At 29.9% G+C, this 68,516-nt stretch overlaps 3 protein-coding genes across 5 annotated transcripts; 1 reads left to right on the top strand and 2 right to left on the bottom strand.

Annotated features, from left to right (window-relative positions):
* Positions 1-998: 998 nt before the first annotated feature.
* Positions 999-9,989, bottom strand: LOC129987774 (uncharacterized). Its single transcript, XM_056095710.1, has 3 exons — positions 8,796-9,989; positions 1,328-1,399; positions 999-1,061 (listed from the first exon to the last, which is right to left on the bottom strand). The coding sequence occupies exons 1-3, from the start codon at positions 9,987-9,989 to the stop codon at positions 999-1,001; spliced, it is 1,329 nt and encodes a 442-aa protein (XP_055951685.1).
* Positions 9,990-45,457: 35,468 nt separating this feature from the next.
* On the top strand, positions 45,458-60,688 carry LOC129988061 (gastrula zinc finger protein XlCGF57.1-like). 3 transcript variants are annotated; one of them, XM_056096164.1, is made up of 3 exons: positions 45,458-45,682; positions 48,668-48,779; positions 56,188-60,688. In XM_056096164.1, exon 3 carries the CDS (start codon positions 56,368-56,370, stop codon positions 58,345-58,347), a length of 1,980 nt encoding a protein of 659 aa, XP_055952139.1. In that variant the 5' UTR covers positions 45,458-45,682; positions 48,668-48,779; positions 56,188-56,367; the 3' UTR covers positions 58,348-60,688. The 3 variants fall into 3 exon arrangements, with proteins under 3 accessions (XP_055952139.1, XP_055952140.1, XP_055952141.1); XM_056096165.1 differs by having other exon boundaries at positions 48,724-48,779; XM_056096166.1 differs by lacking the exon at positions 48,668-48,779.
* A 2,571-nt stretch (positions 60,689-63,259) lies between these two features.
* Positions 63,260-64,707, bottom strand: LOC129988062 (gastrula zinc finger protein XlCGF49.1-like). Its single transcript, XM_056096167.1, has one exon. It carries the CDS (start codon positions 64,165-64,167, stop codon positions 63,481-63,483), a length of 687 nt encoding a protein of 228 aa, XP_055952142.1. The 5' UTR covers positions 64,168-64,707; the 3' UTR covers positions 63,260-63,480.
* Between the last annotated feature and the right edge of the window lie 3,809 nt (positions 64,708-68,516).

The following is a 68,516-nucleotide window of genomic DNA, read 5'->3' on the forward strand; positions in this document are numbered from 1 at the left end:
TAATCTTAAATAATATTAAAATCTTCCATGTTAATTTCTTTTAGAAAGAATATTTTTTTATAAAAATTGTCTCGTCATTTTATTACAATCCAATGAACAAATTTCAAGTTAATAGAGTTTTCATAGAGTTTCAGATTCCAGCTCTTCAACTTATTTAAATCACTAAAAATATTATGAACAATAGTTAGTATAATTATGAAAGGAAAAATTTTTTCGCACATTTAAATATTGTTGAAATATAAATCTCCAGTCTTATATTTTTGAGACTTGTCAGCAATACTGTTCAAGAGCAATATTGTTGAAATGTAAGAATAAAATATCACATTATTATTTTATTAACAATTATCTATTTAAAAAATTGCAACAATGCTAAATCAATAATAATCAAATAATGGAATGTTTTATAATTGTTTTTGAGCGAGTGATCTTTCGTGCTGGTGAAATTTGCTGCATAATTTATTTTAGTGAATTTTGATTTTTTAACAAAAAAAACTATGGATGCCTTTGTTTTTATAGCAGTTTATCTGCATATTTTGTTGTGCTGTGTGATGATCACAACATACGGAGAATTTATTTTTGTACTCCCAATATTGGCATATGCTTTGCTAATGGAACTTTTTAAATATGCAAAGTCTATGATAATGTGCGAAACAGACGTCTTTGAGGAAAACGCAGAGAACAACACTGCGGTTCCCGTAGTACAAAATCGATCTGTATTTCTGTTCTGTCATGCTCTGGGCATAAAAGCAGAGCTGGCAGATACTACTGATACCGAGACAGGAAAGCTCTCTGAAACATCAATTCCAACAGTGCGCTCTTCAACAGTTTGGAGTTTCTGCAAAAAGCTAAACATGAAAGCCAAACTGGAATTTCCAAATGATTATGAGCTCACCAAAAATAGCGAAATTCCAATCGTATTTTCTAAGGATGTCTACATGATCTGCACATCCTTAGAAATCAAAGCCAAACTCCGTTCCTAAATGGAGAACTTATCATCTTCAGATTCCAGAAACATGTTCAGTAGTTGGCTGAAAACTACTGAACACTGGACCAACCGAAGTCTGAAAGAACAAATCAAAATGCGAAGGGAAACTATTTCATATATTTTTTGGCATTTCCATCTATTACTGTTTATTTGTGATATTGACACAAAATGATGACATTATAAGGAAGCTCACTATTATTATTCTGATGCCGATTTCTCTTTTTGAAAGATTGGTGAGAGTTCCTTACAAAGAGCAATTCAATGAACTACTTATTGATGGCCATACTTTTACGCCTATCTCTTCTACTACTTATTGGAGGAAAAAGAAAAGAAAGCACTCGCTTTGTTTCTTCGAATGCCAGGAAACTGCTCAGAAGTTGGCTGAGAACTACTGAACCCTGGACCAACCGAAGACTGAAAGAACAACAATAAGCGAGGGATAATCATTCACATATTTTTTCGACACATTATTTTACTGTTGCTTGTTTGTTATATTTGTTGTACAATGATGACACTATGGTGGAGTTCACTACGTTTCTTTAGATGTTAATTCTGGAAATTAAGTCAAGATCAGTAGTCCACTGAAATAGTCGAAAATACAAAGAACTATTCAATGAACGATGAGTGCTTGCAAATGCTTTTATTCTTCTACTGATTATTTGAGGAGGAACAAATTAAAAACCATTTAATTTGCTACTTCGACTCCCTGAGACCTATTAAATAGTTAACTGAGTGCTGAGGAATACAGGAATGACCAAAGATAGAATAAGCATATTAATGAGTGATGAAAATTCTATATTATTCAGAGCGCAATCAGAAATATCACCTTCCCGAACATGTGCTTTCATACGAACAGTATTGTATTTGAAAAAACTATGTAAATCAGTACAATCTCCTAATGTCTAATTAATAATTTCATACCTTATATAACTTTATAGATTTAATTCAAAATAATTTTAGTTGCCTTTATTTACAATAGTGTTTGTAATAAATAATTTTGATTTTTGTTCATTTTGTTTTGATATGAATTTTTGCGTTTGATATTATGTTTAAAAATTCAATAATTTATCAGATTTGCATTTTAATATTAAAATGGACAATTTGCCTGAAAGGAAGAAGAATATGGAAATTCTATGCTGCCACCAAGAACACACAGCTAATCGGAATTTCTGAATTTCTCCATATAAAGAATTGAGCGAAAAATCTATTATAAAATTACCTCTTTAGAAATTTGAAATATGCAAAACTAATCAAAATTAAATATCTATTTCATTTTTTCAATAAATTTTTCCAAGGCTGATTTAAATAAACTGTGATTACTTCCATATTAAAGTATTTGTGTTTATTTTTCATATATACACGTAGAACAAATAGACGGGAGCTTTGCCGAGAGCAGAACTACTAGTAGTTTAATATTTTCGCTATATTGATACATTTTTATGCATCATATAAACTTTAAAAAGATGATAATCATAATCTTTTGTCTTCAGTTTCCAAGCAGTAGAATGAAAATCAAGCGATTAAGCATTTAATGACATATAGAAGATGGTTCAAATTTTATTAAAATTATGAAAACCATTATTGCAAAAATTCTATTGAAAAAAATTGTCAAATTCACGATATTTGTATATAACAATTAAATTAGTATCATAAAAACGGTAAATTTTTGCTATAATTTAAATTGTGTAATCTTAATTTTAGTATGATGACATTTCCGGAAAGCATAGTGAATAAGGAATATCTACTTGCAAAATATTTAATTTATAATGATTCTAATTAAAATTTAAAACAAACAAACAAACCCTGTAGTTTTAGATCAAACGATCTAGCTTCTTAAGTAATAACATACACACTCACAAATACACACGCACATACTGAATTACGATGTCTACATTGTCCTTGAGGTCCATTATTTATTCTATGAAAAAAATCTGTTCCTGGTATAAAGCGTTGAAAATCAGTTTAGAATTATCTAATTATCGCTAATCATTTCTGTGGTTAATTTCATGAATTTTAACCACCTGCAGTGACAGGGAATTCACACGTGAGTGTGCATTCCACTGTGACTCGCAGCGTAGCCACTCCAAGTATTAGATACCTTACAGAAATTGGAAAAAGATTTCAATGCTCTAAAGGAATTAATTTTCGACTTGTAACTCTGCTTCTGTAAACTATGTTCTGGCAAACAATTTCTGTTGACGGTTCGCATCATTTTTACTTCTGCATGGCGATTCTGAGATAAGAGCTTTTCTACTTGTGTGTAACATCTTTCCACTACAAGTAGTTAAATATCACATTGGAGCAGATAAAATTCAAAACATTTCCTGTGTATATATTCTTGATTATATGTTCTTCATCTTTGCACATTATCTACTTCACTTGATAAGGAATTGTTATGTATTATAATATAAATTATCAATTTTTTTTCTAAATTTGTAGTTTTTATTTCTAGTACCTAGGGGCACGGCAATGCCCCCGCCAAGTCGAGGAAAAACAAGCGACTAGACTAGATTCAATCCCAACTTAAGGGTCCTTCTGTCTTAAGTTATTACGTAATTAGCTAACCTAACAACATTTTATAGCGACCATATCAATATTAAAAATCTTTTATGGTTTAAATAAATAGATTGATTTGGCCATCGCATGAAAACACAATGTATCCTTACATTAAATTAGATTACATTAACTTATTATATTAAATTGGATTGTTTAGTGCGATTGCCAAGTCAATCTATTTATTTAAACCATAAAAGATTTTTAATATTGATATGGTCACCATAAGATGTTGTTAGGTTAGCTAATTACGTAATAACTTAAGACAGAAGGACCCTTAAGTAGGGATTGAATAAATTGACCGACTTGGTATTACATGGATCTCACAACTTTTTACAATAGAAGAACTGAGTTGAGAGACTTGGTTTTTTTTTACAAATTATGTTTTTGATGGCATTAAAAATTACAATACAAATGTTACAATTGTTTTTATTGAAAATAGGCTTACATCCCTATTGTCGCTAATTAAAAGACAAAGACAAAAATAAAAGCGTGGGTTTTTCTAAATAGTGTAAACCATGTCAATGATGTGAGTAATTTTCTCTTTTCTGGTCAACCTTTTTATCTTAATATAAATAAAATCATTGCGACTATATATGTAAAAGATCTGTTTTGCACATTTATTACATAAAGCATAAGAAATAACAGTGTTAACTTTTTAAAGTGCAAGAATAAATTAAATATCCCATTAGTTAGAAATTAACAAAATTTTTGCCTTTTATCCGCTATGAACTACTCTACCATCGTTATGGGCCGCGGTGGCCGGGTGGTAAGGTTTCGGCTTCGGAACCGGAGGCCCTCATGTTCGAAACCCGATTCCAGCGTAGAGCCATCGTGTAAGTGGGACTGGTGCACGCTAAATATGTCGGGGCCAAACGTCCTCCCGCTGGCGCGGTGTGGAAGCTTGGAGAGAAGGATGCCAACTCAGGTGTCGCCCTCGTCCTCTGTTCGCGGTTCAAAATGACGAGGTATGTCCCAAAATAAAATAGCCGTAGTGTTTCATTAAAACGGGATGATAACATGACTTGGGGTGCGATTTTTCTAATTTCAATATTTAATATTTTTTTATTATTCAAAAAAGTGAGAAGAATATTTGATTAGTAAAAGGATAATTAACTTTAGAAATGAAGTTTCAGTTACATCGAAAAATGAATGAGGATAAGAGTCAGACACTAAATCAGTATTTCGACACTTATACGTATAAAAATAAAAATTTATGTTTAATAGTCGAGCATCTCTATGTAAGAGGCCATTTTCCTGACGCATCGGAATTCTGTCAGATCCTGAGCTCACGCCAGCTATTAAACACGATTTTCAACGTCTGAAAGGAAGGCTATTTTCCATTTAATCCAACAAAGGAGATTCGAGAATCGTCAAGATAAGACTTGTTTGGCGAAAATTGCTCCATCCTGTCAGGTAAGAGAATGGAAAAATTCCGTCGAATACACCAGGATAAAGTGAGCAAATCTCTCTGGAGAAGAAGAAATCGAAAAGTAGGAGGATTTTCGGGAGAATAAAACGGATGTGATAAAAGAAAAAGAAGAAAATCGGGATGAAGGCGAGTTTGTGATGTGCAAATCGGGAAAAGTCAAATGATGGTGGTAAGTAGCTAAGATGGTAGTAAGTATTTTTTCCCCCTCTTCTTCTTCTTCAGAACGCAGATAGAGACTTAAACTCTTTTAGTTTTCCCTTCAATAGCGCGGATTTGTTCTCAAATTGTTAAAGTAGTGATAAGAAGATTATAACAGAATTAGATTCTTAGTAAATCGTGAACCATTCGGTCTGCTTGAACAGAAGAGATAGGATTGTTTAGAAACTTTTCGTCAGTTTCCGACAACTTGCACTGATTATTACACGATGCTGAATGGCTTTTAAATTGTAGTATGTCTGTGTGTGTGTATATATATTCACGTCACATATCATATAATATGTTTATGAAGATAATGATGTAATTGAAAGAACGGTCCGCAAAAGTTTTGTCAAATTCGAACGGCATAGTTCAATAAATGACCTGCGTTTGATGATAACCATATTGAGGCGTTAATAAAAGATCCTTCCTTGGTGAAACAGATGATAGACTTGATTATTTATGAGAATTTGATGTGACTCGGCACTGGTAAAGACCTCGATGTTTGGATGCCACACGAATTAAAGAAACACTTAAATGGAACTCCGATTCCATTGCAATCTATTACTCAAAAACGCGAAAAACTTTGTATTTTTGACACGGAGAGTAACGGCCGATGACAAATGGGTACTCTAAAATAATTGTGAGTGAAAGTAGTCATCGAATTGTTTTGCTGAGCCTATATCAACCATCTCAAAGACGAACTTCCTTTCTCTGTAAATTATGTTCTATTGCATAGTTTTCAAAATTGAATACATATTTTGTTATGAGCCGTCAAATAATTTGTTTGGCTCAATATGTTAACCAGCTAGACATAGACCAGAAGTACTGATGATTGGTCAATTTTAAAGGAATGATATTCCATTAATATAATGCTATGGTTATACGATACCCTTGGAAGTTGGTGGAACTTGAATGCAATGTCTCATTTTACTATCCATACATTCCTGACTTGGTACTTTTTGACTACCATTTATTTCATGCTTTGAAAAAAAAAATTCATAACAGTAAAGAAAATTTCAGTGCTCTGAAGGACTGTAAATAAAATCTGCCTTGAGCAGTGTTTTTATTATTATTATTATTTTAGTTTATTCGTGAGATGAGCTAAAGATCTTTTAAAGGAATGAGATAATGGAACTTCCAAAAGAGTTTACAATAGAGGTGTGTGAGAGGGAGAGAGAGCATGAACGTGCATGTGTGTTAGTGCTCAAGAGGCCAGACCGTTTGACCTACAGCTATCAAATTTTGCACATACATTCTTGGGAGGGTGGAAATGTACAGCTCGGAGAGATTTCTTTTTATTTTAATTGAAAACTAAATGAAATATTTGCTTTCTTCGGCGATAACTTTCCAAAATATTACGATACAAAAACATGTTTTGAAAAAAAGAGGTACTAGATTTAACACAAATATATTCTGAAATGTGTTAATTTGATCTTTGAAATGATTTTTAAAATTTTAATCAGAATTTTGGTTAATTAAAAATTTTAATTGGAATTTTGACTTATTAAATTAATTGACATTTGGGCATTTTTTCATGATAACTTTTGAAAACATTCTAGCACAAAAATAATTTTTCAATAATTTAGAAATTTTCAAAAAAAATATATATTTTTTTAATAATAAAAATTTAACATTCACAGATTCTTTTGATAAGATTTTAAAAACTTTTAAGATATTTCTAATTGTTTTATAATAAAATTTTTATTGTTGCGTATAAAACTCAAACAATTTTTATTGTTACTCTTAATATTTCATCCTAAATTTTTTTTTCTTCCATTGTTGATGATAAAGATAGGCAGATATCCTTTTTTTTCCTATAGAATAAATTGGTATTTGAGGTATGCTTGTAATACACTTTTCGAAATGTTGCTATATTTACAAATAAGTTTAACTTTATAAGTAAGCAATTATGAAATTTTCTTTGTGTCCCTTTTTAAATAGCAAGAAAATTTTTGCATTAGTTGAAGCTGTTTTCATTAAAAGTTCAAATTTTAGGCAAGATGGTACAAATTTAGACAAATTCATTGCACAATGCACAAAACTGTGAGGCTTCTAAATAAATACACGTTTCATATTATCAAAATTTGAAGTTCAAAACCGCTTTGCTAAGGTAGCTAGCAATTAAGAACAAGCTACGTAAACTAATAGTACACCAATCCTAAGTAAACCAAAGAACCAGCTGATCTGCAAAGCCAGCTAATTATCAAATAAAATAGAGCATTTGTTTTTAAATAAACAAGATTAACGCAAAAGAATTCTTTCCAATTTATCCTAAAAATCAGCAGAGATATTTCGAAGAACTCAGTAATTTATATATGAATGTTGTGCAAAATAGGTAAATGTATAATAAAAAATTAATTATAAAATATTTTTTAAAGTAATACAAATGTAATATCATTTCCGTTACTTAATGGTTTTTGCCCTTTTTTTATGCCTAAAAATGGTCGTCTATATAATAATATATATTTAATGTATAAAACGAATTTTGAATTCTTAGTACCTTTTCTCTTTTCCAAACTGTTACCTTCATTGATGTTAGTTTTTTTCGAAAGGTTTCAATTCATACAAAACTCTGAGAAATAGCAAAAATGCATATTTTTTAAAGTGTCATTTGATATTTCAAAAACTTTAACAAATATTTTAATTTTACGAAATCAAAAACAAGAATTTCGGTTTTGATTTGAAGATTCGGTTTCGGTTTGAAACCTACCTACTGATAAAACATCCACGTATTTGAATAAGTTGTATAAATTTGGATGATATGACCTTACTTTAAATATATTATAACATTCCGAAGCCAATTTATAAAATAGGTAATATAATAATTAATTTGTTTTAAAATAAATTAATGAAAGTCAATAATTAATCTCTTGGAAAAACCTCATGCATGTCATGCTTATCAAAGAATTTGATTCTTCATAAGTTTGGGAATTATATCAACTTAAGGTATCCGAATACGTTCGGAGCACTTTTTTTGAAAATTATCATATAGAAACAAATTAACATGTTTTTTGACTTCAGTTTATGTGTACATAAGCTATTATAAGTTAAAATTTGCAATAATTTTTTTTAGTTTTAGAAAATTGGTAGATATATGGTGAATTTTGAAGAAATTTTAGGAAAACTTCAAAAATGGTACACGAAATTCTATTTAACCAAATTCAATAAATTTAGTATTTAAATAATCCTTATGCAATTACCTAGGGAATGACCTAAAATTTTAAGGCTACCCCAATAAATAAAACTTCTAGAGCTAGTCGAAGAACCATCACAGGGTATTTTGCATATTTTATAACACCATTATTCAAATAACATACCATAATTTAAAAAATATTCCTATTATGAACATTCTTTTAGGTCACGCTCTAGAAAACATTATAAGGAAAGATTATACCAAGTTTCAAAGCAATTGCTTTAGAATAATTCAAGTTATCATTTTTATCGCTGGCAAAATATGCAAAAAAAGTGATTTTGAGAAAAATGCATTTTTATTACAACTTACCACATATATGCTATATACATGTGACTACTAACCTAAAATGTCCCAGATTTATAAGTTAAACCTTCTGCTTGCTCATTTTTAACTAATTTTTTCTTTTTAGCTGCCCGATTTTTTTTTCTGGCAACTTTAACTCCGGGCAAAGAATGTCGCTTGGATTCGTTAACTCGCACTTCGTCGAGTTCAGCAAAACCTTTGAGGGTAAACACCCCCAAACTTACACCAAAATGCCTTAAAATATCTAGCAGTCCTTCAAATCCTTTATTAAATTGAATCACTGCCATGTATGCACCCAACCGCAATGTTGACAACTCAACGAAAATTTCTTTTGGAATAAATTTCCAAAGAATTCCATTGAACGATTCATTTGCATTTTGGGTTTTCCCATGCAAGCATTTTTGTAGCAAATTTTTGTCACATAATTGCATGTATACAGGCTTGATGCTATTGAGGACATTTTTTGGAAGCCCTTTTGATTTTTCCTTGTATTTTTTTCCGTTCGATATGGCTTGCTGATATCTACACCAGCTCTCGGGCCCAACTGGACATTGACCATGCATTGGTTGTTTTGCACTGGAACAGCAGTGAAAAAATGCTGCAATTACTGCCTTTTGCATGCCTTCCAAATCATTCACATTACTACGGATAGCAATTCCGTAGTAATTTTGCAATTTATCGATGAAGGTGTCTGTAAGTTTTCCTCGACCTCCAAGACCTTTTTGCTTCGATTTTAATTTTCTTAGCCTTGTGCCAACACGCTTCTGTATATGTCCAATACACTCATATTTTGTAACGCTATCCTTCCCATAAACATCTTTCACAGCATCATATCCTTTTGAATCCCCGTCGCCATAGAATTTTATATATTGTAGTTTCCTCATGTCAGCAGACCTTTCAAAAATACGATAAGCACCAAGAGGTTCCATAGCACCAGACGAACCTGTATGTTTTGTACAGGTATGACTAGAGTTTATTGCTTCGCTGTTTTTTTTGTCACAAATTCTACACACTTTCGACATCACTTCAATGTCTAACACCTTTCCAGTGTCTATTGAAATGACCGTGACACATCCATTCAGAGATGAATACCCTCTTCGTTGCCATGTGCCATCAACTGACACACCGCACTGAGCTATTTCTTCAGTTACTGAGTCACCTCTAATTTCTAATGCAGCTTCCTTCATTGTTTTGGATGCCACGTTACTAGCAGCAGCTTCCAGTTTTTTTTCGAGATAGCCAAATGACTTTTTCGAAGGCACATTCACATTCATCGCAGAACACAGTTTTTTCGCTGCAGAATGTCCCCTGCCAATAACTCTCATACCAAAAACAAATGCAAGATTTATGGTATGCATTTTATTTACCTTTTGAGAGGTGCAGAAAGATATTGAATAGTCACAATTTTTACACTTTAATGTCATATTCATCGCTAAGCCAAATACAGACTCCTGGATAATGCTAACTCCACTTTTAAAACACACAGGACAACATAATGATGAAATAATGTCATTGAGGATTTGGAAATTAATAAGCACATTCTTTTCGTTGTTTATAGGAATATCTGAAGGTTTCGAAGATTGTTTTAATTTTGTTTCACTGACTGTTAACAGTGAAGCATCTAACTTACTACTTTTTGTAGCTTTACTGGAGTATCTGTTCCCTCCGAATTTCCGTTTGCGAGAGTAACACTTGTTTTTATTATTACCCATTACTAGCACTGTTAAAAACACTAACACTTTCTAAAATTTCACTAATAATCTATCAAATTAATGCAGATTACTATTATTTTTGTAAAAACTAAACAAGAAGATCACAACAAAATCGCAACGCACGCTACAAATGTAAACAAACTAATGTTGCCAGATTTCCTTAAATTTTACGTTGCCAGATATCCTTAAGGTGCAGAATTATTTTAAATATTAAATTAATAATATACTAAAATTATTTTTTAAAAAAATCGCGGAATTTCAATCAAATTTGACAGTTTTATGGGCATTTAAATGCTTACTTCCGGTTACTTGAACACCCACTTCCGGTTTACCGAGCTTTACTAATTTGCTAATATCTCGGCTTGTAATTGACGTAGAAACAAAGTACAAGCTGTTTTGTAAAGCTAAATAACTGCTTTATTCAATAAAACCAAAAACTAAAAATACGATTTTTTGAAAAAAATAGCCATTTCAACGTATTCGGATACCTTAAAGCGATTAAATCGATATTATTAAGAGATTTTTGATATTTTCCACATTTCATAATCTGTTTTCTTGGATGCTACTTTCCCTCTAGGAGAAATTTTAAATTCTTGTCTAATTATTGTATTAATAATTTATTTATAGAATTTTCTTTTTTTTCCATTCAGTCGAAAATAAATTTCCGTTCAACATTGCCATATGCAAATATGAATTTTAGTTTAATGTGAAAACATTGCATTTTAATTTATAGGTTACTGATGACAATGCATAAGACACTTTTAACATACGTCTTGTGTTTATAAAAATTCATCCAAAATTGAAACTCGAATAAAGAAATGTTATTTCAACAAACTGTAAGATCTCAATTCAACAATATAATTCATCTATTCAACAGCTCATATTGCTGCATGCTCATGTCAACAAAAAAGTATGAAATCTTCCTCGAAAATTTTGTCAAACTACATTTTGCCAATTCTCAAAAATATTTTTGAATTTTTAGTCGCAATTTGAAAATGATAGTAAGAAAACAATACCAATGCTCTTCGTTTTCTCATGTTTGACATTTAAGGCAAATCTTAATTGCTTTATTCAATTTAATTTAAATGCTCAGTAGCAACTTTTATTTACATGATCGTAAATATATATTCAAAAATAATTATAATAAACAGAAATTCTATTTCAAAAATCAAATATCGCCTTATATCTCATGTTTGACATTTAAGGCACATCTTAATTGCTTTATTCAATTTAATTTAAATGCTCAGTAGCAACTTTTATTTACATGATCGTAAATATATATTCAAAAATAATTATAATAAACAGAAATTCTATTTCAAAAATCAAATATCGCATTATATCTCATGTTTGACATTTAAGGCAAATCTTAATTGCTTTATTCAATTTAATTTAAATGCTCAGTAGCAACTTTTATTTACATGATCGTAAATATATATTCAAAAATAATTATAATAAACAGAAATTCTATTTTAAAAATCAAATATCGCCTTATATCTCATGTTTGACATTTAAGGCAAATCTTAATTGCTTTATTCAATTTAATTTAAATGCTCAGTAGCAACTTTTATTTACATGATTGTAAATATATATTCAAAAATAATTATAATAAACAGAAATTCTATTTCAAAAATCAAATATCGCATTGAAATTTTTATGAAATCTATTACTTACCATTATCTTGAAGCTCAAAACAACGGCTGAGATGAAGACATCTAGCACTGGATTAAATATTCACTATTGTTAAGCTTTAATAATTGTTGTCTCATTTCATTTCTGCATTAACAAAGATCCAAAGAAACTATGAAGAAAAAGTTTTCTCAAAATTCTTCTTTTCAGTTAACTTGACACGAAACCGAGACCGATGCGACTACTGACCTAGAGCTCCCACGCGTTCTAGTTTTGTTTCGGAAGTGGGTTTTCCTTAGGGGGAGTGGTGTAGATGATAGGGCACATGCGTACCTGCGACTACCAAGGCGGGGAAGAGAAAGCCGAAAATTTGCGCCGATTCAAGGTTCTTCAAATGGAATAGGGATCGCGGAGAGTAAAGATACTCGACTTTGGAAACCGATAATCACAAGAAATGCGAGATTTTTTTTTTTTTTTTCGTCGTCATTACTTACTCTCTTACTCACAACTCACGGGATTTTACTTTCCGAATGCTATGACGGTTCTAATTTAGACAATGGAATACGTTGTATTTAGAAAGAAGTTATGTGTCTAGGGACTGTTATGAAATTATAGCACATTTTATTGGAACACAGAAAACTTGTATATTAATGTGGAATGCATATTTCGTTTCATTTAAAAGAAGTATTTAATTTAGCATCTTATTTATTCGCTTTGGTCATAATTCCTTCATAATTGAACATATAATCGTCTGTATTTATTATAAAGTAATTATTTAAAATAAATTTGTCGTAAATTATATTTACGATAAATGCAGTAAACGAATTCTTATTCAAGACATATTAACGAATTAGTGTTCGCAACTCTTCCTATCAAAAATTTGAAAATTATACGAATAAATTTAATTTTTAAGAATAGATTACAAATAGATAAGATGAGATAAACAAAAGTGTATAGAAAAATTATACTTTTTTACCAATACTTATTATTATTTCTAAAGTGAATCGGAATTTAACTTAGACTTTTGAAAAAATCTTAGAGATTAGATTAGATAACTTTTGATTGAATAAATGCTTATTTATTTTCTAAAAATTATTAGCTGATATTTTCGGAATAGACCGTGGTTATTTTCTATAAATCTGTAATAATTTGGATTTAGCATAAAATTATAAAATAAAATTCATAATCGTTTGATTACTGATAGAACTAATAACTTAAATTTTTAAAAAAATATTTATATATTCGAATAAAAAAAATTTTCTTATTTTACTTCAATTATATTTATTAGTTTTTATTCATTATGTTGAATTTTAATATAGATTCTTGAAATTAACTCTTGATTCTATTTCAAGAATGCAATAAAAAATTGTAGCAGTTGCATTACTCTTATCTTCTCTTTTGGACAATTGATGGCGATGCCTGATTAGGTACGCATCCCAAAGTGCATTGCGAGTGTAATAAGAATGAGACGATATACTGTTCTATTAAGCTGCGCGCGTGAATGTCTTGTCTTTGTGTTTGTGTTTGTTTAGTGTGAATGTGACTATTAAAGAAATGTTCCCGAAAACATACGTCCTGTTGCTTCCTGCACGGATCATAATGATCTTCATTCCACCACATTGGCGCCCAACGGAAAAAAAATTTCTAATGAAACGAAAGTGACGTCGTCCCGACGATCGCATGAAAATTTTCCATAATTTTTCCCATCCCGGGAATGGCTCATCATTGTGTTCCAGACATCAGTCCTCAAAAATAAATCAGCTTTTGCCATCTTCGCTCATTGATATCCTAAGAAATATTCCAGTATTCAGTTTTGAAACCTAACACGTACAGGACGTCGGCCCCTGTACCGAGTATAATTTATTATTTGTGCATCTCCAGGAAAAATTTACATTTAAACCCAGTGAAGAAAGTGTGTGTGTGTGTTTTCTAAATTTACAGCATGGAAAAATTCATAGGTTCTATTTTGGTCGTTCTTGTCCGTACCTATTCCCAGACAAGTGTCATAACACTTGTGCATATTTTTTATTGTTGTTGTTTAACTCCAATAGCATACAGCATTTGTTTTGTTGAAATACAACATTCCTTCATGTTTGAATACAGCAAGATTCTTCGTCTTCTGTGAAATGTTTTTATACTATTTAATATTTAATAATTTCTAAGTTACTTCTGTTTTCATAGCCTATTCATCGTTGCTAGTTAAAATATTGAAATATCTGTATTGTTTTGTTATTTGATCTCAATCATTGAAAGTGCGGAAGACCATATCTTTTAAATATTAAGGTATTCTATATGGTGATTTTCAAGTTATAGTTGTATGTATGTCTTTATTTTATTTAAGCACGAATTAATTTATCGTACTTGATATATTTCTCGGTCCGTAAGTTTGTGAACCGAAACCAAAACTGTGTTCCCGTTTTCTGATACCATTTTATGTGCCCCTGAGTGACGCGCCAAGTCTCATTAAGTATTCATAATCTCAGACTCTCCCAAAGTGATTATTCTACACGAGTACTGAATATGTTTTCTTTTTTCAGCTGTATGGTATTTTGGTATTATTAAAAACTATTCTAATAGATTTTTTTTTTCAGAGTAATGATTCAGCATATGCCATCTTTTAATCGTATAAAGCGTGCAATTTTATTTCTGATTCTCAGAATGTTATTTTTATGGTTAAGAATTCTTAAAGCTAATTCTTTTTCAGTACTTACACAAATTTAATAGCAATTGTTTGCTATATCTGCATTTCTTTTATTAAGTGTGTATAAATCCTTGAAGTTAAAATTAACAATTGAAATATTTTGAACTTAATTTCAGTCTTTATGTGTTGCTTTGATCTAAAATATAAACGCCTAAAGTTGTTTTGAACATAAATATTTTTTCCATTGCTGAAAATATATAATCTCCTACCTGATTATTATTATTATGCATTCTTAAAAAAAATGGAGGTATAAATAAGTTGTATTCGGCCTACTTTACTGATTGTGTGTGTGTGTGTGTGTGTGTGTGTGTGTGTGTGTGTGTGTGTGTGTGTGTGTGTGTGTGTGTGTGTGTGTGTGTGTGTGTGTGTGTGTGTGTATTCAAATGAGAAGAAAGGTGTGTAACTGCTCCTTCATATTCAAGTTCTCCTGTTTCACTTCGTATTTCATTTCAGTAATTTCGTACGAAAAATGGCTAGAATAACAACATTAGACTGAATAATCGACAGGGTTAAAAAAAATGTTGCATTTTACCTATATTTTCTGTCGCCAACTAAAATCTCAATAGGAAGGATGTTGATGACGTTAAGTCCGCAGATTTTTATACATCTGATTCAAATGTCGTATATTCAACTTATAATGTGCACTATTTTTGGCAGAATAGCCGACAAGGGGACAAATGAAGAAGATTTCACATTTTTATGGATGACTCTTAATCTTTCTTCCGTTCCAAAGTTTTTATTATCGTCCATTGTTTCGATTACCTGCCAATAAAATTATTTGGAAAATGGAAGCATTCATATTGTACAAGAATAGAGTTGTGAGGTTGTTTCTCTTATTCAGAACTCCCTGAATAATTCGAAACAGAATCGTTATTTTATTCATCCAATTGTTATTTTCCGGGCAATGAATTTGCAAATATTTCTAATCTGTTATGCTTATTTCATTATGATAATTCTCTAATTAAAATCCGATGAAGGGTCAAAGTAAATGTAATAAAACTTTGCAAATACTAATGACATTCTTTTGTAATCTGCATTTTAAAAAAATACTTGTTTTGCTATAGTCAAATTGTATAATTCGCTATAAATCATTAGAGTTGCTTCATAATTATATATCTTCATAATCATATAAATCACTAATTAAATTGCTTTATATTATTTTATTGGGAATATAGCTGGCAATAAATTCGAGGGAAAAAAAGTTTTTAACAATAAGAACAAGTGCCAAAAAAAATAATGAACAGAAAATTCAAATTTTAGATTTACTTGTTTTTGAATAAAATGTATTGGTTTTTAAATCTATATATACACTATTGTGAAACGGAAAAAAAAATATTTTTTTAAAATTAGTAATAGTGCGGAAAAGTTGTCTTTTGGTGTAGATAAAATAAATTACAAATATAAAAATATTGGAGTAGGTCTTGAAGTGTCGCAAGGATGTTAAAGTTTCAAAAAATGGAAATTTTTGATACATTTTAAAGTTTTTTTTAAGAAACAGTCAACTTTTGATTTTTAATTTGTAATAGTGCGGAAAAGTTACATTTTGGTATAGACAAGATAAATAAAAAATTTATAAAAATATAGGAGTACATTTTAAGGTGCCGCAAAAACGTTAAAGTTTCACTAAAACCCACTTTTTGCAACTTTTTAAGGATTTTTGCGTGCCTCGATTATGAAATAAAAAACTTTAAATAGACGTTGTCAAATGAATAGAAATATAAAAACAGTTTTACTATTGCACTGGCATGGCAATGTGTTGTCGCCAGAGAGATTGTTATTGAGGTAAGGCGGAGATTTGTCTGCTTTCGGTGTCAAGACACAGGCCTGGTTTCAAATCAGTAGCTTTGCCGAGTTCAGTTGAGTTTGCATCTCCACTCCGTCTATTGTGTAACTGATTAAAGTAACTGACTTGTTAATTTATGTGCTTGTATGTTTTGCTGTGAGTAAAAGTTGCTCAGTCTAAATTAGTGAAGACAAGACAAATGTCGGGGCGTTATATTTTTGGAAAATTTAGTGATTTGCTTGAAGTTTAATCCCTACTTACGAATCTGTTATAAAGTGTTACTGTTATATTAGGCGAACCTCAAAATTCTGCTCACGGCAGCCAATCATCCTACCGGTGCGACGTCACAAACAAGTTATGAGGCCTTGTTTTAGGAAGGTCGTGGCAGAATTCCGCTTTCCTCCTTGATGTTTAGGTATATTTTAAATTCATTTAAAAATAACATATTAAAACATTTATCCTGCATAAAATTCAAAATTATTTATCTTTCCTCTGTGTGAATAAAAGAAACGGCATAGTAAAAATCTTAAGGTCCTCTATAACTTATTGACCATTTAATAACATTCAAACTTTCTAAGATTGAAATCCCAATGTAAATTTATTAGATATATGCATTGGGGTATTATTGTTAGTTTTTCTTGTTTTAATGGAGATTTTTTTTTATTTTATTAAAAATTGTTAAAAAATCTTTTTGCTTTTTCCCTGAAAATATTTTTTAAAGCTTAAAATTAAATTAATCTAATACTTTTTAAAGCTTTTGATGATTTTTTTTTGTTGTAGTGACAGGTAATACATGTATTTTATAAGTTAACATATAATTTTTTACTTCTCAAATTACTTATGAACTTTCAAATAAAATATTAATTTATTTAATATCAAATTTAAATTTTACACTAACTAATTCTGTTGATAAAAAAGAATTACTTTCACAGCTTGTTTTTTCACATTAAGAATTGTTTTCATTTAATATATTAGTAATTCATATAATTTACTAAACTAGCTTTTATTATATATCTGATTTTACATTTCAATGCATTAATAATTAATTTCAATTCAATCTGTAGAAACAGTAAAAGAAAGCATAAATAAAAAAAAATCACACACTATTTGAATCATAACATTTTATTTACAGAGAGACGATAACAAAATACATTTTGTTCTCCACCTTTATTATAAATTTCACACAGACAAATAAAAATAATTATAATATTATAATTCTTAATACATAAACTGAAAGCTAACGTATGTAGGACAGTATTAAATAAAATCATATTGAGTATTAAATAATAAAATTTAAAATCAACAGAAACATTCATTCATCCAAAATAAATAGTAATTGTTTATACTACCATTCAAGTAGTACAATATTCTACATGAATTAATCAATTGATTTTACACTGTATGAAAAATTGATTTAAAAACAGTAACTTTTCATTACTTTTTTTAAAAAAAGTTTCCGATATTTTGTAAAAATTGTATTCATTTATAATTAAAGATTGTGTATAACTAATAATACTTAAAAATAATAAAAAAATATTAATTGTTTTATATATAATCTGATGATTTATAGATAAACAAATAAAAACTACATTTTCTAAACCTATATGAGCATGCAATTCATATTGTTTTTACTACTATCTAACTTTTTTACATAATATTTTAGAATAAAATATAAGTTTAATGTGCTACAGTCTATAGTCATGATATATATAATTAAAAATTAAGTTTTATTATTCATTAGATGATTTTAAACTTTTTTATAAGAGCATAATTACAATAAATCACTTAAGTACTTTGTAAGATTTTGGTAATAATTATTATAAATTTCTAAAAAAATTTGCCTTTTACACTCCAGTGGTACTTGAATAAGTTCTCTTGTACTGGTATTAAACGCTTTTCTAACTGTTAAAAACTGATTTTCTTCAAAATGTTTAGCACAGACCTAAATGTTAGCAACAAATATTAGGCCTAAATCAGATTTTTAAAAATATGTATGAAGTATAATTAAAAAGATACAGAAACAAAACATTTTAAATATTAGGAACAAATAAAAAAAAGATTATGAGAAGTAACAATAAAACAAAGAATTTTTTTATTTTGCTCAAGCAAACAATACCAAAGTATTTGGAAGTATAAGAAACTAAATGTAGAGCAAAGAAAAATGACAGAAGATAAATGGAAGTTATGCATAATTTTAAATGTTTCGCATTTCAAAAGAATTAATTAACTAAAAATTGTACAAAAAAATCTAACTTACCTTACTACATTTAGTTGGCACGAAGTTGTCCCGCTTTATTACAGAGATCCATGCTCTTCTATTGTTCTCATCGCTTGGAAACGAAAATACAGAAACATGGGAGCTATTTTTTGAGTAATTACTTTTACAATTGGAAACACAGCATGCACTAGGCATCTTTATTACGATAAATTAAAATTAATATGCAAAAAAGGATTAGAAAACTTTCAAACAAAGCCAATAGCACATTTCCTATTCTTCACTACGACAACGACTACCGTGACTAACCGCACTCTTTTACACCACTTGCCTTCAGAATTTTCTAGAGAATTCATCCAACCTCATGACGTCACGGGCTGAAAGTGTTGGAGGTTGTGAGGCCTTGTATTACGAAGGTCGTGATTCTGCTCACGGCAGCCAATCATCCTACCCGTGTAACGTCACAAACAAGTTGTGAGGCTTTGTTTTACGAAGGTCGTGGCGAAGGTGTCCATCCTTCGAAAAAACTCACTACGAAACGGTGTTTAGGGTTAAATATAGGTTCTATTATACATATTTATAACTTTCGATACATATTACAGCGTGGGCATCTCATCGTTTTGCCACGGTCCACAACCATTTTCTCCGAACAGTCCAGCACCAGCATGCTCTAGTCTCATTCTATCTACTAGCGTTAGGGTTCTCACTGGCGCCGCCTGCGCCATCTGGTAGGGACTGTCATGTGCTTCCACGTCTATCTATCTATCTATCTATCTATCTATCTATCTATATATATATATATATATATATATATATATATATATATATATATATATATATATATATATATATAATAAGAATAAGAAGACTTTCTCAAGGGTCACCCTCAGGCAGGGGGATTCAAAACAAGGGATTTTTTCTGTGAGGGGTCTGACTTTTTGTCCAACAATATTGACCTCTCGTGACCAGAAAATCCCCTGAAATTGAGACCTAAGAGATACACTTTTTACAGAAATAAAGCAATAAATTAAATAAAACACAATCTCCAATTTAAGCGAAAATTACTATAACTTAATATAAACTATAAAAGAACACGCACAACTAATTATTAAAACAAAAAGGAAAGAACATACCAGTAGCAGGTAAAATGTCCACAAAAAAAGTGTCCCATCGTGTTCTTTCTTGTTTCCCGCGTCTTTGTCTGTTCTTGCTTAGAAATGCCACGTCATTCAAAGTAATAAATAATTGGGAAAAATCCCTTGTTTTGAATCCCTGCCTGAAGGTAAGACTTTCTCAAGGTTCACCTTCTCAGGCGGGATTCTCATTTCATTTTTGATTGTACTTTTGATTCTATTTTTATTCCTTTTATTTTTACTAATTTGGTTATGTTCATCTGTGTTTTAGTGCTAGCAGTATTAGCTCTCTCCAAATATAATTGGGTTTTTTCGGTTTGATTCAGAAATAATTTTAGTTTTTTTAGATTGTTTCAGAAATAGTTTTGAATTGGAATTTTCATTGTTGCATATGTTAAAATTAATTAAAATTAGGCATTTATAAATTATTGTAGTGTTGGTCGATTAATCCATTTTTGTTGTAATTGAAATATTTTATAAGTATTAAAAAAGACCCAAATGATTAAGAATTTTCTTAAATTCGAATAAAATTTACGATAATTCAAAACTAAAGTCCGGTTAAATATTTCAATGATCGTTCTGCAATAAATATAAGTAATTTATCGCTACAACCTGCGTCTAAAGGAAAATTAAAATCTAAAATGAAATATAGCCTAGAATTACACCTCATTTTAATTAAATCTCAAGATCTCATAAAAATAGACTGAAATATTAATATTCTTTTGATACATGATCAGTAAAAGTAAAAAATGTTTCATCAAATTTTTAACAATAAGAGAAAAATCGGGGCTAATATCTGAATAAAAAAGAAAATTAAGAGAGTGGAGAATTTTACAGAGATAATTAATACCTAATTGAGCTTAATTAAATGTAAAATTAATTATTATAAGTTATTTTATAGCTAAATGAGAGAAATTATGCATTATCCCTTGACAGATTTGTCTTCAGGCATCCCCATCAAGTTAACTTCAATTATCAAGTGTCTGTATGCTGGATGATATTAAATAAAAAAGGATTTCTTAAGTAACAAATTAAGATAAAATGTTTGGAATTGATTTATCATACTTATATGTAATTTGTAGCGTAAATTATTACAAATATAATTTAAAACTGTGTATTATAAAAATTTTAAAAAAAATTGTTTGTAATTTCTTTCTTATGATAAAATTTCCTAATATATTGAATAATTTAGTTTGAAGCAGAAATTTCAACAAAAAAAAATAATTTTTTACTAAAACCTAACTAGGCATCGCTCATAAGCAAACTTATTACGTTCAAGGCAAACAAAAACCCCAAACATCGATCATCAACGTCATATAAATAGAAAACAAACCAAACAATACTATTAATTGATATTTTTGATATTTGTTTCTTACTTAAAACTGTTTGTTTTTATTTATTTGTAGAAATAGATTCCAAAAATATAACACTTTTCTTCCCACCCTACTTCCAACTTACCTTATTATTATGTTATTATGATATGTGTTTTTGAAGTTTTTTTGCTCTGCACACTTCTTTTTCTTTTTTCAGTGACAAAATTTAGTAAGCATAAATTTATGTTTTAAAGACACTTTTATGCAAAAACTAAATCTATTATAACTTAAAAGTTCGTTTTTTTTAATTAATTATTGTTCTCATATCAATATGAAAATGTTTGGAAATTTAAAAATGTAAGGCTGAATTTTAAATATCTTTTATCTAGGAATTGAAATGTCTATAAATTTGAAAAATGTTATTACTTTAGTGACTTCTTGATCTTATTAAATGAATTATTTTAAATTTTAATGCATTAATTTTTTATATATAAAAATTATTCAAATAAAACTGTTTTCTTTGAATTAAATTAATTATTTTATCTTATTAATAATAAGTAATTCAAGCTTTATTCATTAGCAATCAAAGCTCCATGTAGTATTGTTCTATTGAAAATATTTAAATGGAAAAAAGAATTGAAATATGAAACTTTACTGGTTATATTATATCTTACTATTATTAAGTATTCCTTGTCAACATATTATCTTTTTTAAACTCTAAATTTGTAAAAAAAGTTGTGAACTATAAAAAGAATTTTTCAGAATTGGTAAAAAACATGACTTTAAATTACATTCCAAAATTCCTTCTGGTATTTCCTTTTCTATAATTTTTGTATTTGCCTGTAACAAGAAATCAAATTTTGAAATTCAAACATTGACATGCTCCTTGTTTATTTGTGGCTTGCATATATCAACTGTAAGTGTAATGAGTTCAAAATATTGCATGCTATCCGCAAGTAAATATGTATCTAATAATGATTATATTAAACTAGAAAAAATATTTGATCTTCAAATTCATTAATATTGAAGTGTCCGTGGTAAACAGTTTTACTTCCTTTTATTAGAGCTGCTATCACTTAATAACATCAGAAATCACATACATAAATACTTCGACTCCACAACCTGTTTTAGAAAATTAAACTAATTTTTAATGAACTATCATTTTGAAGAAGTAATATTATAACTTTTACTACTGAAGGAAGTCGATACGAGTTCTCGTCAACTTGTTCCAAGCAAAGAAAATCTTGAAGTTCTAAAATCTTATAACAAATTAAAATAAAATCTTTTTCTTGCGTAATTAATTACTAATTAATTAAACAAATCTATATGTTCAGCTAAAATGAATTTCAATTTTTAAATTAATCTGAATTGTTTGAAAAATTTATCTTTTTTTAAAGGATTAGTTTATATTATTGATAGAATATATTAAAATAAATTGAAGGGACTTTTTTCTGTTTTTAATGCCTTTTGTGTTAACTAATCTTCAGTTGAAGTGCAACTCTCTAGTATCTCTAAAATAAAATTGATGGTTTTGATTCTTTTATTTATTTCAGATTGATGACAAAAACAATTAGAAATAAGCAATGATAGAAAAGCTGTTTACTTTATAAATTGAAAAATAAATTAGAGAATTTGATATTATGTCTGAGAAGTTCTCGGAAAAGAAAAAAAAATTATTTACATGATGACTTTTTGTTAAATAAGTCACATTACTTTTATTAGTTAATGCAAATTGTTCTTTATTTATGTTTTTTAAAACAAAAAAAAAACCTTTCAAATCAAAGTTTTTGATTATATTGGTTACCAGATTTCTGCTGATGTAATAGAAAATACATCAAATGTTCCTTGTAGTAGGGGGGGGGGGGAAGAAAAATCACAATTCCTTCTAATCTAGCCTGTATTTAGAAAATAGATGGCATGGTCAATTATCCTTTTTTGAGTAATTTGTATAGAAATTTTATTAGATAATAAAAAATATTCTAATATAAAATTAATTGCAAGAAGTAACAGCTTCTTTTAGTATAATATATTTAATGCTGTGTTGAGCATTATACATTATCAATATAATATTAATTTTACTAAAAATATATTTGACAATCTCTCTCTCTCTATATATAATACGGTAATATATTTGATATAAAGATTATAATAATTACTAATATTAATAGATAAATTAAATAAACGAGAGATTTAACACTGATAAAGTTGTTAGGAACAGCTAATTACTTAATTGTTCCATAACTGGTAGTTTTTAAAAATTAGCAAGTCTACATTTGTTGTAATGTAGTTGCTATGATTGTTCCAAAATAGGTATGTGGTTTCTAATGAGATACTTGATTTGATAGACATCACTGATTCTTTTGTACGTTTTTGAAATGTCTTATGAAGATTTCCATAAAATTCTCGGTGTGACCAATTAATAAAAATTATCAGTTGGAAATCGTCACTTTCAATGTTCTTTCCTCAGCAGCAACTTCCTATTTTAGGCATAATTCAGTCCTCAATGAAGAGATACTTTCAATTATTCATTTTATTTTTAAAAAGTAAAAAATAATTTTATTGTTAATTTTAAAATTAATTTTGTACGTTGCTCAAAGTAATTAGAAAAGCACTATAATTTGTAGAAAATCTAAGTACAAAAATGCAAAAAAAAAAAAAAAAAAAAAAAAATGCAAATGCAAATTCGCTAAATTAAAATTTGATTTAAAAAAAATCTTTTAATACAGCGATTCTCAACCTGTGTAGCGCCAGTACACTAGAGGGGGGACGCGGGAATATCCAAGTGAAAATATTATTTTAAAAAATTGATTAACTGACTGAAAGGAAATCACACATACACAAAGAGAACAAAATACATTTCGACATATTTAATAACTTATTAAAGTAAAACAACTTATAAATCAAAACTTACTTAATCAAAACATACTAAATTTAAAAAAATTTAATAATTATTAGTGACTTCCTAGGGCCTGTCTTGCAGAGCAAAGTTTTTCAAAGGAAGGCTTAGTATTAGAAATAGCCACTCTCTGTTCTGTTTCTATATTTTGTCTTCAAAGAAGCCACAGCAGAAAATCCAGTTTCACAAAGGTAGGATGTGGAATGGTAATAGAATGTGAAATGTCCTTGTTTTTAGTGCAGAAAAATCATCCTTACTCCTGCCCAAAATTCAAATAATGATTTATTACTAAATTGTCTTTTAGTTTCGCCACTTGTCGTGAAGTCTATGAATTTTTTTTCCCTCATCAATTGAGAGCCTTCGGAAGTCTTATGAAATGGGTCCCAAATCTACTCGTAACTTGCTATCAGTTTGCCGTCAGCATGAAAATACTTTTTTAAATTCTTTCCCAGCATGCTAAATGATTTTCAATTGTTACAAAAACAACTTTTACATGTTCTTCTTCAGCCTTATAAGCTTTAGTACAATCATCCACATTTGCAAACATTGTTAGGTTTTTTGCTTTAAATTTCTGTTCCACAATTCCAATTTTTTACAAAAAGCATTACCTTTGTCTATTAACTTAAATTATTTATTAACTTTATTTATTAAAAAGCATTAACTTATTTTAACTCGTATCCAACATATGTGTATTTGCTTCTTGAAGTTGAAGATTCAAGTTATTTAATTTCTAGAATATGTCGACCAAGTACTTCAATTTCATCACAAATAAAACATCACGAAAATTTTCGGCCTCCTGTCTGTTTTCTTCTTCTAGGAAAATGGAGATTTCTTCTCTTAATTCATAAACACATTGCAAAAATTTCCCACGTGATAACCATCTTGTCTCGCAATAAAATAGTAAAGTTGAATGAACTGAACCCATGTCTTTACAAAGTGCGGAAAAGATTCTTAATTTCAGGGGATCTCATTTTTATATAATTTACTACAGTTACAACCGTAATTAACACAATATTCAAACCAGGACTCTTTTCTTTCGAAGCTAAAGCTTTTCTGTGGATCATGCAATGTGTGCACTGAGGCGAATTTTGTTTTAAAAGTGCTTGTGTATCTTGGAATCTTTCGGACATTGAACGAGAACCATCGGTGCATATTCCGATGCAATTTTTCCATTCTATGTTTGCCTCGTTCATAAAATCATTTAAAATAGCAAATAATGTGAGAGCTGGTGTTTTGAGTTCTATTGGTTTGCAGAAAAGTAGTTCTTCTACTATTGACATATTATCACAAATTTGAACATAGGCAATTAAATGAGCATCTTTATTACTATCTGTTGCCTTGTCAAGCTGTATTGAAAACAATTTCTCACGCAACTTTGAGAAAAGCTGATACTGTACATCTTCAGCTATATCGCCAATTCGACGAGCAACAGTATCATTTGAAAGAGGTAAGGACTGCAATTGCTTTAAAAAATTATCTCCAAACATAGTTTCTACAATCTCAATTGCTGCTGGCAACATAAGCTCTTCACCAATGGTGTGAGGTTTTTACATCTGGCTATTTTATATAAATTTTGTAAGATGCAATTAAAGCTTTTTTATTCACAGACAAAATTTCTTTTAAAAATAATTTTTGCTTTTTATATGATTTTAATTTTAATTCGAAGAATTCTCTGGGGTTGTTGACGTACTCATTATGAAGCGTTTCCAAATGTCGTTTAAGTTTATAAGGTTTCATGCTGCCAGCGGCCAACATTTTTGAGCAAATGATACACAGGGCCCTTTCTTCTTCATTTAATTCAGTACTGGTAAACCAAAAATTTAAGTATTCTTGAGAATATTTCCTTGAGTTTACTTTCGGAACCACGCTCGTCTGTGTACTTGTTGATGCTTGACTATCGTCTAATGCTTGCTTACTTCCGCTTAAAAATTTATTCATGAGTCTGCATAAATCTGCTGCCGTGAATATTTAATATGGTGAATTGCAATTAACACGAAAACATATATAACATACAAATTCACGATAGATTCGATAGCGATAAAAGGATCGATTCGAATCAGATTGGCTGGAATTGAAACTTCCGTTATCGAACATTTTCCTTCTTCCTGTGAGAAAACATTTGCACCGCGCATGCTCGAGACGGCATCGGTCGTGTGGATTCCCTTCCACAAACATTGCTATTTTTTTTACGTTTGTTTTGTCATGCTTCTGTTTTATTTCTTTTATTATTCGAAAAAATATATTCCCAGTTCCTAAATTTAGCTCACCCCGTCTAGGTTAACTTTCATTAACGAATTTTCCACTTTCATATTCTTTGAACGTTATCTCCCTGTTTGGCTTTCATTTCAAATATAATATTTAAATTTTCTCCGCTTTCATTCGCTTCATCTGTTTACCCGTGCTTGTCCAAAATGCAAGATGTGGTTTCTCGCCAACGTTGGCTCGCTTTTTCTCTTGTTTTGGCAGTTAGTAAAAAATAATTTAAAAACAGAATCCAAAATACTCAATATACATTATTGTTGTATATATTTTATTGTAAGCGGGGGGCGGGAGGAAAATTATGATTAAAAACTGAGCCACGAATACTGAAAGGTTGAGAAAGGCTGTTTTAATAGATTTATTTGACTTGGTAAAAGATGATCCATTCGAGTTTTAAAATATTGGCTATTATTTAAGTTTAAAAGCAGAAATGAAAAAGAATCTCTGTGTCTAAAAGTAACTACTGAAACTAAGGATTTAATTGAAAGATAGTATTTGTCATTTGTAATAATTATCAAGGTTTTAAATTTTATCATAGACTTTCAAATTAATCACAATAGACATACTATACCAAAATTGCATAAAAAAATTATTTCATTTTTTTTTTTATTTAAGTAATACTTAAAACATTTTTTTTAAAAACATCATCAATAAATTTGATTCTAATCTGAAATATGGAATTTCATTTCTTTTAAGACAGAAAAGTTTTAAAGTTTTCTATAAATAAAATGATATGAACGATAAGAAAGGCTGCCTAATTTCACCTTCGTATTTTCTTAATGTTGATTATATTCTTTAAAACGCATTGTGACAGCAAAAGAAAATGACAGTGATTATTTCCAATGGGGTCAATTCATGTGACGTAAAAGTCACATGTCATGAGCTATCCGCGCATGGCATTTAAGTTTCATCCTCACCGCTTTCGTCGATTAGTCTGCCATTAACGTTCTCCGCCGAATATGAAGCGGATTTTTTTGTTTACATTTGAAGTTATAATTTTTGAGTCATTTTCTTTCCTCTTATTATGTGTTAAAAGAGGAAATATTGGCGTGCTGATGGATGCTTTAATGCGAAACACAAGAGTGACTGTCATGATAAAATGTTTTCTTATTTTCCTTTCAACAATCCTGCCTAGGGTTGGTACCTTTGGTATAGATTTTTTCAAGCCTTTGAAGTCGGTGATAGGCTTCGATCATTTTGAAGAATTCATTCAGTGTGTGCTCATTTATTAAATCGTAAATGGAATTCCAGTAATCGCAAATGTTTAAGTAATTTTTTAGAAAAATTCTTCGAAAAAAAGAAATCGGTAAGCGATTTGCCAACAAAAACAATCAAACAAAATCGTGAGAGAATTTCTAATTCACTTTATTCACATTTGATGAAATTTCTGATAATTTTGAATATGCTTAGAAGGTATTAAAATGTTTACATGAATATTACATTGCATTTTCTAAAATATCTTATCTAAATTTAATTAATGTAAGTAAACAAACTCCTGCTGCAAAAATAACAACTGCTATAATGCTATACTTAGGGGGAAGTGAATAAATTTCTTAAAGATTTATTTAATAAGTGAAATCTTTACTAACTACTGAAAATGGAATTTCCTTATTGACTGTTATAATATATATATAATTGATGTATTTTATTAAATGTGCTCTTAATTTGATAAATTGAATGCTATATATAAGAAATATATATATATTTAAGTTTTGAAAACACATGTCATTTAATTAAGTATATAAATTAGTTAAGTATAAAAACCATTAATTAACGTCAAATAATTTTTGCATTTGATTTTTAGTTTTTGGCATTATAATAAAATGCATTATGAGGTTTTACTTTTTTATTATGAACCTTCAAGTTTTCTTTATCTTTTAGTAATTCATGTTATTCAGTTATTGCTGGGTAATCATGTCCAATAACAAAAGAGCAAAATGGATGGCTCCAGAAAGCATTATTACTAGTTTTCTAATTACATTTGCAGATTTATGATGGATTCAAAGTGAATTTATATCAAACAACTTTTCTATTGTTAAAAATGAAATGTCAATATTGTGCTATTTAAACTGAAATTGACTTTTATCATAATATCATGTTATACCATTGTGCACCTCAGTGATTTCTGTTTTAATAAATACAGGTCTTTTCATTGAAAATCAATTTCCATATCAGCATTTATTATATAATTTTTATTCCCAACTTCATTGCTACATGCACGTTTCATTTTTTTTTCTATTTTTATAACATATCAATTTTGAATTATAAAATTCTGTAAAAGCATAAAAGTGTTTCTTCTAACTCATCTTTATATCCTATTTAACTTCTCTCTCTCTCTCTCTCTCTCTCTCTCTCTCTATCTATCTATCTATCTATCTATCTATCTATCTATATATATATATATATATATATATATATATATATATATATATATATATATATATATATATATATATATATATATACAGTGGCTTCCAAAATTGAATATACACTATGCCCTTTCTTCTTTAATTTTATTCTTTTTGATCTTAACATTCCTATTTATGTCCTTCCATTCCTTCCTATGTCAAAATTACAAATTCCAAAGTCACAAAATTGAGTATACACCTTATAAAATATGCGACTTGACTACTATTATTTATTTTCAAATGAATAAGTAACATAGTTTTGTTACTTTAATTGACAATCATTGATTTCCAAGCGAAAACAAACTTTTTTATTATCATAATGAGCTCCAGAAATGAAACAAATGTTGAAATTCGGAAACTTGTTATTGGATTGTCTGAAGTTGGTAAATCTCTACGAGGAATTGCAAGGGAAACCCAATGCAGTCACGGATGCGTTCAAAAAATTATCCAGAAGTATGAAATGTATAGCCAAATTGTTAATAAATCTGGCAGAGGAAGAAAAAAAATCCTCAATGTCACGACCAAGAGAAGAGTTATTCGAGAGGTAGCACACAATCCTAAGGTGAGTGCTACAAAAATTGCTACATTTACTTCAAGAGCAATTGGAAAGTGTGTTTCTGCAGAAATAATTCGAAGAGTAATCTGAAAAGCAAATTATAATGGTCGCGTAGCCAGAACAAAACCATTCATTTCCAAAGTAAATGGACAGAAAAGAATTTCATTTGCTAAAAGTCATATTTCAAAACCTCCGGACTTCTGGAATCAAGTAATATTCAGTGACGAAGTAAGTACAATGTTTTTGGTAGTGATGGTCGATGTTATGTTTGGAGAAAGCCCAATTCTGAACTTCTTCCTAAAAACACCAATGCTTCTGTCAAGCTTGGAGATGGTTCACTTCCTGTATGGGGCTGTGTGTCTTCAAAAGGAGTGGAAAACTTATTTTTCATTGATGGAATCATAGACAAAATGAAATATTTGGATATATTGAAGAACAATATAAAACAAAGTGCCCAGTATTTAGGTTTAGGGTCAAGTTTTCTGTTTTAACAAGATAATGACCCGAAACATGCAGCTAAAATAGTTAAGTTATGCTTGTTGTATAGTTGTAAAATGCAATTTCACACCCCTCCTCAATCTCCAGATCTCAATGTGATTGAAAATTTGTGGGCGCAATTAGGAAAGTCAGTTCAAAAACTCGATATTAAGGGCAAGCAACACTTAAAAAGAGTATTACAAGAAGAATGGTCGAAAATATCCGGCGAAACAACTCAAATTCTTGTCAACTCAATGTCACACCGTTTACAAGCTGTTCTAAATGCAAAAGGATATGCAACAAAATATTAATTTATCTTTTTCTCTTTTTGTTTACAGGTTTTGCTAGATGTATACTCAATTTTGCGACTTTGGAATTTGTAAGTTTGACATAAAAATTACTGTAATAAAAATATTATTGATTCCTCTGTTTTGTTTTTTAGCCTAATATTTTTGTTAATGTATATTTTGTCGTTCTTATAAATATCAGCCATAAATAGGAATGTTGAGATCGAAAAGAATAAAATTAAAGAAAAAAGAGTATAGTGTATACTCAATTTTGGGAGCCACTGCATATATATATATATATATATATATATATATATATATATATCATGACCTTATTCTTGTTTATTAAATTTATTGTATTGTATGTTTTATTTTATGATATTCATTCAATGTAATTTTTATCAATGTAACTTTAACATTAAAAAAAAATTTCATAAATGTTCTGCTTTAAAAGTATATTGTTCAACATAATGTTTTTATTCGTGATAAAAAAAACTGTTGTTTAGTATTTAGAATGTTTCTGTTGAATAAAATTGATTTCATCATTTACATTGACATTCTTGTCATACTGTGTTTATATTTTTTCTAAGTTTCTAGAAAAATAAATGTTGATAAATAGTAAGTAGCTTTTTGAATTAGTGAGTACATTGAAACATCCATTTGATCATATTTTTTCAAATAATTATCATATATATATATATATATATATATATATATATATATATATATATATATATATATACAATGGTGGCCAAAAGTGTGGACATTTTTTGAAAGTTTCATGTTTTTCAACTTTGCGGGCTTGTAGAATATATTAATTTTCACTTAAATACAAATGTTTATATATCAAATTGAAGGTAATTTATTGTAGAAGTTAATACCAAAAACAGTATTATAATATCTGTATTACAAAAAAAGTTACGCTCATTTTAGTAGAACAAACAAACACAAATCGTTTTGAATAATGACGTATTTTGCAATAAAAGCGTACTAGCCAATCACAAACACTGTTCTGAGGACCCCATCAAATGTCTGTAACTATAGTTTAGGTTATTTGGTATGTAAAATAGTTATTGTTGTGGAAATATTTTGCGGAATGATGCATACAAGGACAATTAAATAGAGTATTGCTGTTTTTGAATATTTTAAGTCCTTTTTTCTAATTAAACTAATTTTAAACAATGTCACCAACAAGAAGAACTGATTGGACATCTACAAAAAGAAGCCGAATTGTCATATTGAGAGAAATTGTCCTCTCTTATGCTGAAATTGCAAGACAAGTTGGTGGTTCAGTGACTTGTTCTGGTGTACGAAAGTTCTGTTTACGTTATGAAAAAACGAAATCAGTGGAAAATAAGGCCAAATCAGGCCGAAAAAAGTGCACAAGTGCTACTGCCGATAGAAAAATTAAACGGCTATGCCTTCAAGATAGAAAAATTTCATCAGATGACATTAGATGTTAAATGAAGGCAGCGGGTATTGCAGTAAGTTCAAGAACAATAAGAAGAAGGTTATCAGGATTTAGACTACAAGCTAGAATTCCAAGGAAAAAACCATATTTAAATCAAAAGCAACGCGAAAAACGAGTAAGTGAAAAGAACACATTAAATGGTCAGAAAATCAATGAAATCAAGTAATCTGGAGTGATGAGACTAAAATATCGCTCTTTGGTAGTGATGGTAGAAAATATGTGAGACGTAGAGTAGGTGAAGGACTTCATCCTGATTGCATTGAAGCAACTATAAAAACTACAACAAATGCCATGATTTGGGCATGTATTTCTGCAGATAGTGTGGGCCGAATTCAAGTGATTGATGGCATCCTGAATGCCAAAAAATACATCGAAACTGTCCTGGAACCAAAATTGATACTTTCCATCAGGGATTTCTTCCCCAACAAATCACCATTTATTTTTCAGCAGAATTCAGCTCCATGCCACACAGCAAAAGTATGCAAAGCATGGCTTCAAAATAAAGGCATAGATGTATTACCATGGCCAGGAAACAGTCCTAATCTCAATCCAATTGAAAATTTGCGGAAACGTTTGAAAATTCTTGTACGAAAAAAACGTCCCTCCAATAAAAGACAACTTATTGAATCTATAATTGATTCTTGACACCATGTGATTACGAAAGATGAACTCCAAACACTCGTTCACTCGATGAAAAGACGCTGTGAAGCTGTCTTAAAAAATAAGGGTTATCCAACTAAGTATTGATTGTGTAAGTATCAATTTTAAAAAATGCAAATCTAAGATAGATCTTACTAAAATGAGCGTAACTTTTTTTTGTAATACAGATATTGTAATACTGTTTTTGTTATTAAATTTTACATTAAATTACCTTAAATTTGATATGTAAACATTTGTATTTAAGTGAAAATTAATATATTCTACAAGCACGCAAAGTTGAAAAACATGAAACTTTCAAAAAATGTCCACACTTTTGGCCACCACTGTATATATATATATTGTAATGTGTAAATAAAAAATATGAAACTGTAATTTTGTTTGTTTTCCTTTAACGATCTCTACAAATTAAAATGAAATAACTGATTCATAAGTTGCATAGATTTAAAAAAAGGTATGTATTCCTATACTATTATATATCATAATTTGAAATTGTAAACATAATTTATTCAATATATACTAATTTGAATTTTATGTTCTTCCCTCTGAACAAACTGAAAACATCTAAATCTCAATATTAATAAAAATCATTACATAAGAAAAAAAATGTAATAATTTTACTAGTAAGCTTTAAAATATTAACTTATCTAAGAGTTATAATTTATTTTTAAAAAGAACTATATTTATAAGATTTAACATTCAATAATATTTAAATAATATGTAAAAAAAGAACATATGCAATTTTTCAAAAACACAGCCATAGTCATTTGCCAAAATGTATCCTTTGGATAAAAAAAAGGGGGGGAGGAAGAATAAAGCAGCACCACACGAATTAAAAAGCGACGTTAATTAATAATGCAAAAACAATAATTCCATTGAAAATACTAATTAAAATTTTAATATAAGAAATAAAATTATATAACTACGAAAATTTGGAGAAAATAATTCAAAATAATATCTGAAAAAAAAATCGGAAGTTTTTAATAATTGATCGGCTAGCGTAACATTTACTAAACAATGGTTTCATCAACGTTATCGGAAGACATCCCTACATGCGCAGAACGGTTGAAAATTGAACATAAACGGTTTGTTTCGTACCTGGCACGTGACCGTGAATTGACTCCAATGGGTTTAGTTTTAATATCCTTGCGATGTTAACGATTTTTTTTTTTAACTTGATAGTATCATTTATTGCCATATTCTTCCTTGATATTTTAAATCTTGTGACATTTTGCTCATTAATTTCCTTTTAATTTCGAGTGAAATGCGTTGCGTTGCTAAAGAGGGCGAATTCTTTGAAATAAATTCTTTAAAAAAAATCTGAGCTTTTGATCTTATTCTGATCTGGTTTCTTTATTTAAAAATAAATAAGAGAGAGAGATCTAAACACCTACATTTGTCTGTATTTTCTTTCAAAACTCTCGATTTTTTTTAGCAATAAATTTGAAATTTGATTTCTTTCCTCCATAAAGTTTGAACATTATTGCTTTATCTTTTATTAATAATTATTATCTTATCAGTGAAGTTATTGCCATTTAATGCTTCTTTTAATCATGGAATATTTCTAAGAGGAATAAAAAGTTCTCTGAATAAGAATTCAAATATTTGACTCAAAGATTATAGAATTAGTGAGAATATTCCTCGAATTTATTTCTTGGAGGCATCATCAGCTGTCTGACATTATTCACATTGACCTGCTTAAAATTTAAGAAAGGCTGCCACTTTGCAATACGATTTTTTAAAGATTTGAAGACATTTAAAATTGACCATTGTAAAGTAACGTAAATATGTGTGTTCAAGTACTGTAACATTATTCGTAGTTATATGATTTCCCATTAATGATTTTGATGTGTAAACGAAAAAGCATGCAATTTTCGGTTCTTTTTCCTTTTTTTTTCCCTGAGTGCTTCTTTTATAAAATGTAACGACAATGCAGTATATGTCTGTGAGATCAATTTATAATAAAGGGCCTCTTTATTAACAAAATTCATCTCCAACTTTATTTTTATCCAATCAGTTTTGTTTCTATGGACTCGTTCAAGATTTGCATTCAATAGTAGACTGATTGTCTGATGGATGTAGAGAAAACGTCTCGTTCGTCTTTCATGTTGTTTTTCACAATTCTCTCTCTCTCTCTCTCTCTCTCTCTCTCTTCTCTTCTCTTCTCTCTTCTCTCATATCCATCCTAAATACTTTTTAATTATGGGAGTAATTTGGATGTGACCAATGAAAATATTGACATGCAAAAAGAAGATATATATATTTAAAATGGCTTCGATTTTTAATTCCTATGCATCTATAAATGAAACTCATACTTTGAAATTGCAATCGATAGCAAGTAAAGATAGTCTTTAATTTTGCAAAATTCTTTACTTGTGAGAGGGGGTTTCCTTCGTTTTTGGATGCATTTGACAATTCCTCAATGTAAAATTGTTACAATTATTTTATTTTTTAGGTTTCAACATTGTATTGTGAAGAGCTCTGATGATCGCTATAATTTTCAAAGAGTGCGCTGGCGATGAGATTGACTTCAGTATCATCACATCTTTCTGATGAATAATGACAACGGCGACAGAATGAGATCGCGTCAAGATCTGCAGATCTCACTTGCAACCTGCGTCATATTTTGAATGGAATCCGGCTTCACGAAAGAAAAAAAGAATATTTTCTGCCATAGACTTCTTTAAATTTTCTGATTTGCTAACCTATTTTCGGTAATATGCGTTAATGAATATTTTTACAAATATACACAAAAGATATAATTTATGCGTATGGCTCAGATAGTGAATTCCCAGCAAACAAATGTAAAGTCTCATCATTTGATTTTTGCAAAAGAGAAACTTTATACGTCCAATAAAGAAATCATGTTGCATCAAACTTTAAAATTGCGGTTCGAAATTAAAGGGCGGTAGTGTACTTGAGATTTATGAATAAGAATTATTTGTCACTACGAATTGCTAATAAAGAACATTGTCTTATTATTTATAAAATGAGATGCTAAATGCCTGTGATTTTTGCAATCGGATGTTTTCTGAGTCAGATAGTTTTAAAGTCCATTTATGTGCTTATAGAAAAGAGAAACCGTTGACATGTCACATGTGTAAAAAAACATTTTCTCAAAAGTCGAGCTTAAAATCCAACTCAAGTACCCATACGAAAGAAAAACCATATTCATGTGACATTTGTAATGAAACATTTTCTGCGAAATTGAATTTAATGAAATATTTGCGGAGGCATACGAAAGAAAAGCCATGTGCATGTCATCTGTGCAATAAAACCTTTTCATACTCTTCGGATTTAAAGAAACATTTATGCGAGCATACTAAAAAGAAACCGTTTGCATGTGATATTTGTAATAAAACATTTTCTCTGAAATCGAATTTAAAAAGGCATGTATTGTTACATGCGCAAGAGAAACCCTTTGCCTGTGATTGTGTCATAAAACATTCTCAGAAAATTCGTATTTGAAGAAGCATTTATGGATACATGCAAAAGTGAAACCGTTTGAATGTGAATTTTGCAGTAAAACATTTTCTCAGAAACCTCATTTACAAACACATCTAAGGACACATACTAAAGAGAAACCGCATGAATGTGACCTTTGTAATAAAAATTTTTCTCGGAGACCTCAGTTAGAGATACATTTACAGACACATAGGAAAGAAAAACCGTTTGCATGTGACATTTGCAGTAAAACATTTTCTCTGCAGCATAGTTTAAAGGCACATTTATGCACACATACGAAAGAGAAACCATTCGAAACCATTTATTTTTCACATTTTCTAACAACTCACAAATAGAAGAATAAAAAATAATAGTCGCCACTTTGCTAGCAATCACAAAAAACACGGGGAAATGACCTTTTCTCAGTTCCGAAACATGGCATTAGTCGCTATATATATATATAATTTAAACATTTAATTTCCGAATTTTTAGCTTAATTCAGTGCGTATCAACTTCATTCTAAAATATTCTCTTATTACCTCATCCTATTCTACTTTTTCTATTTAAATAATTCATCTGAAACTTTGTGAAAATGCTTTCGTCAGCGGTTTCCCAAGCTCCGAGTGAAAATTACTGATCTAAACAAATTCTTTTTAAAAGAGCCCTGTGTTTCCCTTGTCTAAATCGGAGCGTGTAGAGAAATTCCTTTCAGAATTTTAATGATATATAAGACAAGGGATAAATGATTTCCTTCTCTTTTACGCCAATCTGCTCTTGTATCCAGCTGTGAACGGACGTGCCTTGTTCACGCCTCTTGTGCAACAAATCATGCCTCCCGGGTCGGAAATAAAATGACGAAAAAAAATCGAAAGTCTCTTCACTGTCTTCCAAACTGGCCTTCTGATACAAAAATTATAAGCTAACATTTTTTCAGATTTTTCTACTTTGATTTAACTTTCGAGGACGAAAGAAACGTCAGGATCACCGAATGTAGTGACAAACGCCTGATGACGAGCGCCATCTGCTGGCCAACAGGTGTTGGTGCTTTTTAGACGGAGTACAGAGCAGACGCGACGGGTCTGAACGAAAGTAAAGACGTGTGAGATCAATGGGTCTCTGAGTGAAAGACGCGACGTAGTTCTGGACGAGAGCTGTGAGACGATAAATGCAGCTGACGAATATTACCATGCAATGACTGCGATATTAACATGTGAAATAATCCTGCAACGTATTCGACAAAATCTGTTTAGTGTTCATTTCCTTTATATTAATGTAATTGTTCGTCCTAAATGTGATTAAATGTGCGTGATTCTAAAATGGTAGTGATTCCTGAGTCCTACACACACACACACACACACACATATATATATATATATATATATACATTTTTAAATTCGCTTTAATCCGTCGCGGAAAGACATAATATATTTAAAGAAGGCGCGGACAAAACACGTCCGCTCTCTGTGTGCTGCAAAAGCAGAAGTCGGTAAAAGGATAGAAATAAATTATCCCTCGCCTTATATAACATGAGATATTGATAGGGAAAATATTTTTTCATGGTGCTCATATATTTTTAAGATTCTGACTGGGATTTCCGACGCAAGTCAATCACAAGTAAGGGAAACACATGGATCTTTTAAAAAGAATGTGCTTACTGGACATTTTTCCATCCCATCACGCGGAGCGTGTGAAACTGCAAATGTAAGCATTTTTACAAAGCTTCTTTTGAATGAAATAAGTAGAGAAAGTGGAATTGGATCATGAAATACGAGAATAAAATTACTATGGGCTAAATTAAGATAAAACTTTGTAAATTAATTTGGATTAAGAATTTAAATTATCATTACAATCTGACCGCAATACATGGAAGTGCGTCGAGGCCCTTTGACGCACAACCATACACTACAGTGGTGTTCAAGTAAGAGGTTAACATATAAAAGTATATTGAAAGTGATGCCCAAGTTTCCCTTACCTCACATTATACAAACATTAATACAGAAAACAAATTTATCATTTTATATTAGAAACATAGAAATAATTATATTTGTAAAAATAGTATGTAAGCTTAAATAATCATCAATAATAACAACAAAATATTACAAATTAAATTATTTGGTGCACACATGTATTCTGGCTATTATTCTGTAGTTCACTTAATTTTGTAAAAATAATCTGACAAGCTTGCTTATATTATTCTTAAATTCTAGAAAGTCTGACTCAACAAATTTATTAAATTAGAAATAAAGTATTAAATTATTAATTTTAATATCAATATTGTTATGATTTCATCCAAATGAAATATCAGTACAGTTATGATTTTTAATAAAGTATTTTAGCTGTAAATAAAAACACAGGATTCAAAACTTCAAGTAAAAAACTTCAATATGAAAACAATGCTTGTAAAATTGAATCGTTTCATATAAAATTTTTGGAAATGCACATAAATGTAAGATTCATGTATTTCAAATAAATCATTTGGAAATGATAATAATAGCTACAAAATTCAAAAATATCAAATGAAAAACTTGGAACTAAAAGTAATAAATGGAAAATTCAAAGATTTCAAACAAAACACTTGTGAATGAATGTAACAAACCAAAGATTCAAAATACTCTTATAAGATAAATATTTGGATAATTGAATATATATTGTTACGAACCTATAATATTGCTACCCGGCACGAATAGAGTCATCGTAAGAAAGACCGTTGTACGATCGGTCCTGTACGTGCTGAGATCAATGAACTTAGAGCTTGGCGACAGACTTGGCGAGCATTTGGCGGCTTGGCGATAAATTTGGCGAGTTCGGCCACTAAATGGATAGTACCGGAAAGTTCGAGAACTTTCAAGATCCATCCACTAACAACCGAGATGCAGCCAGGTACGCCCTGATTGGTCAGAAGATTCTAGCCCCGCCTCCCGGAACTATAAAAGACGGGCACTCAGAAGCTACGAAGTTGTTGTTGTTGTGTGGATCGTCCGAGTCGTCGTGTGTATCGTCACAAGTGGTGTGAGAGGAGTCGGAGTCGCCGACACGTAGAGAAACTGGAGGATTAGACAGCAAGAAAGCTGCTGAACTACAGCAATTAAATGAGCTGCGTCATTACGATTAATTTGCGATATTTGTTGTAGAGAAAAATTTTGTAACATTTGGTGTCAGAAGTGGGATTAGTTGGACTTTCCTGTGTATGCCTTGAATCAGAAAAATGGATGAAAAATTCACATTGTTATTTGCCATGATGGCAGAGATAAAGAAAGGACAAGAGGAATTGATGAATGAATTCAAGATAGAAATTTTAGAAAATAAAAGTAACAAAACCGAAGACGTCCATGATATCACAGAAGAAATTGAAGGAAACAGCGAGAGCCAAGTGGAAGAAAAGACTGAAGATCGAATGGAGACCAGTGTCACCGAAATGGAGCTTAGCCATCCGGAGGGTGAACCGAAGTTCAATGAGGAGATGCACGAACAGGGAGACTGTCAAATATCTGCAGGGCTGAAACAGGCTTCTCCGAACGAGTCCCCTGAAGTGGAATCGAAGGTTCAAACACTTGGGGATGGAGAAGATGAACTCTGTTTGGACGGGTCTGTTAGTGGCGATCCGTGCTCAATGCCTATGAATGCAGGTGTTAAAGAGACCCTGTATGGACTGGATTCATCCCGAAGGTCGATGGGACAACCTCTTAGCAAGCCTCTTAGTGTCTCCTTGCATAATGACACGGATGAAGACTACGTGGCTCGAATCGCTGATCTCTGCAGTCTTGGCCCCAATTTCCTTCAAGAATTCAGCTTTGCTGTGGATTTTCAAAGTGGTGTGATGCAAATAGAAGCCGAAGAATCGCCTGTGTATCTGGTCAAGCTACGTCGTCGAAAAAGGACCCTTCCCGCAAAGACAGATGCGCTCTTCAGAAGTTCCTGTGTGGAGGACGGCGGACAATTCTCGAGTGTTGAGAATGGACCGGGAAAGGGTGGACGTATTCCCGTGAGAGCTCTGCCGACAAAGTTGAATCCCTGGCTTTCAAGTGGACTCCAGTGGGCACTGTTGGACCTTCCTGATAGTCGATTGGTTCGATGGAGGAAGTTCAAAATGACCAACCGACCATCCTGGCAAGAATTCGTTCCGGAGAAATCCGTTGCAATACTATGTTTGGCTCCATGGGACATCCTGCATTTTAAGGAGCGGGATCAAGTCTGGGTGTACAATCCGAAACGACGAAGAGGTCCGTGTCAAAAGCATTGAGAAGGTTCGGATGGATCGTTAGTCGCCGCCAAATTAGCGAATGATGTCATCTTCGAAAGTGCAGAAGTCGCCAAATGCATCAACATCATCACATCGTTCGGAAGCCTACGCCAGCTGCTGGATTGAAGTGGACTGCCGGGACGTCAGTCTTTAAAGAGGGGAGCAATGTTACGAACCTATAATATTGCTACCCGGCACGAATAGAGTCATCGTAAGAAAGACCGTTGTACGATCGGTCCTGTACGTGCTGAGATCAATGAACTTAGAGCTTGGCGAGCATTTGGCGGCTTGGCGATAAATTTGGCGAGTTTGGCGACTAAATGGATAGTACCGGAAAGTTCGAGAACTTTCAAGATCCATCCACTAACAACCGAGATGCAGCCAGGTACGCCCTGATTGGTCAGAAGATTCTAGCCCCGCCTCCCGGAACTATAAAAGACGGGCACTCAGAAGCTACGAAGTTGTTGTTGTTGTGTGGATCGTCCGAGTCGTCGTGTGTATCGTCACAAGTGGTGTGAGAGGAGTCGGAGTCGCCGACACGTAGAGAAACTGGAGGACTAGACAGCAAGAAAGCTGCTGAACTACAGCAATTAAATGAGCTGCGTCATTACGATTAATTTGCGATATTTGTTGTAGAGAAAAATTTTGTAACAATATATATATATATTTGTATTTAAAAACAAGTATTTTGACACAGTGACAATAGAGGGTGGCTTAATAACTGTCAGAGGTGTAACAATTTCCCCTGAGGTATTTATTACATTATTCTAATTATCACGTGCCATTATGTAGTATATAAAAATCTTGATATGTAATTTTTTTTTCATTCACAAGGTCTGTATGCATATTAAAACAAAAAACAATCTGACACAATGAATACCAGAGTATAGTTTAATTACAATCAGAGGTGTAACAAATTTTCCTCTGAGGTACTCGCTAAATTTCTCTGATATCATTTGTCATTATTTTTATTTATTCTTTAATTTTAAAACGTTGGAGTTAGACAAACTTAATTAAATTTATTTGTTGAAATCATTTTTCTTGATTTTAATAACATGTGCATAAATTACAAATTCAACAAATTATTATGAATAAATTTTAAATAATAAATATAAAAAAAATTAAAAACATCATAATATTTTCAATAATACTATGAAAATATTATTTGCAGTTGTATTGTAATTGGAAAATTCATTTTAAAATAAAATCAAAGGAATATAAATCTTGAATCAGAATATAAATCTTGTCTTTCACTCGTTGAGTCAATTGATGGATGTTTTTTTTAACACTGATCACTTTTTTAATTAATCACAAAAGGCAATTTTGAGCACTGGACTGGCACTGTAGACTATTGGAGAGTAAACGGAAGGTGATCAGTATATTTTGATAATGTAAAACAGAAGTGATATTTTGAAAATCTGGTTGATTCAATTTGGCACTGGAGACCACTGATGAGTAAAGTAGGCGATTATTATATTGTAGTAATAATATAAAACATAAGTAATATTTTGAGAAACTGGATGAATCATGGCACACTAGGAACTTCTTGAAAATATAAGGAGCACGTACATGAGGAAATGGAGCACAAACACGTCGGAGAGTTGGAAAGTCGGATGAGGTCTCGGGTTACGGAAGGGGTAGCGATAAGCAGCAGGGAATTCAACGGGAACTGGACCGGACCCTGGACTATGGTTTGCATGGTCGGAGGCAGCCGAAGGAGGACGGCGGTGAAGGAGCTTCGCCCCGGAAACAGCGCAGCTGGGCGAACCGGGACCGAAGCAATTAAGTTTGAAGCACGGCGAGTTGCGGAGGTGCATTTCAACGTCGAAGCCTCACCCGCGGATTTAATTTTAATTATTTGACAATTTTGCACAGGAAACTATCCTTGTAGACTAAATAATATGTAAGCATTATTTTATGTGAAGCAGAATGCAGGTGCGACAAGCAGTGAAGAGACTTTGTATTTTTAAATTTGATTTAATCCATCCCGGGAAGGCATAATTTATTTACTGAAAGGTGTGGACAAGGCACGTCCGCTCACTGCCTTGCACAAAAGCAGAAGTGGGGAAGAAGAAAGAAAGAAATTAGTCCTCGTCTTATATAACATGAGATATTGATAGGGAAAATATTTTTTTCATAGTACTAATATATTTTTAAGATTCTGATAGGGATTTCCAACACATGTCAATCACAAGTACGGGAAACATAGGGATCTTTTAAAAAGAATGTGCTAACTGGACATTTTTCTATCCCATCACGCGGAGCGTGTGAAAGTGCAAATGAAAGTACTTTTACAAAGCTTCTCTTGAGTGAATTAAGTAGAGAAAGTGGAATCGGATCAGGAAATAAGAGAATGAAATTACTATTATTACATGTGTGTGTGTGTGTGTGTGTGTGTGTGTGTGTGTGTGTGTGTGTGTGTGTGTGTGTGTGTGTGTGTGTGTGTGTGTGTGTGTGTGTGTGTGTGTGTGTGTGTGTGTGTGTGTGTGTGTGTGTGTGTAATGATATTTTAAACTCTGATTTCAATTCTAATTAATTTCCAAGATTTTATCTTAACTTAGCCCATAGTAACTTCATTCTAAAATATTCTCTTATTTCTTCATCCAATTCCACTGTCTCTATTTAATTAATTCAAGAGAAACTTTATAGAAGTGCTGAATCGGCTAAACACCAACACATTCTCATGCTCCGCGTGAAGGAAAAAAATGTCCAATAAGCACATTCTTTTTTAAAGATCCCTGTATTTCCCTTATTTGTGATTGACATGCGTCAGAAATCCCTATCAGAATCTTAAGGTGTACGTACACACTTGAAGATTTTTTTTTTTAATTTTAACTTTAAAAATCCAGTTTTTTCATAGTAGTTTATTAATATATGTTTAAACTCATTTCAGTGAGAAAAAAACCATATTACACTAATTATTAATTAATTAAATAATATTTAATGAGCTAATTCGCCTATTTTTTGAAACATGATATCTTAAATAATTTGTACAGACACACAATTCTAGTTGGAAATTATGCCTAATATTAGTCTTCATGTTGTCTGCCTCAATCAAGTTATAAGAATATATAGTTTTTTTTTTTTTTTTTTTTTTTTACAATTTTTTCATTATCAATGAAAAGAAAAAGCGAGATTTTTTCTGTCATTTTAATTTTAAACAGCTATTAAAAATTTATTTCTATAAATATAACTTTCACTGAGGCACAAAACATCCGCTATTTCATACTGATTATTTTGATATGTAAATAACTGTATTTGGTTAATTTCTTCTTGAGTTATGATTGTTTGAATGAAGCAACATAGTGGAAAAATATCATTCTTCATAAAATGAGTTTTAAAAACGCCATAACTAGAGTTTTCAATGAAAGCGCCTCAAGAAAAATAATTATAACTCGAGAAATATTTGGAATATTGGCAACATCTTGGTATCGTTTGAAAGTTAAAGAATAAAAGAACATTATTAAGCAATAAAAATATATTCAATATTTTGAACGATTTTTGAAGTTTCAAGTGTGTATGTACATACACCTTAATAATATATTAGCACTATAAAAAATATTTTCCCTATCCATATCTCATGTTATATAAGACGTGGGATAATTTATTTCGCGCTTCTTCCCCACTTCTGCTTTTCTGTCGCGCTGTGGCGGACGTGCCTTGTCCGCGTCTCTGCTTGTAAATAGTTATGCTTTCCTGGAATGGATATTAAAATTAACTTAAAAATACAAAGTCTCTTCACTGTCTTCAAAACTGCATCCTGCTTTACATAAAATAATGCTTATATACTAGTATATATATATTACACATGTGTGTGGGGGGGGGGTGTAATGATATTTTAAACTCTTAATTTAAACCATATTAATTTCCAAAGCTTCATCTTCATAGTAATTTCATTCTCTTAGTTCCTGATACAGTTCCACTTTCTACTTAATTAATTCAACTGAAACTGTGTGAAAATTACTGCGCAATCACTTCTACGTATCAAATGAGCGTGATCCCTTCGTTACCCTTGACAAAGGTCAACACGTGTATTGATTTGACATGTGGCCGGAAATCCCATATTATATAAGACTAGTGATCATTTGTTTCCTCCCCCTCTTCCTTCCTTACTTCTGCTTTTGTTTCGCACTGTGGACGTGCCTTGTCCGCGGCTTTGCTTGTAAATAATTATGCTTTCCCGGAATGGATATTAAAGAGAATTAAAAGATCCAAAGCGTCTTATATATCTTCAAACCTGCATTCTGCTCCAATCAAAATACTGTATATATATATATATATATATATATATATATATATATATATATATATATATATATATATATATATAAACTTTACAGTATTATTGTAAATACCATTGTTGTCATGAGCTTCAAATTTTCAAAATCCACTTTTCCAGGGTTTCCACAATTCTGGCCTCTAGTGCATAATGATTCCAATATCCAGAACCTCGCTTCAGAATCAGTATTTCTTTTCCTCTTAAAATACCTGGGTCACGAAAAAAAAACATTAAAAAATAAAGATTTTATTTATTTATTTTTTGTATTATATTTATTTATTTATTTTGAAATGGCGTTATGTCTTTCTGAACACTATCACGTTCGGATAAGGAGAATGCGTTCTTTTTCCTACTAGTTCCGTTTTCGGACGAACGACGCAATCCTGCAGATAGATTGGGGTAGAGTTAACCGGAGGACGTATTGGAGGATCAAGCTAGGTTCCAATTAGTGCCTGTAGACGGCACTAATTGGATTGTCTGCAAGAAAGAGATTACAGATTTTTATTATTGCAATTTTTAGACCACAAAATATAAATGCTTTATTGCTACTATAAATACTAGCAAATAACAAAATCAAAACATGCCTGCAGTTATAAAAAATGTTTTAAATGTTCTATAACACTAATTTATTACTTAATTAGGTAAATATATATATATATATATATAATTTTTTTAAAGCATCATTTAAAAAAAATTTAAAAAAAAAACATTTAGTTTTGTAAAACAACAAACAAACAAAATATGGGCATTAAAATTAATAGTATAAAAAAAAACCAAAATACTTTCCAATGAATACAGCCAAATTACAAGAAATAAAATTAAAACTACACCGAATTTGTATTCTGAATAAAGCATCATTTTTAGCTTCCATTAAGAATTTAAATGAAACTTGTAAGTTCATTCCATTACTTTGTGAAATCTTTAAATTTCATTTAACAAACCAATAGAAGATAGAATTTAATTATGAGTTAGCAGATTAGTTTCTTGCCATTTAATTAATTATAAATAGAAGGCGCCTGTAGAAAATTCAGCTTTCTCAAGTTCCCAGCCACAGTCAACATTCATTTCTAGTCAAAAATTGGATTCATAAAACTTAATTATGAGCAAAAATAAATATATTATAACACGGTATTATTCTTTTATTAAAAAAGATCGTGCATAAATAAGGTCTGCCTTCATCATAGATCCAACTGACATTCGTCCACACTCCACCCTATACATTCCAAAAATGCGCTTCATTCTTGGCGGGTAAATAAATTTTCAAATTTTGGCGAAAAAAGCTTTTCCGTAACCAACCATACATCGATTCCCCCATTTCCATCACTACCGAATGAAATCCGTCCTCCAGTGCTGCTTCCCCCCACTGCTCCCCCCATTTCAACTTCAAATGGGGGGTTCAAGCGTCCTCCGGTTAACGAGTCTCGATAGATTGTGCATATATGTAAACAAACTGATAGACCGATAGAGCAACTGAAAGAATACTAAATATTCAAGTAAACGGTAATGAAATAATTTGGAAACAGAATTATTGAATTCCAAGAAAACATTTTTCTGCTTAAAGGTGAGAGAGAGTTAGCATTTATTTTTCTGGTATACAATTTCTTTGCGTTTTTAAATTGGTTTCTATAAAACTATTCACTCTTTTACATCTATTATTTTATATATTTGTATGTATCTGTTCAGTCGTATCTAGGATAAGGCCGCAATTGCTTAGTATAACGTTGGCGAATAATAATCACAAATATTGATATTTGGCGCGAATGCAGAATTTTTACCGGATCTGTGATGCGATCCTTGGCAATTAATCCCTGGCAATTTATCAATAGACAATCGAATTCGTTTTTAGATACATTGTCTCCAAGCTATTGACACCATAATATGCCACAAAACTACAATTATAGTCACATATCAAATATTTAAGTTGCTACATTTTTTGGTTATTCCATTGTCATGCTCACGAAAGTACAGTGCAACAGATAGTTTATCCCTGAATATATTTGGTTCCAAATATGATTGGTATCTATATTTTTAATGTTATATCTGTGTATGAAATTTATTCAACTAGACCTCTTCAGTTTGCCATTATTGTGCTAACTTATATGCAGAAAAGCAGACTGACAGACTCCCTTTAAATAAACTTTGCTCAATATTTGATAGAAATCTACAAATTTAATGTAAAGAAGACCATATATCAATTTTCATCTAGCTCGAAGCATTTTTTAATTATCTTTGTCACAGACAGATAGACAGACAAAATACTAAAAATGTGTTTTTTGAATTCAGGAAGGAGGAATTTTGTCAAAATATGGAGATTTGACAAAATTGGAGGTTTAAATTTTTAATAATAATAATAATCTTTATATACTTCATATAGAAGGAAAATTTAAAAGGCACCAAAATGTGGCAAAATTATCATGAAGTTAGTGTAATGAGTGCATATAAGCCATTTATTTTGAAAGTGGGGCAAGTCCATTTTTGAAAAAAATGGAGATAATGGTAGTTATAGATAAAACTTATTATGATCTTTTTATACATAAACAATTTTAAGTTAAAAAAAAAAATCAGATTCTGGTATTTTGGAGGTGAAAGTTTTAGCTCTTAACAGTATTGAAAATCTATTTATTTTGAAAGTGGTGCTAGTCCATCTTAGATTGAAATTATTTTTGACCGAATATATTATGGCAAAATTTAGCTCTTGTTGCTGTATGGTGAAGCAAATGTGGCCTTTTGATATCATGTCTGAAATCTAGGATGTTTCTATCTATCTATCTTTAATAATGAAAATCAGTGGTTATACAAAATTTCATAAATAATAAAAAGTATATTTTAATTTTGTATTTTGATAATAATATGTTTACATCCAACACCTGTTGTTCAGTCCAGTGATAATGAAATAAATATCATTGATCACAAATTATTGTTGTCAGGACATTCAATCTTACCGAACAATCATGATTTTGGAGTGATAGAACTGGCAATCCGGAAAACCAGTTCCTTGTATATTCCCCAGGATTACTATAAAGTAATATGAAATTGATGAAAACATAATAAATGTTTAATACATGAAATGAAACACAGATATTTATTTTCAACCTAGTCTCTGGAGAAAGTGGTTTTAAAAAGAAATGAAAATACTGATGGAGAAACTGTGAATTGTTTAACTATATACTGGATCAGATTTACATGGGATGCACTATACAAAACTTTGATAGAACGAGATGCTGAATTTCAAATTATCGATTTGCTACCACAACAAGGAAGACCAAGTAATTTCCGAAATATAAAATTATCTTTTATGTATGAAAAAAAGGAGATCTATTACATCTGAAAAATGCAAGGACATGATGGATTTATTACCATTTATACCTCATGTCCATCATGAACATTTTAAAATGTTAAATCCTGAATAAAATTCAATTTAATTATACCTACATGTAAACTGAAAATGTATGATTTCATTGAAATTCTTAATAAAGCTGAATTGTTTTTTATTATGTTTTATTTTCTACAAGAATATTCTTTATTTTGTTTTTATTATTAAAAGAAAGGCTGATGCATCTGAATTATTTCCCAATTAAATAAACGTTTACAATAATTCAATTATTTTGAAAGTAAGGCAATTATAAACCTACATTATCTGGTACAGCAAAATACAAAAAATGTATCTATTAATACCTACCAATATTTTTAAATTTATTGAAACACGAACCTTTAAATATCTCGCAATAACAAAAAATTGGACTTTCCCCATTTTCAAAATAAATGGCTCATATAGTGAATGATATTAATTTAAAGATGAAGCAACTGTTTAGTTTACATTTCGAATATTATTGAAATGTTTCCATTTGTATTAAGTAATATTAATTTTATGCTTGTGTTTGTTTATATATAAAAATTTCTTTTTTTACTTTGCAATGAGCAATTTTAAAATGTGCTAAAACATTTGTTGTGATATGAGTCAATGTGTATGAACACCTTTTTCACAATATGGCATGTGCATATAAATATTTAAATCTTCTTAAATGTACCTTATAAAACTGTAAGTTTTAAAATAAAGAAAAATTTTCCTTCTCTAAATACATTTAACTGTAGAAATACATAGCAAAAACAAAACAAAAAAAGCATATAGTCTATTTTGTTTTTTTAATAAAGGAATTAAACATTTATTAAATCCAACTGAAAAAGAATATTTTTGAATGTTATTTAACATGTGTTCCCTTTTAGAAAATGAATTAAAAGCAGTAATAACTGCCTGTGTCCCTGAAGAATATATGGAATAATATTATATGTTGTTTTTCTTGTACTTAAATAATATTTGTTTGCTGTGCTAACATTTTTTTAAGCAAGGTTAAATAAAATAAATTAATGAAAGAATTTTGTCATGTTTTTTTTTTTTGTTTTGTTTTTTTTCAAAGCAAAAGAAGTGAAAAATTTTAACATACTAAGTACAGTTTCTTCTTTTTAGAGAAGTCACATTTCAAGAAATAAGAACTATATGTTAAGAATTTTGAATATATATATATGAAATGAGCCAATTTTTTTGCAGATACTTTCATTTGATTGTTGTTAATGAATATGAATTATTCTTTCAATCTGATACAGACAGGGCTGTAACCAGAAAAATTACTGTGGCAATTAGGAGAATAACAACGAAAGAAGTGAGTAGATTTGTGTTGTATTCAGAAACATTTTTTGTTATTTTTGGATTGTCCCACATCATATTTAACTCTGATGTTGAGATATATTTCCTTTCAATTTCACTATACAATGATCATCGTTTCTAATAATTTGTATTAATTTTATTGATGAAAATACTTATTTCTAGAATGGTTTGGGTTTTAAAATATAATCTTTTTCAAATCATATTGCCAATTCTCTTGTTTTATTTTTAACTGAGGCCTTTCTTGCAGTTATTGCTTACTTCTTTTTTTATTATTATTATTATTTCATGTTGCTAAATTAAAAACATTTACTGAAAGCTTTAAAAGATGTTTAAGAAAATGTTATCAAGATTATTTTAATTTTTTTATCTCTTCTTGATATATACTTCTTAAAATGTCACTGAGGTTAAAAAATTTTTAGGCCTTTTGTTTTATTAATTTTTTTTTTCTGTACCATCAATTTAAAACTTTTTAATGATTTTATTTAATGTGGTTCATTCGAATTAGCTTTTTTTCTGTTATTTTTCCTGGTACATATTTTTTTAAAAAAATACTTGAATGACTTGCTTCTTTCCTCATTTGTGGTTTCTTTCTCAGGCCTTATTTCACCAAATGTATAGCTATTAAATTCAAATTATGATATGAAAAAAACTTTTATTTATAATTTTTTTTTCTGTATATGTTAAATATATTGACATCTAGACAAGTAAAATTAAATATCTTACTATCTTAAATAGGAATAAACAGCTGAATTTTGAATTTGAGGTCTCAAAATTTTGTTTTTGTCTTACGAAGTTTAGAAGAAAAATATCTGCTTCTTTAACTGATTCAAATACAATTTAATTTCTACTTTTAATAGTTAAAGCATAAATCTATGAAGCACAGCTCACATGGCTAAAATTAAGACTTATTTGCAAATACATAGTAATCATAAGAAATGATCTAGAAATAATATTTTACTGATCAAATGATATGGTTAGAATGCTAAGCTTGTAAGAGATCAATTAATATATCCTTTGTTTTCAATATATGTATCTCACTCTCATCCATACTTTCCACATAATGTAAGATTATCGATTGTGTTATATTTAAAATTCTAAAAATATTTATCTTTTATTATTTTCTGATAAATCTTCCATATACCTTATTTATATGAAATTGTGAGTTTTTTTGTGCACGGGTGTGGTAAGGGAGGGAGGGGTAGAAAAGCCTTTGGGATTTAAATATCTTTAAAGAGGGAAAAAACTCAAAGGAATAAAATATTCTGAAACTTTTAAATCAAAAATTTCATTCTTAGTATTATATAGAATGAATTTAGTATCAAATATTATATTGATCTGACATTGAATTGATTAATAATTCTTAGCATTTGTATTAACTAAAATGCAGGTGAAAATTCATGAAATTATTCATATCATGAATTAGGTAATCTATTGATCATAATTTATAATGCAATAGTATTGTTTCTAAGAGTATAAATTCTCAAAAAGTATGAGAATAGAGCTCCTCAATTTCTTAGAAATTCTTATAGTAGAGTCTTTTCTCTTAAGTAATTTTACTTAATTTTTAAAAGTATTCATATCTTTCCCATAGAGCTTTGTTCCCTGACTTTATTGAGTTGTGGTAATGATGGTGTTTGGCGAGTCCAAAATTTTGAAATATGGCAAATTATATTACAGCATGATATTATATGTGATCGTTTCAACACTTTAAAAAAAAATTCAGCCTTTCCAGTTGCTCACAGAAATAAAATAAGAATAAATCACTGTATCTTGTTCTTTCTAATAATGTAAACTATATTAATAACTCTTAATTTTTGTTCATTTTTAATATTTGAAGTTAATAAATGAATAATTTACAAATTTTTAAAAAAATTGCTATTGCAAATCTTTTGAAACTTATTTTTGCATTATCTTCATAAATTTCCTTCTAATGTGATTTCTAAGCATTGATCATTTGTTCTTCTAATGAAAATTGCACCTAATGTTTAAATAGAAAAGGGCATAAAAACCCTTTTTCTTGGGTAAAGTATCTGAAAGAGATTTATTTTCCAATTTATTTCTTCATTAAAAATTTCAGTCTGTCCACTGATTGAAATATAGTTAATAATATTTATGGAAACGTTAAAAGAGATAGTGAAAAAGTATTTTCATTTCTAGATAACTACTGTTGATGTACCAAATGCTACAAAAAAAAAAAAAAAAAAAAAAAACTTTTTTTGAAATGTATTAATACATTACATTGAGTCAGCTTATTTTAAAACACAAAAAAATCAATTAAAAAGTAGAGAATGACAGCTTTTAGTCAGGCAGATGCGATGTATTCAGTTAGTAATCTGTGTGGTGAAACAAATGGTACTGGTAAAAATATACAAATTCAAATTAGTACAAATATGGAACTTTTTAAGTGCAGTGTCTGTTATCTGGTGTTTTCTGAGAAAGGTAAATTAAATAAACATTTTTATACTCATATGAAAGTGAAACGTCATTTTTGTGATATCTGCAATTAAGAATTTTGTCAGAAAGGTCATTTAAATGAGCATTATCGAACTCATACAAATAAAAAACCTTATTCTTGTGATATATGTAATAAACAATTTTCTTATGAATATATAATTTAAATAAACATGACTGTTCTAATACAAATGAAAAACCTTGTTCTTGTGGTGTATTCAATAAACAATTTTCAATTAAAAGTTATTTAAATAAGCACTCTCGAACTCACACAAATAAATAAATAAATCTTATTCTTGTGATTATGCAGTAAAGAGTTTTCTCAGAAACATTCTTTAAAATTTCATTTTCGAACTCATGCAAATGAAAAACCTGATTCTTGTGATATGTAAAATTAGAAATTTTCTGCTAATATTTCTTAACAAATTTTCTTCTCACTTGAATGGAAAGCCTTATTCTTAAAATTTATAAAGTAAATAATTTTCTCATAAATATACTATAAATGAATGATTTTATATTTATGTAATGAAAAGTTTGTGAAATGTGTGGTAAAGCAGTTTCAATAAAAATTATCTCAGTAGACATTTTGATGAAAAAGTACAAATAAGGCAATATCTACATGTGATAAAAGAATTTCCAACAGCATTGTGTGTTATATCTTTGCTTGTTTCTCAGTAATTTATTTATTTGGCTTTAGAAGAAACTGCAACAAGGGGTTGATTTCATTTTCTTTGGTGATGAGGCAAACATAATTTTCCTTTAATCATATTTTGCAAAATGATACAGATAGCTTACAAAACTTATATATTTATGAGAAAATATGCTACATTTCATCAGTTGCCACTTGCTACAGAAGTCTAACACTTAATGGATGTGCAAGAAAAAGTATCTTCATGTATCATAACTGTTTCATGTTGACATTATATTTTCTGAAAGGCAGACCTTTTCGATTTCCAGTTAGTCTCAATTATTGCATCATATTTAAATGGAATTTTTACGATAAGAATATAAAAGAAGTGCATTATCATTCCTTCATAATATCTGTTGTGCTGTCTTACCATTTAATACAGAAGTCTGGTAGCTAGTATTTCATTATGTTTTTTCATTCGAGTCAACTTTTTCTAGCAGTAATTTGTATTCCATTACAACTTCATGTTTACAATCCCTAAATGTTATATTTTCTACGAAGTATTTTCATCTATAGCTAATTTGTTACAAATTTTATTTAATAACTTTGTGCACCAAATCATATATTCAATATTTCTGTTACATTATTGCGATTAAGAGTGAAATTATTGATAGTGCAATTTTCGAACTAAAAACTTGGTGCTCGAATCTTGCTTTCAATCACAGTATCTGGAGTAAGACTATGCTGAAAAAGTAGCTTATTATTCGTTTTGATATTTGTGTGAAACTTTTACACGTCTTTCCCATATCACATTTAGTCTGTAAGAAGTCGGACTCTTTTATTTTCTTCTAAATTTGTATTCACTTTTTTAAGCTCTACACTTTTAGACAGGAAACAACTTGCATTCACTTTCAAAGTAGGTATTTTTGCATATTTTTTTGCGATTATGGCTTTATGAATCATTCCTTTCTCGTTCCTACTCCGCCCTCCCCCCCCCCTTTTTTTTCTCTGATAGCGAATTGTTTTTACAGCCCTGCTTCTATACAAAAAAAAATTACTCATCTATCCCATCTGGAAATAATTTTTTTAAAAAAATAAAGCAGTAATCAAAAATAAATAAAAGGATATTTTTTAAAATTTTGTAAAGCCAGAATCTCTCTTGTTTTAATGTTTTTGCTCAAAAATATTAGATGAAAGTAATGTACATCGAAAAAAATGTCTTGACCCTGCGATCCACAGTTCTAAGAAATCTTCTTTTACACCATTTATATTGATTCCTATCGAGATATGCACAGGGCAAACATTTTTAAATTCTTGTGAATACTAATGAATTTATGTAGAAATACTACGGAATGCTTAATTCAAAAAGTTCCAGATTTTTGTACATTAATTATCATTTACTTAAAAAATATTTTTGTTGATTAATATGCTAAATTTTTGAAAAATTGTGTATTTGCAATTATTAAAAAAACTTGTTTCAGAAATTTAAAAAAAAAAAATATTTTCCCTTTTAGCGTTTTAGACTACATAATTTTCAAGCTTTGATACTAGGTACAATGAAAAATTAACGCTATCGCCTTCGACAACTAATTGATCGCCCACCATCTATATATTTAAAATAATTGACTAAATCAGAGAATTAATCCTCAAACTGCAATAACTTGTGCGGTTCGCTCATTTTTATTTCATATGGAAGCTATTGACATTTAAATACGTCATCAATCGCTCAAATGCTTCCAGCCACTATCCATTTTCAAGGACAATATCAAAAACTTTACTTCACTATACATAATGTCTGGAAATGAAATTTTAAAAAACTCATCGATCAGAATCTCTAAATGAAATGTCTAAAGTACAGACTTCATCAAATTTTATTTCATATTAGCTGCCTTTGGCGACCCACTGATTCACCGAGGATGCTGATTATATTTAATTTCAATTTAATCTCATAGCCAATACTTCATGTCCGTGCTTCCATTAACAAATTATTTTTAAGCATCACATTGTCATAGAGCCGTGTTATTTTAACAAGATTACGTAGGCTCTGATCATCATTTAAATAAACCTGATGCTAATGGAAATGAAAATCAGTTCCAAAATATCATAGGATTAACAAAACTGGAACTTTTGAGCTCACGGAACTTCCACGATACAACACTTTTTTTAGACCTAGATGTTAAACAGAATCTTTTTTCTTCGGCCTTTCAACAATGGAAGCGAATCGTAGGATTAAATATTTGATGAAACAATTGAAACGGTTCGGATTTCAGGCAACAATATTTCCATTAGCATCAGGTTTAATCTATTGTTAAAAATTAAGAAAAAAAAATTTATTTCAGAATTTAGCAAAAGTTAACACGATTATTAAATTGATATCATTAAAAAGAAAATTTAAAACGATGTAAAAATCATCTTTGAACAATAATATTTTCGGGAATTTTCGCGAAAAACGTCAAAATTCGGCTTAATTTTTTTAAATTAATACTCTAATTAAAATTTCGAAAAATCTCTCCAAAGTACACATTCTTTCCCTCCAAAGTGTATCTGTGCCATCATGGTTGATCTGCCGCCTTTGCTTTCAAGAGAAATTGGAAAATAAATACAGATCCTACAACTTCAACAAATGGGCCGATTTCGGCAATTAATTTCGCTATTTTGCTGGCCAAATAGAATGTTTTATCATTATTATCCCATAATAATTTTGGGTAATTATATTATTTTTATCAGCCGTATTTCACTAATATTAGTCAGCATGAGTTTATTAATGTAATGACTATTATTTTTAAAAATTATTTTAGTTATGTCAGTTAACTTTAATTAACTACATCTTATTACAACAAAAGTATAATAATAATATAATTACATTAATACAGTAAAAATAAACCAACGTTTTATTTTAAGCTATACGCAATTATGATAGAGTTTTCTAATTAATGAGCTATGCTTCGAAGTGGCAAAAATGTCGTTGCTTCAGAAATGGCGAAATTTGTTTATGAGGTTGAAAACTGTGCCGAAGTTTTATTTTGCAATTTCTCTCAAAATAGAAAGATAAGGGATAGACTGCTACTGATGATGTGTTTAGGGATTCTGTATTGTAGGAAACAAGAATTCTCGAAATCGATATCACTATTAGGATAGGGAAATTCTATTCAGGTTTCTACTTGTTGAGATTATATAATTATTATTTTATTTTCAACTTCTTTCGAAAATCGAAAGCGGTGAAAAGCGGGTGACCAATGATGGTGTATCTAACGGTCTTGAGTTTTCGTTTGAAATGAAATTTTTCGAAATCGGTACAATGATTGTGGACGTAGATCATATTTACGAGAATCGGTGGAATACAGTATCATTGAAAATTTGATAAAATTAATTAAATGATTAGAAAGACAATCACGATAAAAAAAAAAATTGTTTAAAAAGTGCGAGTGTAATGAAAGGAAAAATTCTGTACGTATTCGTTTTTATAAAATCATATTTATTTTTCGTTTTGGTTTTTACAAAATAGATAAGATTACTTCATTTACAAATGCATTTCAGAGTACATTTAAATGCATTTCAGATGTACTGTTCGTTGAGTAGTTTATATATATTTAAAGCAGTACATGTTGTAGCTAACAAGATGTCTGAAATTTTTAGAAGGGGAATATAATAAATATTCGGGAAACGAGGCTTTAATGATATCGCACTCTTGTAAAGCTTCTTTTATAGTTAATCTAGTCTGTTGGCGCTTCTAATTTCTTTTTCCATAGCTGCTATTGTACAATCAACATATTAATACTACAATTTGACAGATTTAAATAATAGGTTACTTCCAATATTTCTAATTTATTTTCATCTGTAGAAATCAGGTCTTTCTGTGATATGACAAAAATATTTAATGAATCATAATTATTCGGTATTCTGTAGTTCTTTAAAATTTAAAATTGCTGCATCCAAAAATGTGTTAAAAACTGTAATTCTAAAATAAGACTCATAATTCTACAAAAAAAATATTTGAATGAGGAGTTTCTCCTAGTGGTGGTAGATTAATTATACAATTATTTTCTCTTCAATTATTTTTTTTAACAGATTTCGATTTTCGGAAAATAGAATTGAAAAGTCTCTGGTTGACGGCGAATCATTTCAAGTTCTTTTACGATATCATATCTCTCCTGTCTTAAATTTCAAAATCCAAGAAAAAGTTGTTGTTTTTTCTTTGTCGAAAATAAAATAATAAAATTGGTACATCTCAGTGAATTTTAGAAACTGTAAGCCTCAACAGACGAGGCGTATCATGACAAGTTTTATGGAAGTATAAAATAATATTTTAAATTATTTTTTTCAGGTGACCAGATACATTGAAAGAGCAAATTATTAGCTTCGGAAGAATGTAGTACAGAAGAAATGAAAAATGTATAGCAAACAGAAGATAACAGATGTAGAAAAATAGCTGGATGCACAAATATCCTAGACGACAGCTGCTACTGATACGTATTTACCTCGTTTATTTAACAAGAATCTTTTCATGGAGGTTTCTGCTGAAGCGAATGGAAGAAATCTGGGTCCGCCTTCTACAGAATTTGGTATTGATACAAGTGTCGTAATTGAAAATCATGTGAATAAGAAACGTTTCGCATGTGATATATGTGGCAAGACATTTGCACGTAAAAGTTCTTTAAATCTACATTTTCGTATCCACACAGGCGAAAAACCTTATTCTTGTGAAGTATGCAAAAAGAAGTTTTCTCAGAAATCTCACTTGAATGAGCATTCTGGAACTCATACTAATGAAAGGCCCTATTCTTGTGATATATGCGGACAAAAATTTAAACTAAAAAGTCGTTTAAATGTTCATTATCGATTTCATTCTAGTGGGAAATCTTTTACTTGTGACAAATGCGATAAAGCCTTTTTTCAGAAAAGTAGTCTCGATCTACACTTACGCATTCACACGGGTGAAAAACCTTATTCTTGTGAAGTATGCAAAAAGAAGTTTTCTCAGAAATCTCACTTGAATGAGCATTCTGGAACTCATACTAATGAAAGGCCCTATTCTTGTGATATATGCGGACAAAAATTTAAACTAAAAAGTCGTTTAAATGTTCATTATCGATTTCATTCTAGTGGGAAATCTTTTACTTGTGACAAATGCGATAAAGCCTTTTTTCAGAAAAGTAGTCTCGATCTACACTTACGCATTCACACGGGTGAAAAACCTTTTTCTTGTGAAATATGTCATAAGAAATTTTCACAAAAATGTCATTTAAATGAACATCTTCGTACTCACACTGGTGAAAAACCGTATTCTTGCGAGGTGTGCTATAAGGAGTTTTCTCAGAAATCTAATTTTAATGAACATATTCGTACCCACTCAGGGGAAAAATCTTATTATTGTAACCTTTGTCGTGAGGCATTTGATCAAAAATTTCATTTAGATGAACATATTCTTACTCACACAGGTGAGGCACGCTACTCTTGCCAAATATGCAATAAGGAGTTTTCTGAGAAGTGTCATTTAAATGAACATTGTAAAACTCATTCTGATGAAAAGCGCTATTTTTGCGATGTATGTGGGAAAGGATTTAATGTGAAAAGTCTTTTAAATTACCATTATAGAATACATTCTGGGAAAAAATCCTTTTCTTGTGAAATTTGTGGTAAGGTATTTTATCAAAAAAGTAATCTCAAACTACATTTTCGTACTCACACTGGTGAAAAGCCATTTTCTTGTGATGTCTGCAAAAAAGCGTTTTCTCACAAACATAATTTAAATGACCATTGTAAAACTCATTCTGATGAAAAAAGCTGTTCTTGTGACATATGCGGTAAAAAATTTAAACTAAAAAGTTATCTGAATCGTCATTATCTAGTTCATTTTAGTGAAAATTCCTTTTCTTGTGATGTTTGCGGTAAGGCGTTTTTTCAAAAAAGTAGTCTCGATTTGCATTTGTTTGCTCACGCAGGTGAAAAATATTTTTCTTGTGGTAGATGCAATAAGAAGTATTCGCAGGAAAGCCATTTAATGGATCATTACCTTACTCATTCTGATGAAAAACGCTATTGTTGTGACGTATGCGGGAAACATTTTGAACTGGAATTATATTTAAATTGTCATTGCCAAATTCATTCAAATCAAAAATCATTTTCTTGTTATGTGTGTGATAAAGTATTTTATCAGAAAAATCGTTTCAGACAACATTTTCGTACTCACACAGGTGAAAAACCTTATTCTTGCGAGATATGCGATAAGAAGTATTCTCAGAAATCTCATTTAAACGAGCATTATCGAACTCATACAAATGAAAGGCCCTATTCTTGTGATATATGTAATAAAGAATTTTCTCATAAATGCAATTTAAAGAGACATTATCAAACCCATACAATTAAAAAATCATATTACTATGATGTATGCAGTAAGGAATTTTCTTTTGAAAATGATTTAAGTAAACAATTTAGTACTCATGCGAATGATGATCGTCAAGAATTTTCTCAAAAAAATAGTTGAAATCAGCATTTTTTTTTTTTTTTTTTTTTTTTTTTACTCGCATAAAATTCTTTTGCGTGCAATACTTGTGGAAACACATTTTCTGTGCAAGGAGGGGCTTCAATAAGCATCAGGGGAAAACGCTCTTATGATACAAATGAGGTCATTCGATTAGACTTCTGATATTACTATGTATACGTTAGAGAATTTTCTTGTGAAAATCATTTAATGGAAGACCGTCTATTTGTAGGAATGATGGAGTAAAACTGTATTAATATTTAAAAATGCATTTTCTAAATGTCAATACAGAATTATTATATTAAAGTTGCATTATTTTAATAAGTGGTAATTTTTTTGCTGGTAATACAATTAGAATTGCATTACCTTGTGCATTATTTGATTTACTTTGCAGTAAATTTATATAAAAAGAAGAAGAAACTGATCAGATTTCGTGAATTTAAGATTGAAAGACTTATTCTATCGGTTGAAGATATTTTAAAAAGAAAAACTGCAATGCGGTTGTTTTCCATTCCATAGAAGTTACCTTCGACAATGTTCATGAAATTGTAGGAATGATGAATTGCTCATTTATTTTAATCTCTTATTACGCCAAGAATCACCTTACACACGGCTGAAGGTCATTTTTAATCTCTTGGAATGAGCGAATAAATATTTTTTGTAAATAACCGAGAGCATTCATTATACAATGCCTTTCAGTACTTATGCAATTCATGCAATGGCTTGGTTATTATGAAGGGCCATATTTTACTGACGAGACTTCTCTGAATTGCCAAAAGTTTCCAATTCTAGTACATTTATATTGTAACACCCATTCCATTGAAACTCTATTCATTTCAGTGAGATGCTAAAACTATTATTATGCAAATTAGAATGGTGATGCTGTCGAGATCTTTATCGTCGTCATTCTAAATATGTTTTGTATATATGTATTAGCGTACCTATATATGAAAATGCTTATTATTTGCTACGATTGTGGATAACAGGTTTATAAATATTAGATAAAACCAGTGTTGTGCTCGAACCTGCTATCACTGTCACATATAAACAAAATTAGTTGTAAAAGTACAGCAAACTAAGTGTACAATGAATAAAAAAAGATGTTTTTATTTGTGAATATTTGATATGAAGTTATTTAGAATTTTATGGATTTTTAGATGAAGATATTTAGAATTTCGACATTACCTTGCAAAACTTGCATTTCATTAAAATATAATATTCTGCTTTTCTTCAAAATGCTTTTGATTTTACTTTCAGTTTTATGTGAACTTTTATATTTCCATTACACTGTGAATAATTAATGAGCTCACAGTAAGTAATGTACTCACTCATATTCTTTGCAATATACAAAAACCTTTTAGAATCTTTGCATTGTAGATTTTAGTGTGCCCTCCTTAAATGGATTTCTAAGAATACGGCTTGATTGAAACAGCACGTCCCGCCAAACAGAAGGGTTCAATCCCTGATTCAAAAGTCATTGATATTGGATTTTATTTTCTCGCATTTCGGACCTAAGACAATGAAAGGAAAAAATTTCTATACTATTTTCCTTTTTAGCCAATCAACAGATGTCAGTGTATAATATTTTTTAACTTTTATGATGATAATTTTGTAAATTTTATCCATGTGAAAGTATGCGATTAAATAGTATCATTTACTGAAGTATATTTTTTTTTTGTATTGTACGTATAAAAGTTGTTGTCAAATTTAATGTAAATCTGTACAGAACAGTAGAAAATAAAGTAAAATAAAATATTGTCCATAGTGAATAATAGTTTTTTGCCATATTTTTTTTAGTTAAATTTTATTTATTTGTTTGAAATAAGCACATTACAGAGTGCATTAATCAAAAGCATACAAACCACAAAGCAAATTAAAACATACACAAAAAAAGAATACAGAATTACAAAGTTCTGAGTCATATATAAATAAAAGTACAAACATCTAGCATTAAGTAAAACACAGTACCAACACAAAAGCATGAGTGCACACAAATATCAGAATATATATAGTTAAAGATAATGTGTAATCAAGAATTGGAAAAAAAAAATAATGGCAGTAAAAAAGAAGTAAGATCAAGTAGACGAAAGTTGAGGACAATGGTTTTAAAAACGCTAGGAGTCATATGTGATGAATGTCAAGTTCCCCAGAGATCCTTTTAAAAGTCTTATAAAATTTATACAAAGTCAACCTTTTGATATAGTTAAATTTAGAATAAATATTTGAAAAAGTACTTTGTTTTCTTAAATATCTTACAGGCACAGCAAAGTTAATAAAACTCGGGATATTAATAGTAATCGATCAAAATATTGACAACCTTATAAAAGAAAAGAACACAAGAAATATCTAGTCCACAACACAAACTAAGCAAATTGAACATATCACAAAGACAAGAAAAAGATATAAATTTAGAGTTAAATACATTTTTCTCCTAAAACAAATACCGTAAGAGATTGGTTTGAATACGCTCAATTATTTGAATTTTTTTACTGCAATTCCAAATAATACTAGAAAATTGCAGAGAAGATCTAACATGAGCATAATATTAAACTTTCAGGGCAATTTCATTAGAAAATTCCCTAGTTTTGCGTTGCCTGGATAGTAAACTAGTCCCTAGTTTATATTCCTAGTTCAGAATTCTAGGCCTACAATAGATTCTGAAAACCAAGGAATTAATATGTTCGGAAAAATCAAGTTAGAGTAAAAATAAAATTTAATGTTAAAGAAGATACCCACGTCTGTAACTGAATATTATAATTTCATAAATACGACGTAAAAGCTGAACTTTTCTAATTTTGAACTTAGCTAAATTTATCGGTGTTCAGTTATAACTTGTTATCTCTGTATCATTTATAAAGAGAATCGACATCTCTCTATAGGGTTTTTGAAATATTATGCTAGCGAATTGACACGTTTCGAATTTTCTGTCTATTGGCTATCCTACTCGTCTAATATTCGGACTGCAATTCCTTGAATAGATGAAGAAATAATGAAACGCACGGTCCGTTGGATGGGGCCAACAGGTGCGAAGAAACTCCTTATTCGATTGCATTCTGAGAGGTATGTTATGAATTCATCCTAGCATTGACACCTATCCGTTTTCTTTAAAATATTAACCTAGAGAAACCTATTGGCATATCCATAGCTGGAGAACGTAATGCATCGTCCTGTCCTTGCAAGCGCGTGAATGCTTTGAGAGAACCATCTTCATGAAGGACGGAGCTCCCACATTTTTGAACTAAAATTATGCTCGAAGGCAATTTACAGAATAATATATTATCATTTTCCTGATACATAGTAAAAATATCCATAGATACGGATCCCGTTGACTTTTAGTTTTGTGAACATTTTAAAAAGTTGGTCGGTTGCAACAACTCAAAAACCTTGCCTGAACTCAAGGTCCATATTTCATTCACAAAATATATCCGAAAATTTTCTGAGAATGACTGTTGAATAAATGTTTATGATTTCAAGGATTTCTTGAGAATAATGGCCAATATGCCGAGTGCAATTTACATAGATCTCATTCTACAGTGTAATATTGCGGAGTTTTTCTAACAGTTAATAACACGTCCTCTGGTGGCTATTTTTACAATTTGAATTTTCTTTTTCAGCTAAATGTCTTCATTAAGAAACGTGTCGAATTTAATAAGTCTCAGATGAATAGATATAGATATATACTATTTGAACAACCTGAGCTAAAGTACTGAATAGGTTAACTTCAATTGTATAGACACCTTGTATACATATAAAATTATACTAAAAACGGCTTTACATACGTCGCGTGAACGCCGATTCAAACAATAGCATATATTCATGCAATAGAAATAAAATTGTACGATTGAATTTTATTACAGAATTGAGAATTTTAAAAGTTTGTGTTTCTTCCCAATATTCCTTTAAAAAAAAAATTTATCAACATTTTGCCGTAAGCATGCGGAACAAGCACTCCACCTACAAAGAAATATGAGCCGGTTATATGCCTATACGAGTGAATTATATGACTCGCTATTTGAAACTGAGTAATGACTTTTTCAGCAAAATATTTTTAAGTTTTATATATATATATATATATATATAATTAAAAATTTAAGCGACAATTGATTCCGACGAACCAGCTAGTCGCAAAAAGAGGGGTAACAAATAAATAAAATAACAAATAAAAAAGACTACTCAACAAATAAAATCAAACAAATATGATTTTCTTTAATTACAAACTTCAGAATATTTTTAAAAAATACAAGCAGATCTTATTCTTTAGATTCAGATTTAATAAAGACTCCTAGCAAGAATATTATTAAAAAAAAAAAAAGACAAAAGAAACGGATTATTCTAAAGATCCTTTATTGCAAAAATGAAATATTTATAAGACAAACAGTCACAAATTGATTTCCAGCCTAAAGTGATGCTAACTCTTCACATATAACCTATTTGGAGTTAAAAAAAACAATCCTAAAAAATATTGTATCAACAAAAAATCAAATACATTAATACCTGATAACTCTAATGAATACATCAATTACAATCTTAACTACTGAAATTGTTGCTTTGAATTACCATTTATTCGAACGTCGTGACGTAGAAACAGAGATATCTGAATTTCTCTGATACTCGTAGCATCTAATTTCCACTGGATTTATTTTAATGGAGATAACCGAAATTTAATTCTCACAAGTTAAGACCCACAACAGAAGGTGAGTGAAGAACAGCCATTGAGTTTTAAACACATTAATGATGTGATGAGTGATGCTTGCAGTGTCATCGGTTGACTTTTCGGCATAGCTAGATGTTAACTCTTTAAAGTTGGACTATTACTGATAATTTAGATTTTATATTTATTCTAATAATGTGAAATCTGACACTTCGATTAAATATTATTATCTCTTCCAGTGAATAAATGGTGAATCAATTCCTCATACAATTTTTGGACTTGCCTGCTTACTAATCATGGTATCAAATAATGTTTGGATGCATCCCTGCAAGACAATCATCAATATTTAAAACACAACATCCAAAAATTTACTATGTTACGTTTCATACAAATCATTCATAAAAAGGTCTTTAAATAACATATTATTCAAATATACAGTTCCCTTTGATTTGTATTAAAATTAGTAAAGGTTCCAAGTGTACAGCTTAATCATTCTCTGTGGTATGTGTCAGCAAATGTTTCTTTAAAGCTGCTTTATAAGAAAATTTGTCACTACAGATGTCACAAACAAAAGGTTTTTCTTTCGTATGAGTTCGTAAATGTATTTTTAAATACGGCCGCTGAGAAAATGTTTTATTACAAATATCGCATGAAAATGGTTTCTCTTTCGAATGAATACGTAAATGTCTCTTTAAATCCGAATTGCTTGAAAAGGCTTTATTACACAGATCACATGGATAGGGTTTTTCGTTCGTATGCGTCCTCAAATGATTCATTAAATTCCATTTAGCGGAAAATATTTTATTACAAATGTCACATGAATATGGGTTTTCTTTCGTATGGATACGTAAATGGGCTTTTAAGCTCGATTTCTGAGAAAACATTTTATCACAGATGTCGCATGCAAACGGTTTCTCTTTCGAATGTATCCATAAATGTCTTTCCAGATTCCATTTTGAAGAAAATGCTTTATGACATACATTACATACAAAGAGTTTTTCTTTCGTATGAGTTCGTAAATGTGGCTTTACACGCTTCCGTTGAGTTAAAATTTTATTGCATATGCCACATGTATACAGTTTCTTTTTTCTATGAGTCACTAAATGTTCCTTTAAATTTTTGGCCTGAGAAAAGGCTTCATTACATAAACCACAGGCGTACGGTTTTTCCATTTTGTAATTTTTTTTTTAAGTAATGCCTATTTTTAATAATTCCTTCGAGGTAAACTTGAATTTATAATTCAGTAATGCACCTTCCTTTTAGTTTAAATGAGATATAAGCATAAATTCCCTCTTTTGTTTATCCAAATAAGAATATTCTCAAACAAAAATAAATCGTGTAAATCAAAAACTGTAGACACATATACTTGAGTAATTGGAATTTTTCATTTTGTGATCCTGCAATCCATCCAAGAAATTTCTGACGAAAACAAGTTATTTCTCTGTAACTATTCTCACTATCAGGACACACTTCCGAGAAATTGCACCCTTCATCAAGGTTCCACACAATGAGCTTCAAAACCTAGATAACATGAAAAACTGATATAAATATTACATTCGGATTTATTGAAAATAATCAAATGTGTGCAAAGATGAAAACAGATCAACAACAATTAGTGTGGCAACTACACTGACGACTTCCCGCAAGAAAACAAATCGAAGAGTTTATTTCAGTAAATGAAATTCTGCAGGATGTTGTAAAGTCTAAGTTATTTAGCAAAATTCATAATTGCATTCTTTTCGGCATTAATATATATATATATATATATATATATATATATATATATCGTATTGTGATTTATATATAAAAAAAAGTGGTTACTCAGTTTGATTCGAAAATACTTCAGAAATTTTGAGAAACAATTCCTTTTTCTAGAACTTTACTGAGAATGGATTATAAAAAATAATTTCAAATTTTGACATTATTATGAAAGAAAAGGCTCAAATATATGACAATACAGAAGTACGGAAAAGCGTTATAGATTAAGAATTCACCAGCGACACCGGAGTATTTGTGATGAAATGACGGTTTCTTGGAAATATAAAATGAATTCCCCATCTCCGGATGGTGTTAAATACAGTAAATAGAGGCAGTTTATAGAATAAAATGTATTTTTGTTATGAAATTCACAGGCATGTGAGACTAAGGCCGTGCTTTGTTAAACCAGAAATCGCGCAGTTCTCAGCTTTAAATATCCATGTTGTTTGGAGGGAAGTTTTTAGAGATCATTTTGCAATCATTCGATGCCATAAATGTAAAAGTGATCAAGAGCACGTCATGTCATATCTTCGCAGACCGATGTCATAAGTTATCAGGTTAGGAGAACTAGGCTGCTAAGCATGCAGATGGAATTGATAGGGGCATACGCCTTCGCAAATGTTGGACATTTCTATCAATACAGGGTTTAAATAATGCCTTTTATGCCTTCATCTTGTATTCAAATGAAGGTAAGCACAACGCAAGCAATTCTGAAGAAATTCCTTGCCTCAGTCAGTGTTTAATGATCAATGAATGTAACTGAGTCTCAAATACCGGGTTGCAACACAAAGCTCGAAAAAAAAATCCCTGTATCTTCTCTATTTCTTCCCTGTACGTATACTTAAGATATGGGAAAATGGGCCCTCATGTGCTAATTATAATGGAATAGGGTTTATACAAAACCCGACTTTTTGTAAAACTGATTTTCAAATTCAATATTTCCAAAAAACCGGCTTTAGCCGGTTTTCGAATTTTTGTCAAAAAAATAGAATAAAGAAAAATATTTAATTTAATTTATATAAAATAACAAAAAAAAACGAAATCAATATCAAAGTCAAAATATAAAAAAAAATAAGGATTACATATGCATATTACTTAAACAAAATAACGAAAACTGAAAAAATAAATTTCAAATAATATTCATATTATTTTCACTCATTTTAATTTCTCCTAAGAAAATAGGATTTTAAAAAACATAAGATATTTATTCACTGAACGGTGGTTAAGTCTTGTTCTTATTTTGGACATAACAATGCCTGAAATTGAAAATACTCGTTCACTAGCTATTGAGCTTGGTTTTATAGTTTTAAGAGCATCAAATAACAAATCTAAGTTTTTTTGTACTTTTATTCGTTGCCGCAAATAATGAAAATTCAGCATTCATTGTTTTTGGATTTGTAAGTTTTTCTTCAGGGTCTTCAAGAAACTTAAGAATTGATTTTTCTGTGGCTTCTTTTAAAAAAGCATTTCTCTGATGTAGTATCTCCGGTTTGCTCTTCATCAGAATCGGTTTCCAGATAACTTAATAATTTTGGTTTTTGAAGCTAAAGAAAGTACACTAGATTTCTTCGCTGAACTAGAAATGTTTTGTGGATTTTGCAAATACAGCAAAAGAATTGGTAAATTCTACATTTCTTTCTTGAATTCGTTTTTCTAAAGCATATAAAAATTTCAAATTTAATTCAGTTTTTAAATTTTTTAGTTCAATTAACAGAAATTCAGATATACCTTCACTTGTTAATAAATTGGCATCTCATCGGCCTAAGCTTTCAGCTGTTAGATGATCGATCTCAACCGATAAAATTCAATTAAAAAATTACTTTTTATTTTATTTTATTTATTTATTTATTGAAGACGAGGAATATCCAGACGTCCCAGAAAACCGGTTTTCTTAATTTAAAAACCGGTTTTCGAATTCGACAAATTTACTTTAAAAAAATGGTTTTTTAAAACCGAGTTTGAAAACCGACAAACCCTATAATGGAATATAGATTTAAGGGATGAAAAAAGCAATGAAAAGAAGCAACAATTTAACATTCTTCGAATCAATAGCATATTAAAAGAAGGTTTATATTTACAAAAAGGAAAAAAATAGACAATTTACTTTTATTTATTATCAAGAATTTTGCAACACAAAACTTATGTATTAAGGGAGCGGGGGGGGGGTATATTAATTTTAAGTCGCACAAAATTAAGGACTCAGGTGAAATAGAACACAAAATATTTTTGTTATCATGATATAAATCATTTAACGATTACTTAACAAAAAACATTACAAAGCAAGATTTTTTTTTATTTACTTATTTATTCATTTTTGCAAATTCAAGTATTTGGGCATATATTTCTGTAGATTTTAAGCCATCAGTTTCATGAAGATAACGGATCTAATCCGTAACAAATAAGTTGCAACATTTCAGTATAGCTTAACGTACATTTTTTAGTTATTTCACTTTCAATGAACAGATTTGAAAATATTTCCGACATATTGTTAAATGAATTAAGGGACGAATGTTACACAACACATTTTAATGCCCGTAAAAATTCAGCTTTAAATGAGATGAAGTGACTTTTATCCATGATGCAAGGGAGATATTCAATCGAAAACTTCTTAATAATAAATATTTTTTTACAAAAAAAAAATCCTATAAGTCAATATGACGCACTTTAATAATGTACATTAGTATCATAAATGTACAGTTGCTTGTCCTATTCGGCCATTCTCTAGAAATCAAAGCCTCCAAAAATGTTAACAAGAAAAAAAAAAGAAGAGTGCAGCAGATCACTTACCACACCAGTGACAGAGTTTTACGGTTAGAAATATTTTGGGAAAGTCATGGTAACAAAACTACTCCAATTACGGATAAGCTAATTATTTGAAACCATTCGTCTTTGTTTTTTATACGCTCTTCATGAATGAATGAATGAATGAGAAAAGTTTTTTTATCCCTAACTGTCATATCCATGTCAGTATTTCAATTGTAATTGGTTTCATCTATCTTATGAATAAAGATTTGTATTCCTTCAGTGAATTGTGAAAAACAATTTTGAAAAGAAAAATTTCATTTATGCAATATTGTGCTTTAATACAAGTTTTTAGCGTTTAGGTAAAAAGCTTTAGGTGAAGCTTAGGTTAGCTTTTAGGTGAATTGTGAAAAACAATTTTGAAAAGAAAAATTTCATTTATGCAATATATAGCTTTAATACAAGTTTTTAGCTTTTAGGTAAAATTAATTGAAAAAAATTATAACTATTTGCTGCTAAAACTATTTTAAAACAACTTTTTGACAATATGACAAAAAAAAAATAATCTAATGAATTATTTCGTCCAAAAAATGTAACTACATATCTAAAAGCTCGTCTTTTTTACAAGGAAACGCGATGTGGCGATGTGACAACCTTTTTTTTTTTTTTTTTTTTTCCCCGACAAGCAGCATTTTACATCCTAAAACGTAACCAAGATGGATTCATATGTATTACAAAAAATTGAATCAACTCAAATATATTATTAAAAAAATATAATTTGAAAGAGACATTACCAATTTTTTATAATAAAGCAAAACCATAATATGCATTTTTTTTTCTCCTTAAAAATTATTTTCATTAAAATTTACAATCCATATTAAAAAAAATCCATTAATCAAATTATTCAGTGTAATATATATATTTCCAGGATGACACTTGACAAAGATACTTCCATTTCAGTGCTTGAAAAGTAAATGCCTTTCTATTCTTAAGCTTTTCACAGGTTTAAACATGCCCATTA

The sequence above is a fragment of the Argiope bruennichi genome, chromosome 10 (assembly GCF_947563725.1).
Source record: "Argiope bruennichi chromosome 10, qqArgBrue1.1, whole genome shotgun sequence".
NCBI classification, from domain to species: Eukaryota; Metazoa; Arthropoda; class Arachnida; order Araneae; family Araneidae; genus Argiope; species Argiope bruennichi.

Coding starts and splice junctions, on each gene's coding strand:
- LOC129987774 (XM_056095710.1), bottom strand. CDS start 9,989: ATGAGAGTTATTGGCAGGGGACATTCTGCAGCGAAAAAACTGTGTTCT. Junction 1,400..8,795: donor ATTCTTTGCCCGGAGTTAAA/GTTGCCAGAAAA, acceptor TTGTTCTTTCAG/TCTTCGGTTGGTCCAGGGTT. Junction 1,062..1,327: donor CTGGCATTCGAAGAAACAAA/GCGAGTGCTTTC, acceptor TTGTTCTTTCAG/ACTTCGGTTGGTCCAGTGTT.
- LOC129988061 (XM_056096164.1), top strand. CDS start 56,368: ATGGAGGTTTCTGCTGAAGCGAATGGAAGAAATCTGGGTCCGCCTTCT.
- LOC129988062 (XM_056096167.1), bottom strand. CDS start 64,167: ATGGAAAAACCGTACGCCTGTGGTTTATGTAATGAAGCCTTTTCTCAG.